The sequence below is a fragment of the Ananas comosus genome, linkage group 22 (genome assembly GCF_001540865.1).
Source record: "Ananas comosus cultivar F153 linkage group 22, ASM154086v1, whole genome shotgun sequence".
Classification (NCBI taxonomy): Eukaryota; Viridiplantae; Streptophyta; class Magnoliopsida; order Poales; family Bromeliaceae; genus Ananas; species Ananas comosus.
Genome location: NC_033642.1, coordinates 178,300 through 250,388, shown reverse-complemented (window position 1 = coordinate 250,388; position 72,089 = coordinate 178,300). Strand labels below are relative to the sequence as shown.

Sequence of the window (72,089 nt, the reverse complement as noted above, 5' to 3'; positions counted from 1 at the left end):
CGCACATAAATTTTTTATGGACAAAATTTTAAAAAATTAATTTTGCTGTGAGCCACAACAGAAGACATAAAAAATCAAAGATATAATTCATATATTTAAAAATTAACTGATTTATTAAATAAATAAAACATAAACCATCAATTTGAACAATAAATACGCAAATCTTTTCATTTCAAGCGAAATAATAATTAAAATTACATAATAGTGCCTAGTCTCGAACATAAGGACGCAAGGGCGAATATAAATCGAGTCAAAGATCATTAACACCCCACTAAAATAATTATAAGTGACAGTAACCATATTCAGATATTAAAACTAACAGCGAACAATATTAAACACGAACAGTTATATATACGTTACACTTTTTTTTTTTTTTTTTTAAAAAACTAGTAAAAAAAAACAGGAAAACAATAACATATAGTTTGATACCATAATGCCGTACTTTTTAAATTTCAAACACATAAAATAAAGGCATTTGTTTTTTAAACTACCATCAACATAAAATGTAATTTAAACAAAATACATAATAGCGAAATAGATTAAAAAAGTCCGAAAAATTTGTATTGAATCAAGTATACAAAAAATTAACTAACAAATATATACAATAAAATAATTTAATACGATAGCAACAACGTCAGATTTCAAACAACAAATCGGAATCACGCTCTTAAGTGAACACTACCGCCAGAATATGATGTGATTAAAATCAACTAAATTACTAGAAATAAAATAAATCACTACAGATACGCTAATCCAATAAATATTAATATGATCCGAAGCAGGCGAGGCACTGCCCAAGGCTATCCTGTCCTTATTCACGGCTGATAACCGGAAACAAACCCAAGGTCGACGTAATTCTCCCCCTGGCAGCACAATCGGAAGAAGGTTAGACGACTCTCAACACCCGATATAAAACAAATAAATTAAAATAAAAGAAGAAAATTCCCGCTCTCTGTGTGTCACCACTCACATGAAATCTAAGCATACTATATAGAGGAATAAAGTATGAACCGTAGAATCCAACCAACATTTAATCCTAATTAATTAACAAAGCAATTAGAAAATTTCCAAAACGCCCTAAACATGCGCAATAGTAATCAGCATGAACGTACTTCTGTAACGGCAGCGCCGGAAGCCGGACTCCGTATAAAGAACTAACAATAAAAAAATAGATTAAATAAAATTAGATTTGAATTTCTCCAACAGATAAACCAGGACATACACTGAATGTGGTTTAGTCATCAAAACATTTATCGGGGTAACATAACATATATATAAAAGGAAGTACTATCATTAATTACTAGTCTTAATAAACCAACCTCAAACAAAACTTCATTCGAAAGGCACTTAGTCTATGTTTGTTGGGAACAAGGTGGATAAGATTATCCCCGCATGTAACCCAATACACATTTTTACACAAATTAAAAATTTAAATTTTAAATTATTTAATTTAAAATTTAAAATTTTGATATTTAAATTTTTTTTATATTTAGAATTTGATATGTTATTTTTTAAATTAAAATTTCATCTTAAATTTAATGTTCAAACTTTAAAAAATTAATTTTTTAAAATTATAAATTTGAGATTTTAAAATTTAAAATTTTAATTTTAACTTTTAAATTAAAAGTTTATATTTTAAAATTTAAAATATAAATATAAAATATACAAGTTTAAATTCTAATATAAAGAAAAAGATAATATCATTATTTTTTATTTTTAACTACCAACTTTAATTCTTATCCCATCTTACCTAACCAAACGTTATTTTTCTTATTCCCAGCAATAACTCAATTTTCATCCAAACGCAAAATTGATCTAATCCTCGCTTATACCTCAATTTATATCTATACTCGGAATACCCACTTTTTGCTTATCCCCGAACCAAACGATACCTTAGAAAGTAATTTTCACTTGAATTTAGTTCAATTTGAAACCAAAATGTTTGGATTAAATAGCTTCCAAAAATAGTGGTAGTAGTAGCACATTCAACAGAATCTGGGCCAAACAGGATGTCTTAAGGGCCCGTTTGATTCGAGTTATGTAATATTACCAAGTATCTCGACATATCCAGGTATTTTGGATTTCGGCGTGAGATTACTACTGATGCTGCATTAGCGCGTTTGGTTTAATGCAGTAATGTAATACTAGATTACAGTGTTTATAGCATTAATACGTTTGGTTCAGTTTATAAATTTAGTAATCCTGACATAAAAGTATAATTTTTTTCAAAATTACCCTTGTTGTGGTCATTTGAATATTATTTTTTGCGAAAATAATGAATGGAGGGAAGGAGATCGTGATGATTACGTGGGAGGACGACGCAATAGAAGATGATAGGTGTTCGTGCGAGAGAGAGAAAGAGAGAGAGAGAGAGAGAGAGACGTCGAGAGAGAGAGAGAGAGCGAGAGAAAGCGGCGTGTGAGAGAGAGGGGGGAATGCGAGAGAGAGAGAGATGAAAATAATACTGTTAATTAGATTTGGGGTTGTTGGAGGGTAAATTGTTATTTTACATAATATGTAGTATTGATGGGTTTCAGTAATGCAAGATACACGACCACCCTCCCATTAATATTTTCGATGTATTCCTACTCGATTTGTAATGCTACATTAACGACTAGATTACATAGCGGATTAACCAAACATAGTTATCCTGGCAGGATTGCCTGTAATCCTGTCAGAATAACTCGAACCAAACACACTCTAAAAGACATCTAACATTCTAGTGAGTGGCCCAAAAGGAAATTTTTAAAATGGGCTCAAGGTACGTAGCTCTAGCCTCTAGGCATTTTTAAATGTGGAATTTAATAAAAATGTTTTGAAAAAGAATTCATATTTTTAAGAAAGATTACCGACCGTCCATTGTGCAAGTGACAAAGGGCTGGTTGGTACCCGAGCTCTCAAGTTCGAATCTTAGTTGATTCACATTTTCAGCTAAATTTATTTTTAAATAAAATAAATGAAGGGGGTAGCATGCTACCTATCTCTCTCAAAAAAAAAAAAGAAGAAGAAAGATTTTAAACCGTTCATGGATTGTTATCGATAGATCCGATGTATTTTAGTCCGATATTCACCTGCTCTTTGTTGTTAGAAAGAGAGAGATAGTATGCTACTTACTTCATTCATTATTAGAAGTGAACTCAGCCCGAAATATGAAGCAATTAAACTATGAATTTGAGACCAGTCAAGGGCTAAAAAATTGATAGCAAATACTATTCCTTTACTATCGATATTATTCTAGTTAAAATAATATTATCTATAAATTTAGATGTCTTGAATAATTTATAGATAAAAACATATGTAGACATCAAATTTATGCCATTTTGAAATAATCGACATGTCTCAACTTCTATTCATATATTTTAGTTATTTTAGTTCGATCCAATTACTTAAACCTTAAACAATAATAATTTTGCAGCTTAGCCTTTTAATTTTTGAAATTTAAACTATTTGATGAAAATCCACCAATTTCAAGCTTGATTATCAATTTTTGTTAGTTTTATATGACTATAATTTACTAAGTAAGTGATGATTCTAAATTTAATTTTGTACTAGAAAAAAAATCATCGCATGACGTAATTCAAACAAACTACGGGTTTAGCATCAAAGCCATGCAAAATTTTTAAAATTATATAGTCAAATCAAAACTGACCATACTCTAGATAAATTCTGCACAGTTTCACATTTTTGCCATTTAATTTCACAGTTTCACATTTTTTGAGAGAGATAGGTAGCACGCTATCCGCTTCGTTTATTTCATTTAGAAATAAATTTGGCTGAAAATGTGAATCAACTAGAATTCAAACTTGGGTCTCGGATACCAACCACTAAGTCCTTTCACTACAACAGAATTAGGTTATACGGACACATGTTTGGGACACTTTTGAGTAAGTGTCTCATTTATCCTAAAACTTAAAAAAATGTCTACTAATGCCTAAATATAAAGCCCGAACCAATCAAAAATAAAAGATTACTCTACTCAACCCATCACACCCAGTCCATTTGGCCCAATTACAAACAGAAAAGAAAAAAAAAAGAAAAATTAATTACCATCTTTTCTTCTCTGTTCACTCAATCCACTAAAATTCTAGACGAAGAGCCTTTCCTGTCGTCCTCCTCCGCCACTGCAGCCAATGAGATAGAGTTTCGGCGGTTGCTAAATACTTAAATAAGTATTGGTAAATTAGCAGCACTCTTTTAGGTTATAGCGACACTCTTTAACTGTCACTATATATCTAGCGACCCCACATATAGCAACATTTTTTAAAAGTGTCGGTAATTTTAGCTAGCAGCATTTTTTTGACATGAATGAATTTTCCATGCGTCTCATCTTTTGTTATAACCATTTTTGGACCAACACAAATGAAACGTTCCAATGCAGGTTCGGGAAGATGCCCTGTCCACGTCGGTGGTCCTGCGAGAAAGTGTTACCTGGACCCGGTCCACCATGTCAGCCATATTATCGATTATAATTTGTAACCTTTAAATCTAAGAATTATAAATTACACAGATGAAATCATTAAGTTTCGCTAAAATGATGAAATCATCATTAAGTAACTAAAGCTACGTTCAAATTGCCTGTAATTTCAACTGTAGCGATCGGAGATAATACTTTTAAACAAAAAGATATGATTACCTATGTAATTATCTTTTAAATACAAAGATATTTGTTTCTTCTCAATAAACTATAATTTTTTCTTACGTATAAAATAATAAAATTTATAAATATAACTATTATTTATTCAACTGTATGTATCTTTAACTATACTATATCTATACAACTATGTCCAGCCAAATAACCCCTAAACAGTAATTTAAATTTTAAATTTTAAATTTAAAGTTTTAATTTTTAAATTTTAATTTTAAATATAAATTTTAACATTTTAAAATTTAAAATATAAAGTTTTAATTATTAGAGATCCTGTAAAATTATATGATGTGTACCCAAATAATTTACTTGACTTGTTTATCATCGTAAAATTATTACCTATATATAGGCTTACAAAAAAATTTTCAATTTTTCTACGTATTAACTCACTCATAATTTTCATAAAAAAACTAAAATACATTTCTACGAATATTAAAAGACGCACGCTATTCTAAACTATCGTAATTCAGTTTAAGAAAACGAAAAGATAATTTATAACAAAGCTAAGAGGCACACTTATTTCAAAATTAATATTTATGAAGCGAGTAATGACTTCATTCATCAATTTCAAGAATGGTGTCAGCGTCCCTAACCAATCACACTTATTCTCTTGAATTCACTCGTTCCTTCATGATTAGTAAAAAAAATATTTTTATTATATTTTTCTCTCAAATAAAAAATATAATTGATACGTTATTGATAATGTAGTGCAAGTATTACAATACTGAGAAAAGAAATGCCAGCATGTTCAATAACATAAATATTTTGGTTCCATATCCTGAATGTCAATTTATGATGACACGGACTATGCTTGGAGATCTAGAAAAAAAAAAAAAAATTTAATGGTCTGTGGTATTTGGAATTGCATGCGGTTAGGTAATTGGTGAGCGGTGTTTGGATGGAATTGGTTCTTATTAATAACACAACTTTGCAAATATTGCCATGATGAAATCATAATTGAATATGTTTAATTATGTTTCAAGGAATTAAATGAAACCAGTTCTTAGAGAAAAGAAATGATTATTAGCCAATTTAATAAAAATCTACATTGCCGTGTCACACCAAGACAAAGGTCAGGAAGCTTTCATGATGTTAATGTTGGAGAAAAACTCAAAATTTTAAATTTAAATTTATTCTATTTGAATTTTAAATTTATTTATTTAATATTATTGTTATTTATTATTTTTATTATTTAATTTAAATTTTTTTTAGTGAGAAAGAAACTAATAGGATATTAGATTCGTTCCATTTTTTTCACCAAACAGAATCTCGTTCCATTGTGCGGATTCCGCTTCTTTCTCGTATCGAGAAAGAGCATGAAATTCTCTTTCTTTTTATACCATTTCTTTTTCTCCTTTGTTAAGACAGGGGTAGGTGAAAATATATTAGATAATTGGTTAATTTTTATCTACTCATTATTTTATCTTTTATTGTTCTAATATTCCCCTTATCTACTGGGTGTTGAAAAAATCCCCGTTAACCTCCTTCACGATCGTGCTCGTAGGAGGAGGAATTCTAGTCGTAACTTGGGGTGTTATTCCCGGCTAATCCCGCACATAAGAAGGGGAATATGTTTTAGGACAGTGCCTCGCACGCTTCTAGATAAGATCAAATTTTTATTTGGATATTTGCGTTTATCTGTAAGTTCAAGTTTATCTTTATTACAAAATTAGTTAGATTTTAAATCATGATCAGACTTTTCATTGTGGTTTTTCCTAACAATCTAAGGCCATGATGAAATCATAGTCGAATATGTTTGATTATGTTTCAAGGAATTAAATAAGACCAGTTCTTAGAGAAAAGTAACGCTTATCTGCCAATTTAATGAAATCTACATTGATGTGTCACATGAAGACAAAGGTCGGGAAGCTTTTATGATGTTCATTCGTAGGCTTATTGTTCATTAGGTAAATTTAGCCATCTTAATCTTATTATATGTTCAAAACTTATTAATTGATCAATAATTAATTTAAATATTATTCAATGTGCAGGCCCAAATATATAATCGTGGAGCGGATCAAAATGTGTTTATGCACTTTTTGATTTTGTTATGATATAATTTTTTATTTTTTATATTTTTTTCAATTAGAGAGTTTGATTTGTTATAATTACTGTAACATGTGAGTGAATATTATTATTATAACGTATGGATATTGGATTTTAGTTTTATCATTTTAATAAGAATTTAAGAAACTTTTTTTGATTGCTTTTTTCTAGTTTTATTGAATTAATGTAAATACGATTAGCTTAATTAAAGTTTAACACTAGATGTGTAAATAAAATATTATACTTTTAATGATAATGGGATACTTATAGAGTGTCACTATACAAAAAGGATATCATTATTTTTTTCAAATTAGGGGCACTTATGTGTGTCACTAAAAGCAACAAAAAGTATCATTAAATTGCACCACTTTTTGGGATATACCGACACTCGGTAATATAACGCTATATACCTAGGGACTGCACATATAGTGACACTATAATTAGTGTCGGTATTTTTGCCAGCAGTATTTTTTTAGATTTTTGGGATACTTAAAAGTATCGCTATAGTTTAGTTTTGTAGTGTTGCATGTGGCCCATTAGGCACATCTACTTATGAAATAAACAAGAATTAATTTATACTTTTTTGCAGATATTTTTAAAACACTTTTTCGGAAAATTATAATCAACTATGTAGAAATAACAGCAAAAATAATAAATAAGTTGAAATAGCCTTTTGGAAGTGCATCTTCCGCTGGTCAAATGAATCTTGCTTCACGCCAATGTAAACCACTAGTTTAACTAATTATGATTTATTAAGAAATATTTTTAAGATGCTTTTTTTCTTTTTTCCTTTTCTTTAATTTATTGTATTTGGAACTACCTTTCTAGCTATCACTATTATAGGAAGGGATTAGAATTTGTCATGTGGCCATGATTTGCTTGCTTATGTTTTGAAGAGGATCACCGAGAATGGAATCTTCGGCCAAACCAAACCGTTACGTTGATTAGTTGGCAACAGAATATTTTCTCTTTTGAGTGCCAAGAAAGAGGAAAAAAAAATTAGAATGCACCAGTTATATTATTAGTAATCTTCATGCTCAGTTATTGAAATCTTTTGCAAAGTTTTCTTCTTCGGCTACTACTGTTGCTAATTCGGACCATGGAAAGGGAGGCACGAGTTAGATCCCTTCCTAGTTACTGCTAAGTTAGAGTGTACTAGCTACAGATAGTGGTAGTTTTGAGTTCATATACATACTGTTGTTGTATTTCGCTGGAACGAGTATTTTGTTTACCTGGATGTATGTATGTATAGTGGACTTCTGTTTTTATATACTTCCGTTCTTTTAGCAGCTCTATACTACTGGGTGTAGTATTGTATATTTATAGGTACAGCTTTCGCTTCGTATATAGAAAATTTCTTTATATACGACAGATTTGTTGACGTGCCCGGAAAAACGAATAATCCGGGATATGATAGATTAAATTGGTATCAGCTGGAACTTAGAGGGGACACGAGATAGAACAAATATAACCTGATAAACACTCGGTCCGCCGTAGAATTTACCACGTCGAACTCGAGCATACTCATCATTACGCGAAATCCACCACGCAATGGTTGAGCAACACTCGTCTCTCACAAAAAATTCATTTAGGAGATAGAAATAAGATAAGAAAAAATCTTCTTTTTTTCAAATGAAAGTAGAAAATTCAACTCAACTTAACTTGACTTGTTTATCATCATAATATTATTGTATATATATATGCTTACAAAAACCTTTCAACTTTTTCTACGGCGGACCGTAGAGGACTACGGTCACTTATAATTTTTATAAAAAAACTAAAAGATATTTTTAGAAATATTAAAAGACACATACTATTATAAATTATCATAATTTATTTTAAGAAAGCCAAAAAATAATTTATAACAAAATTAAGGGACACACTTATTTCAAAATTAATATTTACAGAGTGAATAATAACTTCATTCACCAATTCGAAGAACGGTGTTAGCGTCCTAATCAATCACACTTATTCTCTTGAATTCACCTGTTCCATCATGATTAATAAAAAAATATTTTTATTAATGCTAACGTTGACGTTGACTTTGACAGATTCACCCAATCGAATTAAACCTACACTCAAAGGAGGGCCACAAGCTCAAAATAGGTCTTGCATAATTCCACACTAGTTAAGAAATTCGTGTTATGCAACAAAATTCTTTTTATAGATAAATTTATAAATAACAAACTATTTTTATTTATAAAATAAGTTTTTTAATAAAAGCAAAAAAAGCACGTGAAGAAACAAAGTAAATGCTTTAGTACAACATACTCGGCTTTATTAAATACATAACCCAGTTTAAACAGAAAAGCAAAAAAAAAAAAAAGAAAAAGAAAAAAAGAATGTAAATTATGCCGAGTAGGCAAGTTTTTAGTAACTAAAATAGAAGGAAACAGTTTTGTGTAATTTCATCATTTTTGTGTTCAACTCAATTATGAGGCCATTATTTATATTACAACAAAAACGGTGTAAAGCGACACTGTTAAATATCGGTATAGGTAAAAAAATGTACTGCTGACTAAATTACGGATATTTTTTAAAAGTATTGTTATATATGGGGTCGCTATATGTGGGGCCGTCTTAATGTTTGACACCCACTCCTCCAGCGACTTGTGGCGAAGGGATATGTGGTGATCGTAGTCCTTTACGATCCCTGCGAGATCCACACGGCCGAACTCTAACCGCCGGAACCTTATTTTTAGTCGGGCTGAGTGGGCTGAGTTGGGTTGGTTGAGTAGATGAATTTTTTATTTTTGATTGGATTGAGCTTTATATTTAGGCCTTAATAGATTTTTTAAAAAATATTTTGATATAAATGGGACACTTGCACAAAAGTGTTTCAAAAATTCTGTTGTAGTATTAATTATTTTATTATTTAAAAATATCGGAGTCATTTTTCTGGCAGAAATATGTCATAAAAAAATATAACAATTTTACTAAATAGCAGGTAAAAAGAAAAAAAATAAGATAACAATTTAAAAAGGAAAAACAAAAAAAAAAATTCAAAAGAGAAATCAATATCTTGGGATGAAAAAGTTGGAAATCAATAGTAAAATGTTTTGTAAGCTTTCGGGTAATTAATTAATATGTTTTTTTTTTAAGAAATATTGAGAATTATTTCAACTTAAACTTAGCCATTGTCATTTAATAAATAAAAAAATCATTCTCATGTAATAAATACTAAAATAAAATGAGCCCCACATTCCTTCATTGAGTACTGTTTTTTTAGGATGAGGATAAAGAAATCATTCTCATCTAATAAATTTAATAAATAAAATAAATAAGTGAGCCCCACATTTCTTGAGATGTGGAGAATTAGGGTGGAAAATGTTCTCAATTAATAAGTTTATAAATAAGTCAATTTCATCAGGTGCGGGGAAGAAAAACTCGCTATTTATTACCTGATGTTCAATGCTCCTTTAGCGACTTGAATATTCTATTATCTAATCTATAGCCTGGTTGATATAAGCAAATAAAATTAACTGTTCTTAGTAAAATAATTCTGCTTGGTTTATGTAATTGTTCTTAAATTGTTTGCGGAATTGGTTTCATGAATTACATGTTACGACAAAAGTGACAAAGATTTAGTTTGTCGGACGCGAAAATATTAAAAGAGAATCGAGAAAAAAAAAGAAAAAAAATACAAAACTATTTACTTAGTTCGGCCACTGACTTACATCCACGAGCAAAAATGCAGTGGAGATCTTCACTATAATTAAAGTGGTATACAAAATATGCCTCTCACAAAACCCTAATCACAAAAAATACACTAATACTCTTTTTCATCCGCCGCACCAAATTAATAGAATAAAAGATATATATTTAATTATAAAAATGACTAAATTCTAATACCACAGATCCACTATGATTAGAAATAAATTTAATAAGATTAGACATAATCTAAACTTAACTTAATGTGATAACCAAAACATAATAGGATTAGAAATCTTGGAGTTCCGGAATTCAAAATATATCTAACAATCTCCACCTTAGCTTGAATTCCATTAAGAAACTCCAAAAGCTCCTGAAGTACTGCAGCACACACAAATTAAGTTTACGGAAATACTTAAACTTGGTCACTGAGAGAGACTTAATAAGCAAATCCGCGGAGTTCTTTGAAGTGTCAATCTTCTCATCCCCAATAACGCAATTTTGCAACCTATGTTGTATCAGAATGATAACTTGCTGTAGAGCGAAATTGCTAAAGCGATCAAATTTCTCGATCTCAAATTTCGTCGATGTCTTAAACACCCAAACAAACATTAATCCGGCTCGAATACCAGTTTGTTAGAATTTCACGGCTTACACTGATAGCAGATTAGCTCTAATACCAGTTTATTATGACAAAAGCATAAGAGATCTAATTCGTCGGGCACGAAAATACTAAAAGAGAATTGAGAAAAAGAGAAGAAAAAATAAAACACACAACTGTTACTGGTTGTTAGCACTATTGAATTTTGCCATGCTGTTTATATTGTGGATTATGGTACATCATTTTTGAGTAAGCAACATTTGCCAAAAGCGAGCATTATATATATATATATATATATATATATATATATATATATATATTCTCTGTTAGATATTTAAGGTTCTTTTCCTTAGAAGATGACATTAATATCTCTAGGCAATCTCCTAGTTGGAATGAGCTTCGATTTTTTGCTACATATAATTTATGATGGATTTCCTGTTAGAATGAGTTTCTACAACTTATATGTTTGAATTTTTTTTTGTTTCAGATTGAAGCCACAAGCAGGATTTGCTGTTCTACATTTCAAGAACGCTCGAGCTTTTCAATCTCCATTTCTTAACTTTCCTACTTGATGTTCTGCATTTCAGGAACGTTCAACAGGAGCTTTTCACTCTCCATTTTCTTAGCTTTCTAACATTTCGAGTTCAGATAAATTTTCTTTTGTATTGATTTCTATTAAAACATAAAAAATTGTACCATCTTGTAGTTCAGATAAATTTTCTTTTGCATTGTTTTGTTGCATTTTGTTATTGCTATAGATCGTGATTGTACCATCTTGTAGTTTTGTTACAAACATTTTAACTGTTTTGTTATAGACTTCTCTATTGCAATTTAGTAATATGACTCATTTTTTTGGATATTACAAATTGTTAGTTTTACAGCAAATATCAAATGGAAAAGCTCTATTGTAATTTGTTGATATTAGCAATTTTTTTTTCATATTAGTTTTAGATTGCCAACGGTTTAAAACTGTCGGCACATGTGCTTTATGCCAGTGGTTTTCTTGTAGAAGTACCGACGGTTTAAAAATGTTGCTAGAGATTATCTTCTCCAATGGTTAATAAAAGTGTTGGAAAAGGGTAATACCAGCAAGGATATAGTAATAGTCACTTACACTTTTAGCAGCACTTTTAGAATCGCTGGAGCAAATATTACCAGCAGTTTTTGTAATCTTTTCCAGCAGTTTTGACTGCTGATGTACACCTATATTGTTGTAGTGTCTTCGGAGAGAATAAAAAGAAGAACGGAGAAAAAAATAGGAGAGAGAAAGAATAAGGGTATATTTTGGTCAGTTTTTTAAGAATTCGGACCTAATATGCAAACTCCAAAATTGTGGCCTATTTTTGCAAAATCTCAAAACTAATGAATTTTTTGTGCAAATTGACTATTAAACAAAAATAATTAATAACTAATAGATAATAGGGTTATCAAATTTAGTAAAATTTTTAACTTCATGTTAAAAGTTAAAAAATATTAATATAAAGAAGAAAGTCGATGAGCCTCGTTCAAAGTGGCTAATTAATAGTTGAAAAAATTTTAGGCTTAGTTTGAGATTGGGAAGAGATTACGTTATGTGTGTAAAAAAATATGATAGAAAAATATAGTCCGTTTCTGTAATATTTCGTTTCGCATATTGCAATAAGTCGCTTACGATATATTTTTTGTGATCATATCCAAAATTAAGGAAGCAAATTCTATATTAATTATTTCATACTAACTCTGTTTTGTCCACCAACTTCAGAAGAAATAATTAATACTCAACATATCCTTATTAGAATCTTATACACGAACATCAGTATATGTTTAACTATGATAAGTTCTATAATTTTGTGATCGCATAATAATATTGATCTTGTCCAACTGGTACCAATAATAAAAAAAAAAAGGGAATAATTGAAATTCACAAAATCCTCTCTTTTGGGAAGTGGATGTGGCAAATTAGGCTCCTCTACTTATGAAATAAACAAAAATTAATTTATACCTTTTGCAGATATTTTTAATACACTTTTTTGGAAAATTATAATCAAACTATGTAGAAATAAAAGGAAAAAAAGAATAAATAAGTTGAAATAGCCTTTTGGAAGTGCATCTTCCGCTGGTCAAATGAATCTTGCATCATGCAAAATGTCAACCACTAGTTTTATTTAACTAATTATGATTTATTAAGACATGTTTTTTAGATGCACTTTTTTTTTCTTTTCTTTCTTTTATTGTATATAGAATACCTTTCTAGCTGTACTTTTATAGGAAGGGATTAGAATTTGTCATGTGTGGCCATGATTTGCGTGCTTTTGTTTTGAAGAGGGGGATCACTGAGAATGGAATCTTCGACCAAACCAAATCGTTACGATCGAGGGTGCTGCCCAAAATATTCTGTGTTATGTAATTGATATCAGCACAAATATCGATTCTAATCGATTCCAACATAGACTTCTTCCAAAGAAAAAAAAATAAAAATAAACAAAAAAGAGGGGTGGTGGGTGGAGGAGATTCGAGAGCTGGTCCAATACAAGAATAGATAGCAGACGCATTCGTTCTGGCTTCTGGGCGAGAACGAGAAAGAGGCGATGCACCATCCTTGTTGCTACGTAAGTTGACGTTGTCGTTGACTTGGATAGATTCAACCAATTAATCCAATTAAACCTACAATCAAAGGAGGGCCACAAGCTCAGAATAGGTCTTGCAATTATGCTGCACTAGTTAAGAAATCGCGTGCTTATAAATAATAAATTATTTTTATTTATAAAATAAATTTATTAACAAATGCAAAAAAAAAAAAAACATCGGAAGAAACAAAATAAATACTTTAATACAACATACTTGGCTTAATTAAATATATAAACCAGTATGAACAGAAATATAAAAAAAAATAAAAAAAGAATGTAAACTATATAGAGTAGGCAAGTTTTTAGTAACTAAGATAGAAGGAAGCAGCTTTATTTAGTTTCACCATTTTTGTGTTCAACTTAATTATGAAGCCGTTATTTAATTTCCTTACTGTTTAGAAATTATCGAAGTCATTTTTCTGACAGAAATTACTGTCAAAATTATAACAATTTTATTAAATAGCAGGTAAAAAATAAAAAAAAAAAATAACAATTTAAGAAGAGAAAATAAAAAAAATTCTCAATAGAGAAATCAGCACCCTGGGATGAAAAAGTTGGCAATCAATAGTAAAACATTCGTAAGCTTTCTTTCACGTAATTTATATGCTTATTTTAGAAACATTGAGACTTACTTCAACTTAAAGTTAGCTATTGTCATTTAATAAATAAATAAATAAATAAATCATTCTCATTTAATAAATAATAGAATGGATCCCACATTCTTTTATTGAGTCTTGTTTCTTAAGATGGGGATAAAGAAACCATTCTCATCCAATAAATAAATTTAATAAATAAAATAAAATAGTGAGCCCCACGTTACGTGAGATGTGGAGAAGACTAGTAAAGTTTCTTAGCTACCGTTTGGTTCGGGGTTAAGGAAAACCTTGTTATTTTAGGAATAGGGTTAAGTTCAGGGTTAAGGTGGGGTTAGAGTATTTTTGTGTTTGGTTGGAGGTTGGAGTTAGTCCAAAATAGTGAAAAATAGTATTTGATTGGAGTAGGTGGGATAAGAAGAATAGTGAGTTTTTATGAATAGAAAATAGTATTTGTTTGGGATTTGGTGGGGTTAGCTAATTCGGAATAGCCTATTTGAGGTTGGATTAGCTAACCCCACCAATTTTTAAAGGTGTTTGAAAATAAATAATATGAGGGTTAAGGAGTTATTCCATCCTTTAACCCCCAACCAAACAAAGGCTATAATTACTAAGCTTGTAAATAGTCAATTCCATGCATGTGGGGGAAAAAAAACTCGCTATTTATTACCTGATGTTAAATGCTCCTTTCCGTGCAGTCGGGCGACTTGAATATTCTATTATCTAATCAATAGCCTAGTTGATATAAACAAATAAAATTAACTGTACTTAGTAAAATAATTTGGCTTGGTTTATGTAATTGTTCTTAAATTGTTTGTGGAATTGATTTCATGAATTACATGTTACGACAAAAGTGAAAAATATTTAGTTCGTCGGACGCGAAAATATTAAAATAGAATCGAGAAAAACGCAGTGAAAATCTTCACTATAATTAAAATGGTATATAAAATATGCCTCTCACAAAATCCTAAGTAGAAAAAATATACTCACACTCTTTCTTATCTGCCGCACCAAATTAATGAAATAAAAGATATAAATATTTAGTTATAAAAATGGCTAAATTATAATACCACAAATCCGCTATGATTAGGAATAATTTTAATAAGATTAAATATAATCTAAACTTAACTTAATGTGATAACCAAAACATAATAGGATTAGAAATCTTACGGTTTCAGAATTCGAAACATATCTAACAATCTCTACCTTGGATTGAATTTTTCGCCTTCTCCACTAAGAAACTCTAAAAGCTCCTGAAGTGTTGCAGCACACACAGATTAAGTTTACAGAATACTTAAACTTGGTCACCGAGAGAGACTTAATAAGCAAATCCGCGGAGTTTTTTGAAGTGCCAATCTTTTCATCCCCAATAACGTGTTTTTGCAACCTATATTGTATTAGAATGATAACTTGCTGCAGAGCGAAATTGCTAGAGTGATCAAATTTTTCGATCTCAAATTTCGTCAACGTCTTAAACACCCAAACAAACATTCCGGCTCTAATACCAATTTGTTAGAATTTTGCGGCTTACACTGATAGCAGATTTGCTCCAATACTTGTTTATTATGACAAAAGTAGACAAAATCTAATTTGTCGGGCATGAAAATGCTAAAAAAGAATCGAGAAAATGAAAAGAAAAAATAAAGCACACAACTATTTACGTGGTACGGCCACTGGCCTACATTAACGGGCGAAGATGCAGTGTAGATTTTTATTATAATCAAGACTAAATTACAGAAAACTCCTATATAAATATTCGCTTTTTTTTTTTTCCTTCCTAACTTTTAAAAATCCATATTTTACCCTCTCAACATTTCAAGTTGTTGCATTTAGCCTCCCTCCGTCAGGATTCCATCACTATTCCGTTCATTTCTTATAATTTATACTGAAAATACTCTTCAAAATAACAGAAATATATTAAAAAAATTTCTTATAGAAAAAGTAAAAATAATTTGGTCATTTTGCTCTCTCCATTAACACCTTACCTCCCTTAAAATATTTATGAAATTTTAAAAATGCAAAATATAAGTTTTTGAAAATCACGAAGTGAGAGTAAAAAAGTTGGTACTAATAGAAAGATTTTCTGCAATTTAGCTTATAATTAAAGTGGTGTACAAAATATACCTCTCTCACAAAATGCTAGTCTCAAAAAATATGTTAGGATTTTAGTGAGATTTGTAGTTGATTTCTAGTTGGATTACAATAAATATTTGAATCCATTAGTGGTGAATTAATTAATATTTAAATATTAATTACAGTATGATTTTTAATTATACTATATTTGGATGCACGTTGGGTGGAGCTTTATATATAGTTCCTACCCAAGGCCAAGTTTTATGCACCAAGTGCATGGGTGCGGAGAAGAATGGAGAAGTCTTCTGGGTTTATAGAAGATGAGAGAAGGGTGAGAAAGATTAAGAAAGATGGCTTGAATTGAAAGATTAAGAAAGAGGGCTTGAATTGAAACTACTCCATTGCAGAAGAGAAATCAGGTGTAATCTTCTTTTATTTAATGAATCTTATTTCATCCGCATTTTTTGTTTGCTTTTTTTTTTTCTTTTATGGTTGTTCCAGGAATAACATTTTGCTGAAGAGGCGAGTTTATAGTAAAAGTTTCCTTTGACGATTCCATTGCGGAATTCCAACAATTGGTTTCAGAGCAAGTACTAGGTCAATAGCAATCGACATTAGACTGGATTGCAGATTTTCAAAATCTGATATCAGGGCAAGTTACTAGATTCCTAACAAAATACATCCATAATGTTTCTCATCTGCCGCACTAAATTAATGGAATAAAAAAATATTTATAATAGTAGCTAAATCTTAATATAATTAGAAGTACAAATCCACAATGTCTAAAAAAATCTAAATAAAATTAATCATAATTTAAACTTAACTTAATACGATAACTAAAATATAATAGGGTTAGAAAACTTTTACCGTTTCGGCATTCGAGACAACATTACATATTCTCGTGAGAGGAAAAAAAAAAGTGAGACTCCTTCAACTTTGACCTGGTTACATTTAGAAATCTGAATGTTAAAATCTAACGTTGCCATTTTTCTTTCTTGAATAATTAGATGAGTTTAGCAATATTTCAGTTATTTAATCTTTATATAGCTTATATAATAATTAAAAGAAACAAATTTGTAAGCTTAGCATGCAATATATATATAGTTTGATCTATTTGACACGATGCAGCTTTGAGTTCGATGAAACGGCCATAACTAACTTTATGCACGCTATTGTGTTTTGTTTCGAATGTGCAGCTCTGATTCTGAAACAACTGCCTGCACCACGATATACAGATGGCGTATGTACAACAATATTCTGGCGACACTCCCATGCCCTCGCCCTCAGCCTCGCCCTCGCCCTCCGTCGGTCCCACCGCCACCGCCGACGCTCTGATGGTGGTGGCATCGGTGATCATGGGCCTCCTCGCAGGTCTCCTCCTGGTCCGCAGCCTCCTCAGCCGCCTCTCTGGAGCCGCCACCACTCATCCCACCGTCCGCTTCTTCCTCTGGGTCGTCTTCGCGCTCTTCCTCCCTCTCACGTCATACTTGTTCTCCGCGGTGAAGAACTCGCTAGAAGAAATCCGTCCGCTGCTTATCCTGCTGTGGATGCTCCTGGCCGAGCTCCTCCGCAAGAAGCTAGAAGGCGTCAGCAAGATAAACGCCTCCCCTTTGCAGGGTATCAACGAGCAGTCGACCTGGGATGCCGTCGAGCAGATCGTGCGCATCGCGTGGCTCGGCTTCCTGATCTACTGGTATAAAATAATCGAAGTGGAATTCGTCATCCTCTGGGCTTTCAGCGTCATCAAGGTTGCGCAGAGAGTCGCTGCCATCGAGGTCGCCAAACGCTCCTTTGCCTTGGGGGAAAACCCGCACCTCATCGCCGGTTACATGCGCCAATTGTCCGCAGAAGAAGCAGAAGAACAACAACAACAACAAGAAACAGCGGCAACAGGGGAAGAAGAAGAAGAAGTAGTAAATAACGCAACGTCGGCGATGATGGCATGCAAGTATGTGATCATGGGAGAAGACAAGGTGAAGAGAAAGGAGGGCCCTCACGGCTACAGTCTCCAGCTCTCGGATGCTAAGGAGAGGGATAAGATGGTGACCATCGGCGACGTGTGGCGACTGGCTGCGAGCGGCGGCGACGCCCTCTTTTCCTCGGAGCGGCTGAATCTCAAGGATCTCTGCCTCTCCTTCGCGCTCTATAAGCTACTACGGAGGAGGTTCGAGGAGTATCCGTCCGCTGAGTCCGGCCGCCGCGAGTCCCTTCACTTCTTGCTGTGCAGCTTGCTCGGCGATGATAAGTACATCAGTACCCGCGATAGGAGATTGGCAGAAGAGCACAAGGCCGAGAGGTATAAATATATGCATGAATCAGTAAAATTCAGAATCTGCTACCTGCTTGCGCCAATATTATATTATATTATATTATATTAAACAATTAATAATATGCAATAACTAACCTTTTTATTCCAAAAACTTATCCTATTCCGGGGGAACAATGATCGATATATATATATATATATATATATATATATAGTTGAGCTAGAATACTATCGGTAGTAAACGAGCTATTTTACTACCGATTTGTTTTCGATGATAGAACTTCCAAATTGACGATCGGCTCCGTTGAACATGATCTATACCACTTATTAATAATCAAAAAGTAAACCCAATGGCTTAAAACCTAATAGCACAATGATGGTGATACTTGTAAAAGTATTATAGCTCAACTCTATATAGAGAGAGAGAGAGAGAGAGAGAGAGAGAGAGAGAGAGAGTTGAGCTATAATACTTTTACAAGTATCACCATCATGGTGCTATCAGGTTTTAAGCCATTGAATCTACTTTTTGATTATTAATAGCCCTTGGATTAAACACTATTCCACCTACCACCACCTACCACCATCATCTCAACCTCACATCTCTCCATCCAAGGGCTAAAAACACACAAGTATCACCCCATAATACTTTTACAAGTATCACCATCATAGCCCTATCAGATATAAAGACATTAAATATACGAGTTGAGCTATTAATAGCCCTTACAAGAAACACCATCATCGACCTACCACCACCTACAACCATTGAATCTCAACCTCACATCTATCAATAGCCAAGGGATAAAAACACAAAACTACCTACCTCCATAATACTTTCACAAGTATTCTAAACCTACTACATATATACATACAGTAGGGCTAGAAAACTTACAAAAGTATTACAGCTCAACTCTATATATACATATACAAGTAGGGCTAGCAATACTTATAAAAGTATTATAGCTCAAATATATATATATATATATATATATATATGTTTTAATATATAATTTTACTACTCTCGATCAACAGGGTGTTTCGTGTGGTTGAGGACGAGCTCAGCTTCCTCAGCGACTACTACTACTCCACAATCCGCGTCACGCTGCCGAATCTCTGGTTCTTCCTCCTCAACTGCGTGGTCACGCTCGTCATCCTTTTCTTCTGCTGCATCATGTTTATCTCAGTCATCGTTTGGCGCAATATCCTTCTCTTCGATCAGCAAGACGACAGCACGGAAGTGCCCAACACGTACGAACTGATCATCACCATCCTCCTCATCGCCACACTCTTCTTGCTGGAGTTTGCGGAGGCCGTCACCTACGTGCTCTCCGACTGGGTCATGGTCTCCCTGCTCTGCACCTACGCGAAGAAGCCGTCGTGGCGGCGATCTGCGAGCGTCCGCTGGGCCTTCAGCACGCTGCGGAGGGTGAAGACCTGCTTGAAGCGTCCCGACCTCAAATTCAACCAGCATTCTGTCATAGAACCTCGCGGCCGCACCCTGCGGATCTTCTCGCAGCTTGTGCTGCGCCACCGCTTCCTATACGTGCAGTCGATGCTCTTGAAGCCCATGCTGTACCGGCCCTTCCTTGGCGTGCGGTCGACGCCCGTCCCGACGGAGGTGAAGGCAGCAATCGCAAAGTATCTAGTAGACAGCGAAGGCCGCGGCCCCGTGCCGCGCATCGGAGAGTCCGTGCTGCGGCGGAACGGGGCTGCGGCAGAGGAGCTGCTGCAGGCTTGCAAGAGCGACGGCGCGGCAGAGACGGTCATCGTCTGGCACATCGCCACCTGTCTCTACGAGATGAAGCACCCACAGTCGCCGTGGCTGTCGCCGTCGCCGTCGCCGCCGCAGCAGCCTCAGCAGTCTGACGAGCACGACACGCAGGCGAACCATAGGATCGCCAAGACGCTGTCCAGGTACTGCGCGTACCTGCTGGCGCTCTCGCCGGAGCTGCTGCCCGACGACGCGGCCACGACAGCAACCGCATACAAGGCTGCGGTGAAGGAAATTCAGGATGTTATACTAAAAGGGCATGATCGTAAGGCGGATGATTTTGAGCGCGTGATAAGGATGAGGAAGGCGAATGGGACGGCGGCGGAGAGGGGAGCAGAGCTCGGGCACCAGCTGGTGGAGGCGGTGGGGAACGAGCAGCTGGTGTGGAAGGTGCTGGCGGAGCTGTGGACGGAGATCGTGGTCTACGTCGCACCGTCGGACAACGTCAAGAGCCACGCGCAAGCTCTGGCACACGGCGGTGAGTTCATCACCCACGTCTGGGCATTGCTTACACACGGCGGGATTCTCCGGTGGCCCGATCCTCCTCCTGCTGATGAGTCTCCGGTGTAATGAGTTTCCAACTGATGATCAGCTAAAGGTCTCATACACTGCAACTTATAATTACGTACGTGCATGCACGTCTTGTTTGTTCTCCTTTAGTTTAAGGTGTTTGAGTAGTAGAGTTCGTTTAGGATCTTGTGTGGATTTCAATGACATCTTATTATTCTTCTGCAGGTTCTAGCCCTGCTTTGGAAGTATCTGCTGTGCGTGCATTATGGGAGATCTATATTGGCATGTGAATATAACTAAACCAAATACATACATCAATACTCAGAATTATAAACAAAAAAAAAAAATAAAAGACTTACAAAGCGCCGTAGAAAAAATAGTACGATCAGTATCTCTTTATGTAGAGTCCAGATCAATATTTTATTAAAGTCTAAGTAGATCTTTATTTAATTTAAATAAATAAGAAAGGGATAAGATATATTATATCAAATCGTTGTACATATGTTACGATCGATCTTTATTTGTAGTAAATCTAAATATGACTAATTAGGTCACATTTATGGATGATCAAGAACATTCTCCTTTAAATGTGTTTATGGTTATTATTCGAAACATTTATCCAAAAACAAACATATAGAAAGTGGAAGAACTTCCTTTAATTTACTAGTTCTTTTGATAAAACAACACAAACAAGAAACTTCAGCTGGAAAGCCACTTAATTAGAATAGTAATTCTCACTCGAATTTAGTTCAATTTGAAACCGAATTGATTGGATTGTATAGCTTCCTAATAGTAGTAGTAAGACATTCAACAGAATGTGGGCCAAACAGGCTGTGTCTTAAAAGACATCTAACATTCGAGTGAGTGGCCCAAAAAGACATTTTAAAAATGGGCTCAAGGTAGGCTCTAGGCATTTTTAAACCAATCATGGATTGTTATTAATAGATCTGATCTATTGAATTTAGTTCGATATTCACGTATTCTTTTCTTTTCATAGAGAGAAAGGTAGCACACTACTCACTTCGTTCGTTTTTAGAAACGAACTCAGCTTGAATTATGAAGTAACTAAACTTCAAATTTGAGACTAGTCATGGGTTAGAAAATTGATAGCAAATACTATTCATTTGCTATCGATAGTATTCTAGATGAAAAATATATTATGTATAAATTCAGATGACTTGAATGATTTACAAATAAAAACATACGGAGACCTCCCCAACTCTACGCCATTTTGAAATAATCAACATTTCTCAACTTCTATTCATATATTTCAGTTATTTTAGTTCGATCCAATTACTTAACCTTCAAAAAAAAAAAAATTGCAGCTTAACCTTCTAATTTTTAAAATTTAAACTATTTGATGAAAATCCACCAATTTCAAGCTTGATTATCATTTTTTTTTTTTGTTTTATATGACTATAATTCTACTAAGTAAGTGATGAATCTAAAATAAATTTTGTACTGCAAAAAATCACCGCATGACGTAATTCTAGCAAACTACGGGTTTAGCATGCATCAAAGCCATGCAAAATTTTTAAAATTATATAGTCGAATAAAAAATGACCATACTCTAGATCTAGATAAATTCTGCACATTTTTACATTTTTACGATTTAAATTTGAACCAATCAAAAAGGGGAAAAAAAAGGAAAAAAAAAAAAGGTGTGTGCATGGATGAATGAATTTTCCATGCATCTCATCTTTTGTTATAACCATTTTTGGACCAACGCAAATGAAAGGATCCAATGCAGGCTCGGGAAGATGCCCTGTCCACGTCGGTGGGCCTCGGAGAAAATGTTACCTGGACCCGGTCCACCACGTCAGCTGAATTATCAATTATAATTTGTAACCTTTAAATCTAAGAATTATAAATTACACAAATGAAATCATTAATTAAGTTTCGCTAAAATAATGTTGGACTAGTGTTATCAAAAGAATCCATTGTTATGCTGACATGTCATTACCATATTTTTAATAATCAGTAAAAAACTACAACTTTTGCTTTTCAAAACTCCGTGCTTTATTATTTTTCGAATGTTTTTTAAATTTACTGGAGTTGATTCTGCAAGCTGTGTAGAAACTGAGAAAGCTATACGAGGCTGGTTCGTTGTAGTTATAAATGCACTAACATTTTAAATAAATACAAAATTTAATATCAATCTTATGTATTTGAGTTCAACTAGTACTATACCCAAATTGGCAGCAGAGTTGAAACTATTCAAAGAGATTCCAAGAAATAACAAAGAACAATAATAGTTTTAACAACGCCCAATTGGCTATGATTTTAACTGCAGCGATTGTAGAGGATAAACTTAAACAAAATATAAACTTACAATAAATTATCTTTTATAAAGTGTAATTTTATTTCCTTATATATAAAATAAGATTAATTTAATACAGGTTCCTATAAATATAGTGAATGACAAATATATGTCTACAAAGTTCAACTTTCTTATGTTGTCCCTACGAAAGTCCTGATGTTTTCAAATATATTCATACCGTTAAAATCTCTTCGAAAAATTTAGTTAACCATAGGATAAATACTTAACCCTGGTTAGATTTGATATTTTTATTTCTTTTTTATTATACTGTTATTATTTTTGGAGGGAAATATTTGTGATGGCAAAATAAAAAATGTAAACGGTTCTTCAATGGTTTTCTAACGGTAACAAAATAGAGGAACATATTTGAAAATATCAGAACTTTTATACATATAGTATATAAAAGTTAAACTTTATAGGGATATATTTGTCATTCACTATCTCTATAAAAATCTATATAAAATGAACCCTATAAAATAATAATATTTATAAATATAACCACTATGTATTTAACTGTATGTATTTTTAACTGTACTGTATCTATAAAACTACGTACAGCCGAATGACCTCTAATAACATTTACGTTCCCTCAAAAATATTGGTCTACAGTGTACTGAGCGCACGCAATAAAATTTATGCGGTGGCCCCCACACACAAAGAGAGGCCAAAGCCGTTGAGATTGCGTTAAATACGATGCAGTGCGCGGTGCAACTTGTCCTCCTCGTGGCCTTCTCGTGGCCTTCTCCTTTTTCATTTAATTGCGTTGGCTTTTACAGACACATAATTAATTAATTAATTAATTAATTAATTAATTAATTAATTAATGGGCCCACAGCCCATAACCGAACCGAATCTCACAACGCCACGTGGAGCCCACGGAGTGGACCCCCACCCTCTTGGGCTACTAAGAATTTTTTTTATATAAATATTCAGCTTTTATTTTTGGATAAATTTTAAATATCACATCTTCTGTTTCTGTTTCACACTTTTTTATTTTTGTATCTTGTGATTTAAAATGTATCAATTTAGTATCCTATGATTTTATTTTTCTTTTTTGTCAGCTCATCCATTAACATTTTGTTAAATTATATACAAAAACTTCAGATACCCCATCTAGATTTATCGAATATTCACTTTAATATTTTTTAGTTTTAATTTTATCATTAGTTTAATGAAAAAAGTTTAGTGGATAGGACAATAGAAAGAGAAAAATAAAACTACAGGTTACTAAATCGATACACTTTAAACCAAAAGGTACTAAAAATAAAAAGTGCAAAACCACAGGAATAGTATTTGAAGTTTTTTCTTTACTTTTCTCAGATTTTTAAAAAATTATATTTTATTCTCTTAAAATTTTTAAAATATTTTTAAAGGATACAATGTTAATGGAGAGTTTAAAATAATCAAATTATTCTTATTTTTTCTATAAAAAATAATTTTTAATATATTTTTATTATTTTAAAATATATATTTTTGATATAAATTATAAGAAATGAACGGAATAGTAATACAACCCTAACAGAACGAGTTTAAATATGATAACTTGAAATATTAAGGGAGTAAAATATAAAATATTTAAAAGTTAGGGAGTAAGAGTGAAAAAAAAGATATATTTAAAGATTTTTTTTTAATTTAACCTTATTTTTATACTATAAAAATTTTTTAAAAAATAAAGCAATTATAATTTTGTCTCCTATAATATATTAAAATAAAAATTAACAATAATTACTGTGAAAGCATGTCGCTTCTCATGAAAGGCACGTGGCCACTAGTGATTGGATTCGTCCCTTCAATAAAAGCCAAAAGCCACTTTTCGCGGGGGGGCACGTGCTGTTCCCTGATTGGCCCACATTCCAAAAGTTATATTAAAAAAAAAAGCTACGCTTTTACTTTACGATGCATCCCTAATTATTATTAATTAGTTAACAACCACTTGTAAATGGCCCCACCACCACCACCGCACAATTTCCTACACAAAAGATAACAATAAATAAATAAATAAATAAATAAATAAATAAATATAGAGTTGAGAAGGAATAATATCGACAGCAAACGAGCTCCGTTTTTACTTATTTATTTTCGATGATCGAGCCTCCAAATCGACAATCGGTACTATTGAACATGAATTATATCACTCGAAACATTTAGAAATCAAATTTCATACTTTTTCGATATTGTTCTCTTGTCCATCAAGTGGCAGTAAAAAATGAACGGCTAAAAATGAACATCCTCAAAAAATAAACATCCTTTAAAAAGTGATTATAGGAGTTTTATAATCAATATCAAAAGTGTAAATCTTATTTTAAATTAGTTTAAAAAATTCCTTAACCAAAATTCAACTGGTTTGGATATCTTTACGCCGTTAAACGAAAAACGTCTTATACTAATAGTTAGAATTATAAATTTTGAAACTCTTTAATTATTAGGCCTGCAATGTTGAAAAAATTCAAAATTTTCTATATACTTCAAGTGGTATAGATTATGTTCAACAATATCGATCGTCGATTTAGAGCCTCGATCATCGAAAATAAATGAGTGCATGGCAACGAAACTCATTTATTACTTATAGCATTTCAGCTCAACTCTCTCTCTCTTTATATATATATATATATATATATATATATACAACAAAAATAAATAAATATATGGAGACTATTAAATTATGTGAAACAATTAATCACTTCAAAACTTAAATTATTAAAAAATAATAATTATTTTATATTTATTTAATATGATACAAAAGTGAGAGATTCTAAATTTTAATTTTACACGACTTCTAACTCTGTTTAATTTTGGACCTTTCTTTTGATTTTCTTTTTTTATTTTTGTATTCTATATGCAAGTTTTTTTCCATGTTTTTCATGCTACTTGATTCATACACGACAAATTCATTGGTTTTTTGAATCAGCCGTCCAATTTCTCGATAAAAAAAGAATTAATTTCATACAGATCATCGCATATTTATTTTTTTATCCAACGGTCGAAACTTATATAAGTATAAAAGGATTTAAATTTATAAGAATATAATAGTCCGCGCATATAGTGGTGCTTTTGAGCTTTTTGCCATTGGATGGAGAGATGTAGAGTTGAGATGATGGTGATAAATTGTCGTAGGTTGAATAATGTTTGATCCAAAAGCTATTAGTAATCAAAGAACATCCAAGGGCTAGAAACTTAGAAGCACAGAAGGGTTGGTGCTTCTAAAAATATTATAGCTCAATTATATATATATATATATATTATATATATATATATATATATATATATATATATATATATATATATTGCTGAATACTATCAATAGCACCAAGCTATTGTGCTATTGATTTTTTAATTTTTGGATTAAGAAATGTACGGTTAGAATGATGTAGGCCCCTAGGGTTGAGTAAGTTGGTTAGTTGAATAGTATAATCAAACGGATAAAAATAATCAAAAGGTAAAATCTAACGGTAGAAAACGTGATAGTACCTAATTCTTAGTGCTCTCGATAGTACTCCAGTCAAACTCAATATATATATATATATATATATATATATATATATACAATTGTAAAAATCTTTTCTCTCTCTACTTTATCTTTTTATGGTCTCAAGGCACACGGGAAAAAGTCCATTTAGCAGCTTTTAAGGGGTGAGGACAACACCCGACTCCACCCTAACTCCCCCCACCTGCCCATACCTTTTTTGTCCCACGTGAAATTCTCCTACTCGGTCCCTAGAAATTCTAACTTTGTTAAATAATTAATTATTTAGTTTTAATTAAATTCCTCAATTTAGTTATTTGTACACGTAACTCGTCATATATTAATCTGATATATTTAAATTCAATTGCTGCAGTTGAAAGTACGTAAGGAGGTCTAATTATATTAGTGAAAATTATGTTTTTGAACTATACGTAATTGAATAAATTATTTATATTTGCAATACTTAATACTGTATCCAACGAAACGAAATATTTGTAATTGTGACTGCTGCATTTCAACCAAAATGTTTCTTCAACTATATTGTATTTCTAATTATATCTAACTAAACTGCCTTACCGACCGTCCCTATAACAAGTGGCAAAGGACTTGGTGGTTGGTACCCGAGACCCAAGTTCGAATCAACTAAGTACAATACTTATAAGAGTTCAAATTAATTATACAAATGGTAAATAAAATGATAATACGAATTACACGATAAAAATAGAATCTTCAAGAAATAATAGTTCGCGTTTAATAAAATTTCTAACTAATTGAACTATATGGTGAATTGTTAGTATTAATCACAATTCTAAAAATTCAATATATGTAAAGCGTAAAAACATAATACCCACGTATTTCAGTTATGATTCGGTCCGAGCCAGTCTCCCAGTATTTTGAATATAAATTTGGTCCAACTCAACCTTAATTTGTCACGGCGAGAGATACTAATCTTTTTAAATCAAAACCATAATTCATTAGACCTGTTAGTGAAAAAAAATGAGATGTACGATAAAACTAAAGTCACTCTAAAATAATAGTTTATCAGTGGATAATCAATTTATTTAAAACATGCTAACACAATAAGGCAAGTTCGATAATGTTTCATTTAAGCCAAAATTAGTCTTTTAAATCGAATATCAAAAATAAAGGACGCGTAATAATTATTAGTACGGTGTTCACGGAAAGCGAAAATTTCGATAAGGATGTGTAATTTTTTTTTCATTTATAGAAAAACTAAGTGGGCATTAATGCAACAAAAAGCTATAAGACAAAAATCCTTGCCCCTCTCTCCACCCTCTCTCCTCGTTGAGTCATTTCCTCGAACATATTTGATTTGATACTCCCCTCTTCTTCTTCCTCCTCCTCCTCCTCTTCTTCTTCTTCCTCTCCAACAACACTGACTCCATTAATGGCGGCCTCCGCCACCTCCTCCGAATCGTCGTCTTCTTCCAAGCGCGCTAGGATCGGCTCCCACCTCGACCATGAAACCCCACCGAGGAGGAAACGAGCCAAGGAGGAGGAGGAGGAGGAGGAAGAAGAGGAGGAGTACCAGTCTCTGATCCCGGGGCTCCCGGACCACCTGGCGCAGCTGTGCCTGGCGCATCTCCCACCTCCGCTGATCTTCGCCGTGTGCCGCTCATGGCGACGCCTCCTCTACGCCCCCTCCTTCCCCCCCTTCCTCTCCCTCTACGCCCTCCTCTACGCCGACGACGAGCCCAACGCCGTCGCCTTCGCCTGCTTCGACCCCGTCGCCGCCGCCTGGGTCGATCTCCCCCCCCCGCCGACGCCGCTGCTGCAGCAGCTCCCGAACCCTAACCCTAATAGCCCTAATCTGGGCGTCCTCATTAGACACCCGTCGTTCCTCTCGCGGCGGCTCCCGCTCCAGAGCGTGGCGGCGGCGGGGCACCTGGCCGTGCTGGCGGGGTCGACGGCGGAGCTGCTGCCGGCGCTGCCGCGGCCGCTGGTGTTCCGGCCGCACCCGGGCCCGCCGCGGTGGCTCCTCGGGCCGGCGCCGCCGCTGGGGCCGCGGCGGTGGTGCGCCGCGGGGGCCGCCCCGGGCGGGGGCGGGGTCTTCCTGGCGAGCGGCGTCGGGCCCCGCCCACACGACCCCGCCCTCGCCCGCTCCGCCGCGCTCTGGCACCCGCGGGACGGCGCGTGGGCGCCGCTCCCGCCGCTCCGGGACGGGCGCTTCAGCCGCGACGCCGCCGAGGCCGTGGGCGCGCGGGGCAAGCTCTGCATGGTCAACCTGCGCGGCCGCGGCCCCAAGCAGGGGGCCGTCCTCGACCTCCGCCGCCGCGCCTGGGAGCCCATGCCCCCCGGCATGCTCGCCGGCTGGTCCGGCCCCGTCGCCGCCGCCGCCGGAGACGACGACGACGACGACGCCGAAGCTGCCATGTACGTGGTGGACGAGGGCGCGGGGGCGCTCCGGGCCTACGACTGGGGCGGGGACCGGTGGGAGACGCTGCTCGACGCGCCGGAGCTGCTCCGCGGCGCCGCCCAGGTGGCCGCCGGCGGGGGCAGGGTCTGCGTCGTCACCGGATGCGGCGGCGCCGTCCTCGTCGTCGACGTCTCCTCCTCCTCGCCGGAGCCGGGGACGCCGACGCCGCCGCCGCGCACGTGGGTGGTGGAGCCGCCGCCCGGGAAGCGCGTGCTCGCCGTACACGTGTTGCCGCGGATGGGCCGCCCCGAATCATAGCCGCTCGATATTGTCATAATAATAATAATTATAACTATTATAAAATCATCTTTTTTGTTTCGTATTATGTGATTGTTATGTTATATTTTTATGTTAATTAATAATAATTTGTTTATTTTATTTTTTTCCTCTGTGGTGGTGAGGGGACGGCAATCCACGTGCGAAGGAGCACGTGGCGCAGTCAAGGTATCAAACATGCGTTGCCTTTTTGGGGAATAAATAAATAAATAAATAATAAAAAGAGATGGTTTTTTTTGGTTTTTTTATATATTTTGCTTTTAATTGACTCTCCACATCTCAAGTAGCAGCTGTGGTTGCTTATTAAATACCTTTTCTTTTATCTTTTTTTTTCCCCTTGGCTTTTGTTTTATTAACAATTGGGGGTTATGTAATAATAAAGTTAATTTTATAATGTTTTGTAAGGATGGTTCCAACCCTTCGAGCGTCATTTTAGGGCTATTTGGTTGGATATAGTTGTAAATACAGAATAGTTAAAAATATATATAGTTAAAATTATAATAGTTATAATTACACGTATGCATTTCTTCTGTTTAGTAATGTGAAGCTAATAATTGTATTTGTGAATCTTGTCGCCTCTTTTGATAGATTGGTGAGATTACCTTCACTATGCATAAAATAATTGTATAATTTTATTAATCATTTAAACTTACTGTCTATAAATAAATAAGTGGATATATGTAATATTTTTATATTTTTCAATAATTAAATAACCGATACATTTAAAAATTTTGATTTATTTAATTTTAATATGTAAATCAAAATTTAAAAATTTAAATGATTCTCTCTTTTTTTTTTATCAAATTTAATAATTATAATTAATTAAAACTTATTAAGTTAACATTCACAATTCGTTTTATGAAATTTTAGAAAAAAAAAACTATATTTTTATTTTAAATAAAAAAATTAAAAAAATTTATTTTTGCCACAAGCTTGTATTACCTAAAAATTTTATCAATATGAGTTTATTTACAAGTATTTATATATTATATATTTATATATCGTATAATTTATATATATATATATATATATATATATATATATAAACTTTATTTAGCGATTTATTTATTTATTTATTATTGTTAATTTGTGGGTGATCCTATTCCTCACCAACTACTGCAGTTAGAACTGCAGTCAATTTAGATGTAGTTTCAACTACTTTGTTTTGACTTTCTTATACAATTGCAACTGCAGCAGTTGGACGCAACTGTATTAAACCAAACACAGAAATTGAGATTGTATGCATTTGCAACTGCAGTGTAGGTACAAATGCGTGCAACCAAATAGCCCCTTAATTTAAAAATGATTAAATCACACTTTTGGTCCTCATACTATAGAAAAAGCCTATTATAGAACAGTCACTCTATGTTATTTTTATTCTAACTAATCAAACCAATTTTTTTAAAACAAATCAAACCTATTTTTTGAAGAGAGAAGCATAATACAACAGTCACTCTATGTGACTGATAAAAAAAAAATGTAATAGAAAAGTATGTTGCCTGTTTACGTAAAAGTTATTTACGATACAGTTTTTATGATCATATCGAACATAAACAAGCATATTTTTTATTCTTTCACCCTAATCTTGTTTTGTCTATCAACTTCAAATAAAATATCAAAACTAAACATATCCTTGGACTCTTATATACCAACTTAATTTAGTATATATTTAACTACTATAAATTTTGTAATTTTGAGTTTGCATAATGATATTGATCTTGTCCAACTGGTACCAATTAAAAAAGGGAATAATTAAAATTCACAAAATCCTATCTCTTGGTATGTGGTGGATGTGGCAAATTAGGCTCCTCTACTTATGAAATAAAAAAAAAATTAATTACCACTTTTTGCAGATAATTTTAAAACACTTATGTAGAAAATTATAGTCAACTATGTACAAATGAAGATAAAAAAAAGGAATAAATAAGTTGAAATAACTTTTTTGGAAGAGCACCTTCCACTGGTCAAATGAAGCTTGCTTCATGCAAAATGTCACCCACTAGTTTAACTAATTATGATTTATTAGGAAAATGTTTTTTAGATGTACTTTTTTTTTGTTGCATTCATAATAACTAACATTTCTAACTATCACTTTTATGGGAAGGGATTTGTTAGGATTTAGTTAGATTTGTAATTGAATCCTATTTGAATTAGAATTAATATTTAAATCTGTTGGAGATAAATCAAGATTGAAATATTAATTAGAGGATAAATCTAACTAGATTAGAATTAATATTTAAATCTATTAGAGATTGATTAAGAATAGATTTAGATATTAATTAAAGTATGAATTCTAAATATATTAAGATTTGGTACATTTTTGATGGAGCATCATATATAATGCATTAGAGTCTCTTTTTGGGGAGATGGTACGGCCAGTTAATTAAGGCTGGTCTTCCGAGTAGTAGGCAGAGCCTTGTGGGGTGCCGTACCTGAAAGAGAAAAAAGAGTCTCTTGTGGGGTGTGTCGTACTCGAGAGAAAAAGTGAAAGAGAGAGAGAGAGTTAATGAGTTGAGTGCACCTAGTGCACGGGTGCGCGTGGAGGATTGTCTTCTTTATGGGATTATAGAAGACGAGAGAAGGGTAGGAGAGATTCAAAAAGAGGACTCGGGTTATAGCTACTCTGTGCAGAAGAGGAGTCAGGTGTAATCTTCTCTTATTTATTGAATCTTGTTTTGCCCGCATATTTTCTGTTTTGATTTTTTCTCTCTTTTATGATTGTATCAGTTTTTGCTGAGGAGACGGGTTTATAGTAAAAACCCGATTTGACGTTTCCGTTGCGGAATCCCAACAATCGGTACCGAATCCACAGCAGTCGGTATCGGAGCGGGTTGCGGATTCACAAGATCCGGTACCGGGGCGAGTACCGGATTCCCAACAAGTGGTATCAGAGCTGAAGGTTATCGATCCGAGGGAGAGATCGACAAAGATGGCCACGAAATTCGAAATCGAGAAGTTCGACGGCAAGAACAATTTCGGATTGTGGCAAATTAAAGTACGAGCGATCCTCGTACAGCAAGAGTTAGATGAAACGTTGAACGGAAAAGAGGCGAAGCCGGCGGAGGTCACGGATACGGCATGGACGAAGATGGAGCGGAAGGCGCTGAGTACGCTTCATCTATTATTAGCAGATGAGGTTCTTTACAACGTAGCCAGCGAGACGACACCGGCGAAGTTGTGGAAGAAACTGGAAGATCTGTATATGACCAAATCCTTAACGAACAGGTTGTATCTGAAGCAGCGACTGTTTACGCTGCGGATGCAAGAAGCGGCAAGCCTACATGAGCATCTGAACGAGTTTAACAAGGTGGTGGCCCAGTTGACTAGCATCGGAGTCAATCTGGATGACGAAGATAAGACGCTGATTTTACTATCTTCGCTACCGGCGACATATGAGCATCTGGTGACCACGTTACTTTATGGCAAGGAGACCATAAGCGTGGAGGCGGTCACGGCGGCGCTTCTCTCAAACGAGATGCGGAAGATGACTCAGGAGTCCGGCACACAGAACCGGGATACAGCTTTGGTGGTGAGAGTGAAGAAGGAGGCGACAACATCAGCGACCGGAGATCGACAGAAGAAGTCGCTATCTGAGGTGGAGTGCTTTTATTGTCACAGGAAATGGCATATAAAGCGCAACTGTCGAAAACTTCAGAATGATCTGAAGGAGTTAAAGCGACAAAAGGAGAAAACTGTCGTGAACCAGGACGAGACGGTATCAACGACGGCACAGACGGCAGAGTCGGAGATGTTTGATTTTGATGTGCTATATGCGGCGACCGGAGGTGCGAAAATTTCGGATGACGCGTGGGTGCTCGATTCGGCGTGTTTTTTTTACGTATGCCCGGAGAAGGAGTCTTTTGCAACCTATAAGGCGATCAAAGGTAGAAAAGCTCTAATGGGGAACGGGACGACGTGCAAAGTTTTGGGAGTCGGTACGGTGAAGATCCGAATGCACGATGGGGTCGTGAGGACGCTGACAGGTGTGCGGTACGTTCCTGGATTGAAGCGAAATTTGATCTCGTTAGGCGCATTGGACTCGAAGGGTTGCGATATTTCGGCTTCAGGTGGAGCTATGAGAGTCCGAAAATGAGATCGGGTCATGTGCGAGGCGAACAAGCACGGGAACTTATACGTTCTGAACGGGAGCATAGTCAGAACGGAAGCAAAAAGTTCGCGGATGAGCAGTCGCTCGAGGCGGAGCGGCGGATGCGACGACATCGAGCGGAGGAGACAAGCTTAAGGTGGAGCTTGCATGGTGAGCTCGACGTGACGGTTGAAGATTACAAATCCAACCAAGGTGGAGATTGTTAGGATTTGGTTAGATTTGTAATTGAATCCTATTTGGATTAGAATTAATATTTAAATCTGTTGAAGATAAATCAAGATTTAAATATTAATTAGAGGATAAACCTAACTAGATTAGAATTAATATTTAAATCTATTAGAGATTGATTAAGAATAGATTTAGATATTAATTAAAGTATGAATCCTAAATATATTAGGATTGGGTACATTCTTGATGGAGCATTATATATAATGCATTAGAGTCTCTTTTTGGGGAGATGGTACGGCCAGTTAATTAAGGCTGGTCTTCCGAGTAGTAGGCAGAGCCTTGTGGGGTGCCGTACCTGAAAGAGAAAAAAATAGTCTCTTGTGGGGTGTGTCGTACCCGAGAGAAAAAGTGAAAGAGAGAGAGAGTTAATGTCACGCCCCGGGGCCCAGCGGAGGCCCGCCCGGCACGTGCCCAGACCCGCCATACGTCTAACACATATAAGGCGTCTAAAACAATGATAAATAAAGCAATAATAAAAGACATTTAGGAGTATCAAAGCATGATTAAACTCTAAATTCTACATCAAAATAAGAAGAGTAAAGCTGAAATCCACTAATAAAAGCATACAGTAGAACAAAAAAAATTCCAAATACAAGTGCCAAAAATAGATACATAGGTGGTCTCTATACATGAATATAAAATCTCTCGCTCTCTCTCAACGACAAAAAGAAAGAGTAAACCACTTAGGCAAAGAACCGCTCCTCGCTAGCTAGCTATGCGATCCCCTTGCCGCGATCCCGTGCCTCCGCCGGTGCAGAAGGCTCTGAAAGAAAACCAGAAAACATGGGCGTGAGAACTATTAAAAATAGTTCCTAGTGGACAATTACTGACTTCAGTGAACTGCGCCACAAGGCCCAAAAGCTACGAAAAGAGGTTAGTGACTAACAATGTAGTAAAGCGAAAGGTAAGTAAAATGTAACTTACTATAACATAGAGTCTCTACTTAGCATGATTTGCTTAAGTAATAAAGTAACGATATCATGAATGTGCATGGATGTGTATGACATGCATAAGCATAGATATGCAACCAATCCGATATCCTCGATGCAAAAATAGTAAAAATGTCATTGTTTACTATTCTAGTTCAAGTCCACTTTAATAGTTTTAAAGTTCACATAGCATGTTCTGTCACTAAGTTCCAATCATATAAGACCCACCCGAAGGCTGTCTGGCATGCGCCGTGCCTAATGGCCCCGTGGTAGTCAACATCCCCACTCTAGGGATGAGCCTCCCCCACGGCAATCCACTTCGGCGCCCAATCCCGCACGGGCGAGCATATGTCGCGATGGCTATCTCCGGAGTGCCCGCTTGTAGGGAGCGACCCTCACAAGCATATGCGATGAGCACAATGGCAAGCAAGCAATGATCTGTCTCAAGCACCAAGTCCTCATGTCTAAAACATGGAATATATCAAGTATCTCAATAGCCTATCTCTATGTCATCATATCTCTAACATGGAATATAGCAGATAAACAATGGCCTATTATCATGTCTCTAAGTTGTTTTTTCATAATTTACTAATTCCAAGTGCTCCTTTATGACACTTTTGTTCAACGAGTTTCAAGCATGGCATTAATATGTTCATGATGCATAATTCACTGAATTCTAGCATGGAGACATGTTCTCAACTTGCAACACCAAGCACTATCCACATTGCATGCAATCTACACCTATAGCTCTACTATATGGAGTACAAATTTTACGATACATGAGGCATCATGTTAAGTGTTCTAAAATTCACATAAATCATGTTTAGCATGAATTTGCATTCGAAAATACTTTACGAAAAGTTTAGAAGAAATAGGGGCCATTTTGCCCCATTTTCATGAAGTCAAACCCACCAACGGTAGACGAAGCCCTCAAATCAAAAATCTTCATTTTTAACCCTAATATGCCAAATCTAGGATTTGATCTAGTAGAAGCTACCAAAACTTAATCCAAAGAAAAGATAAGGCTTACCAACCTCACAAGAAGCTCAAAACCAAGTCCCAAACCAAGTGAAGTTGAAGATCTCATCTCAAACAAGCTCCTCTACAAGCTCCAAGCCTTCAACAATGGAGGAAACCCAACAAAAAGCAAGGTGGAGAAGAGAGGAGAGGTCAAAACCAACCAAAATCCATCAAAAATTAAGAAGAAATCAAAGGGAACTCCTCTTACCTTGCTCTTCACTGTTCTAGGGCTCAAAACAGCCCCCAAGGGGCTGGAGTGTGCTTAAATAGATGTTGCAACAATTGCAAAAACACCCCTCCACGAAACAGCCAAAATCTGTACTGCGTACCGGTACACAGGTTTGTGTACCGGTACACAACCCACGAAACGCCAAACCCGAGCCTCGGGTTTGCTGGAAAATGGCCTGTGTTCCGGTACACAACCCCGTACCGGTACAGCCATCAACCCCGTACCGGTACAGCAAGCGAACCCGTACCGGTACACAGCCTGCAGAAGGCTACCCGAGAGCTAATCAAAAATTCAACTTTTTGGATTTTGATGCAAGATTTTAAACCACCATTCTCGGGACTCAAACCATAGGTCGAAACACTGTCAACGACCCCCCAAAAAGTCTGGAAAAGCTCAGAACATATTCAATCACTCGAACCCCACAATTTGCAAGGTCCAGTGCGTCACAGTTAATGAGTTGAGTGCACCTAGTGCATGGGTGCGCGTGGAGGATTGTCTTCTTTGTGGGATTATAGAAGATAAGAGAAGGGTAGGAGAGATTCAAAAAGAGGGCTCGGGTTGCAGCTACTCTGTGCAGAAAAGGAGTGACGTGTAATCTTCTCTTATTTAATGAATCTTGTTTTACCCGCATATTTTCTGTTTTGATTTTTTCTCTCTTTTATGATTGTATCAGTTTTTGCTGAGGAGATGGGTTTATGGTAAAAACTCGATTTGACGTTTTCGTTGCGGAATCCCAACAATCGGTACCGAATCCACAGCAGTCGGTATCGGAGCGGGTTGCGGATTCACAAGATCCGGTACCGGGGCGAATACCGGATTCCCAACAGGATTAGATTTGCCACATGTGACCAATCACCTTAATCTTTGTTCATGTAATTGTTCTTAAACTTAATTACACTAAGTGAATGTCACGCACATGTATATATACATTCCTGAATCCTAATAATAAATTGTAATTTAAAATATATTTCGCAACTTAAACCGAATAAAAATAATCAAATAATCAGAAGCAAAATAGAAAAAAATACAAAGTTTTACAAAATAACCTAAAAATATAAAAATAGAGGGCTAAACTGTTAAATTTGAGCCCCAAACTCGGCTAGAACTATTTTGCGGTCCGACGCGTAGATCTCGAAAAATATTTTTCAAATTGGATACACGCTGAAATCAGACACTGCACTCAAATAAAAATTTATGCCAATTTAAAAATTTTTTGGTCTCAACAAAATTTGAAACATCCAACTCAACTGAATTTTATAACCAGCTTTTAAGTCATGCTTCTCTAGAAAGTATCTTTTGTCCCTTTACCATCAATATCATTCAATCACTGGTATGAAATATTTTAAACCAATGGCATTGCACAAGTTCACACACAAACACACACAGAGCTTCTAGTTTTCTCAATTTTGCAAAAATTTTTTCTCACAATTGCAATTAATGCACCCTATACATGGTTGCATCATGTGCACAAATAAAATAAAATAAAATAAAGGGTCCCAGTCACATTGGAAAGGGGCATTCAACTTTACACATTGAAGGAAAATTAAATGAAGGGTCTTTTCCATACTGATTGATGGGTGCTGTGTCTACATTCATAGCTCTCAATCCTTGTAGATTTGAGGAGACTTTTAATTGTTATTACTATTATTATTTATTATTATTCATTATTAGTTTGGATATTGAAATTGGGATGTGAGCAACATGCCCATGATACCAGTTTTCTGTATGTAGCTGGGGGTGGCAGTGGATTCAGAAGCACCTCTGATTTGATCATCCCTGATGTCATTTTTTCTGTCACTTTGGGGTTATTTGATATGCAATGGCTGTTGCGTCTTTCTGTATATTTCTGGATAGTCGAAGCGCCACAAGCTTGGGATATATCATTTACAGTCTCGTGCGCAGAATTTTTTTGTAATTTTGCTATTCATTTAAGATAGGAGTTATTGGAGCCATATAACATTAACGTTAATCTAATAATTGATCGAATCAACATAAAATCGACACACGTTCTACTGATCAGTAGAAAGAGTTTAGTATTTAATAAAATTTTTTCCCCCAATATTATCTAACAAATGATCAAATCGACTTATAATTGATGCAAATTTTACTGACCTATTCAGTAATTGATTGTCTTTAGTGTCGGTGACAAAGGACTTAATAATTGATATTCGAAATCAAATGAAAATAAATAAAAATTTAAGAAGAAGGATATTACAAGCCTTACAGTTTGAAAACCAAAAGTAATGACTTCTAAGCCTTAGTTGGAAATATAAATCCAGCTACTATCCTTTTAAGAGGACGGAGGTTTTTGTTCTTCTAAATCGTTTTAGATGATGGAGATTTCGAAATTGATGATCGAAACTATTAAAATTGATCTAGAGTATTTAAAGTGTCTAAAAAATAAATTAAAAATTATTTATTTAGTGATTCAAGGATCAAAAAATTGATAGTTTTTTATGGTCTATACGAGCCGTTTGCTTGTTTAATGGCGTAGAACAATCCAAACAGCTTAAATTTTTGATAGAAAATTTTTTGTATCATTTAGATAATATTTGATAATTCTAATCATAAATTGTAAAAGTCTAATATTTATTTTCACGAGATTATTCGTTTTTGACCGTTCATTTTTCGACTATTCAATAAACTTAGCAACGAATTTTAAAATTTATGAAATTTAGTTTCTAATCTAAACATTATAAATAGTCTAGATCAACTTTGGCGATTCCGATTGTCGATTCAAAATTTCTATCATCTAAAACGACTTTGCAGGACGATAACCTATGTCTTCCTAAAAAAACAATAGCTAGATTATATATATAGAGAGATAGAGTTCGGTTACTATGCTATTAATAACACGAAGCAATTTGTGCTACCAAGTTTTCCGCCGTTAGATCTACCCTTTTAATTATTTTCACCCGTTAGATCATATTATTCAACCAACCACCCACTCAACCTTAGAGGGCACACATCATCATAACCGTACATCTCTTAATCCTAGGGCCAAAAACTTGGTAGCACCAATGATTTGGTGCTATTAATAAGTTTTAGCCTTATTCTATTATATTATATAATAATATAATATATATATATATATATTATTATATATATAAGCTTTAAAATTAAGGGGTTTTTTTTAGAGAGAGAAAGATAGCGAGCCTAACAATTCGTTTTTTTTTTTGCTAAAATAAGAACTGAGGTCTGTCCTTTGTGAGGAGTCTCTTTTGCTTTCTTAACTTTTACTTAAAGTTTACTTTTTTTTTATTCTTTCGGGACCTATCTGAAGTTCACGAAGTTTTCAATCTTTTTAAGATGGTGACAGAAACATTTCCCATTGCATCTTTCCTGCGAAAAGACCACCAAAATTTAGATAACTCTTCACTGTCTCTCTTTACTTGAGATCATTATATAGTATTCCACTTGTTCCCTACCACAAATTTAACTCCCAAAATATTAATGGGAGGGGTCAAGGTGTTTTTTGAGCTAACCGATTCATTTATTTTTTGAGAAATAAAAGCAGTATCAAATTTAGCTCTGAAAATATTATTTTTTTGGTGATATATGTAAGTATAAAAAAGGAGGCTTCAAAACAAGTTTTGGGTTTTTTTTTTTTTTTTTCAGAGAGAAAAATAACAAGCGAACCGATTTGTTCACAATTAAATTTCAACACCAGAAAAAAACACAGATTAAGATTTTTTTCTTTTCTGTTTTAATGCGGAAATGGAAAAAGTTTACCAAGTTCAAAATTTGTTATTGCAAAATATACGAGCCGCAATAAAATTCAAAAGTAAACTAGAGAGTTTGGTGATACATGAGGTGGTGCACAAATAAAAAAAAAAAAAAAAAAAAAAAAAAAAAAAAAAAAAAAAAAAAAAAAAAAAAAAAAAAAAAAAAAAAAAAAAAAAAAAAAAAAAAAAAAAAAAAAAAAAAAAAAAAAAAAAAAAAAAAAAAAAAAAAAAAAAAAAAAAAAAAAAAAAAAAAAAAAAAAAAAAAAAAAAAAAAAAAAAAAAAAAAAAAAAAAAAAAAAAAAAAAAAAAAAAAAAAAAAAAAAAAAAAAAAAAAAAAAAAAAAAAAAAAAAAAAAAAAAAAAAAAAAAAAAAAAAAAAAAAAAAAAAAAAAAAAAAAAAAAAAAAAAAAAAAAAAAAAAAAAAAAAAAAAAAAAAAAAAAAAAAAAAAAAAAAAAAAAAAAAAAAAAAAAAAAAAAAAAAAAAAAAAAAAAAAAAAAAAAAAAAAAAAAAAAAAAAAAAAAAAAAAAAAAAAAAAAAAAAAAAAAAAAAAAAAAAAAAAAAAAAAAAAAAAAAAAAAAAAAAAAAAAAAAAAAAAAAAAAAAAAAAAAAAAAAAAAAAAAAAAAAAACCCTCTTGATGCTTTGAAATTTACTGCATTCAAATTTAGTGTTACCAGAAAACTCTGTTATGTACAAACATAAAAAAACCCAATGTGAAACTTGACAAAAGTATGCCTTTTATTTTGGTCCAGAAATAAAAGAAATAAATTTTAGGAACAAATCCATGAATAATTATTTATTTATCAGTTCATCATTTACGAGAACAACAAATACATAGCAAGCATAAGAATAAATGTCTTGATCAGCAGCATTCTCAGCTAAAACACAGGCAAACAGAAGAAGGCACAATATTTCTACAGAGTAGAAACCCTAAAGGTGTCCGGTAAGGCACAGAAATACCGACAAGCAAGCCATTTGAGAACAAACATAACGATCATCGAGAGTTCTTTCACAGACAACATTACTATGATAGAAGCACCAAGGGTGGGCGGTTTCGGTACTCACTTAGCTCTCGGAACTGCAAGAAGTTTCGCCAGACGGGCCATCGTCATGCAGGCACTTTATCTCGTAGGCCCAATCGAGGCCCGGGCAGTAGTGGAGAGGCGGGTTGAAGCGTTGGTCGTCGATGTTAGGGGGCAAGAACGCGCCGTTCTCCAACAGGAATTTTATGGCTTTCTTGTTCCTCTCTTTGGCAGCAGTGTGAAGCGGAGTCCCTAAATTGCCAGAAAGGCATCGAAATCAGCCATGTTCCATCGTCAGGGGTAACAGTATATTGCAGAAGAAATGATAGCAAAAATTTCTGTGATTACTGGTGAGAAAAAATCAAATATTCTCATATCTTCAACAGGTATGAAGGATATAAAGAAAACTCACAGCAAGTGTTGTGTGTGAGTCGTACACCTTTAAATTTTTTAGTTAAGATCAAAGATCAGCGATCTATATTTATTTACAATGAAAATCGAAAAAGTTAAACAAGATTTATAACATCCGATTATCGAAACTGAAGAATTATACTGTTGGAAGCCGTCATAGCTTAAGAGACTTAATAAACCCCATAAGTAGGTAGCTTGATTCATGTTCTTTGTTAACTATAATATCAAGATAACAACAAAGTATAACATACTACATTTTTACATGCTTGATCCGTACTTTCTATACATGCTAAAGCCAAGTTACTAAAAGTAGTGCTATAGACTAGGGCTGGCAAACGAGCGAGCCGGCTCGCGTTCGACTCGTGTTCGGCTCGATATTCGGCTCACTCGAGCTCGACTCGAAATTAAATGAGCCGAGCTTGAGTATTACTCAGCTCGTTCGAATTAGGCTCGAAAAGCTCAAAAAGCTCGAATATATATATATATATATAATGTATTTTAATTATATATAGGCTTTAATTTAATTTGGGCCATTATTGTTGACGCATAAAATAAACCCAACAAGTACAACCATGCAATTGAGCCCAACTCTAAATTTACCTAACACACTCTCTTTCAGGCTTTCACTGTTGCACATAACCCTAAAACATGATAACATTCAAATTTCCAAATCCCTATTTTTTTTCCCCTCTCTCTCTCTCTCTCATTCTCCCTCAGACCCTCACCCAGTCAGGCAGTCACCCTAGCTCACATTTCTTGCAATTATTTTGCATTTTGAACTATTAGACATGTTGCATCAAATTGTAGGTAATGTTCTATAAAAATTAAACTATTGATTATATAATGTCAAGAATTTCAATCGGCTCGTTTAGAGCTCGAGCTCGGCTCGACTCGAAATTAGGCTCGCTCGAGCTCGGCTCGAATTAATTTCAAGCCGAGCTTGAGCCTAGATTTAGGCTCGAAATTAATTTCAAGCCGAATTTGAGCTGACATAAGCTCGCTCGAGCTCGGCTCGTTTCCACCCCTAACCCCACTGCACCGCATTTTTATTGCGTGCCTCTCTTTGCCTCTCTTTGCGTGTGGGGGCCACCGCAAAAATTTTTATTGCGTGCGCTCGGTACACCGTAGACCAATATTTTTGAGGCGACCTAAATTTTATTAGAGGTTATTTGGCTGTACATAGTTTTATAGATATAGTACAGTTAAAAATACATATTTATAAATATTATTATTTTAGAGGGTTAATTTTATATTAGTATCTAGAATAATAAAAATATTCCTATAAAGTTCAACTTTCATATATTGTTTCTATAAAACTCCTTATATTTTCAAAGATATTCCTCTAATTTGTTACTATTAGAGAAACTTTAAAGAATGGTTTATATTTGTAATTTCGCCATCACAAATATGTTTCTTCAAAAATCATAACAGTATAATAAAAAAGAGATAAAAATATCAAAATCTAACCATGGTTAAGTATTTAACCTATAGTTAACTAAATTTTATGAACGGATTCTAACGGAATGGATATATTAGAAAACATCAGGACTTTTGTAGAGACAATATCTAAAATTTGACTTTATAGAGATATATATTTGTCATTCACTATGTTTGCAGAAATCTGTATTAAATTAATCCAATTTTATATATAAGAAAATAAAATTACACTTTATAAAAGATAATTTTATGTAAGTTTATCTTTCGTTTAAGTTTATTCTCTACAATTGCTGTAGTTGAAATTACCGCCAATTTGAGCGTTGTTTAAACTATTATTGTTCTTTTTTATTTCTTAGAATCTCTTTGTATAGTTTCAACTATGCTACTAATTTGGATGTAGTTGAATTCAAATACATCAAATCCATATTAAATTTATATTTATTTCAAAATGTTAATGCATTTATAACTACAACGAACGGGCCTCATATAGCTTTCTCAGTTTCTACACAGCTTGCAGAATCAACTCCAATAAATTTTAAAAAACATTCGCAAATGATAAAACACAGAATTTTAAAAAGCAAAAGCTGTAATTTTCTGCTACGATTCTGTCTTATTAAAAATATGGTCAGCATAGCTATTGATTCTTCTGATAACACTAGCCCAACATCATTTAAGCCAAGCTTAATGATTTCATCTGTGTAATTTATAATTCTTAGATTTAAAGGTTACAAATTATAATTGATAATTCGGCTGACGTGGTGGACTGGGTCCAGGTAACACTTTCTCTGAGGACCACTGACGTGGACAGCGCATCTTCCCCAACCTGCATTGGATCCTTTCATTTGCGTTGGTCCAAAAATGGTTAGAACAAAAGATGAGATGCATGGAAAATTCATTCATCCATGCACACACCTTTTTTTTTAACTTTTTTTTTTCCTTTCATTTTTTCCCCCTCTTTAGTTATCCTCTTTGGTTGGTTTAAGTTAAATGGCAAAAATGTGAAAATGAGCAGAATTTATCTAAAATATGGTCAGTTTTGATTCAACTTATATAATTTTAAAAATTTTGGTTTTGATGCTAAACCCGTAGTTTGTTTGAAATACGTCGTGCGGTGATTTTTTGCAGTACAAAATCTAATTTAGATTCATCATTTACTTAGTAGAATTATAGTCATATAAAACAAAAAAAAAAATGATAATCAAGCTTGAAATTGGTGGATTTTCATCAAATAGTTTAAGTTTTTAAAATTAAAAGGTTAAGCTGCAAAATTATTATTATTTTTAGGTTTAAGTAATTGGATCGAACTAAAATAACTGAAATATATGAATTGAAGTTGAGAAATGTTGATTATTTCAAATTGGCGTATAGTTGGGGAGGTCTTGGTATGTTTTAATCCTAAAATACTATCCAAGTAAATAAATCGTGTTTGCTATCAACTTTCTAATCCTTGACTAGTCTCAAATTCGAAGTTTAGTTGCTTCGTATTTTAAACTGACTTCACTTCTAAAAATGAACGAAACGAATAGCATACTGCGCGCATTTCTCTCTCCAAGAAAAAAAAGAATCCGATGAATATCGGGACTAAATTCAATATATCAGATTTGTCAATAACAATCCATGATTGGATTAAAATCGTTCTTAAAAATATGGATTTTCTTCAAAAATAAATTTATTAAATTCCACATTTAAAAATGCCTAGAATGTTAGATGTCTTTTAAGACACAGCCTGTTTGGCCCAGTTTCTGTTGAATGTCTTACTACTACTACTATTTGGAAGCTATTTAATCCAAAAATTTTGGTTTCAAATTGTATTAAATTCAAGTGAAAATTACTATTCTAAGTGCCATTCGAACTGAAGTTTCTTGTTTGTGTTGTTTTATTTAAAGAACTAGTAAATTAAAAACTGAAGTTCTTCCATTTTCTATGTATTTTTTTTATGATAAATAGTCGAATAGTAACCATAAACACATTCCAATGAGAATGTCCTTGGTCATCCACAAATGTGACATAATTAATCATATTCAAATTTAAATTTATTATAAATAACAATTAATCCTAATATATATAAAACTGCTTCATATAGTATATCTAATTTATTTCTCATCTAATTAAATTAAATAGAATTCTAATATGACTTTGACGAGAAGTTGATCCGAACGCTACATAAAGAGATACCGATCCTACTATTTTCTCAGGTTCATGCGGGTGAAGAATAACCATCAGTTTCACAAAATATAAGAGAGTGCCTGAGACAGAAAAAAAAAAAAAATCAGATCACCCAATTAGGTCCGGTTAGCAACATTCATATTGCAGCGGGACTTCTTACTTCTACTGATTAATCAATTTCCTTTTGTTAATTGCGTACAGATCCCTACAAATATAGTAAATTGCAAAATAATTCTTACAAAATTCAACTTTCATATGTTGTTCTTACAAAAGTTCTAATATTTTTAAATACATCTCTGCCGTTAGAAAAATTTAGTTAACCACAAATTAAATACTTAACCCAAGTTAGTTAATAAGGTGAATTGACATTTTTACCACTTTTTTAATTAACAGTTAGAACTTTTGAAGGGATATATTTGTGATGGTAAAAAAATTATTTTACTTATAAAATAAATAGCGCTTTAACGATAACAAATCAGAGAGATATATTTGAAAACATTAAAACTTTTATAGAGAAATATATGAATAATGTTGAATTTCGTAGAAATATATTTATAATTTTCTATGTTTGTAGGGACCTATATGAAATTAACTCTTTTTTTTCTATAGTGATTTGTAAACTTTTTTTTTTTTTTCTGTTTATAATTCTGAGTATTGATATTTTGTTTTTTTTGTTTAATTATATTTACATGGCAATATAGATCTCTCATAATGCATGCACACTTGATGAATCTTTCAAATTACAACCGCGCAAACTTCAAAACCAGACCTAGAACCTGTAGAATAATAATAAGATGTCATTGGAATCCACACACGCCTGTTCCAAAACGAACTCGATCTACTCAAACATCTTAAAAGGAGAACAAACACTGCATGCATGAAAGCTTAACTGATCATCAGTTGGAAACTCATTACACCGGAGACTCATCAGCAGCGGGCCACCGGAGAATGCCGCCGTGAGTAAGCAATGCCCAGATGTGGGTGATGAACTCGCCACCGTGGGCCAGCGCTTGCGCGTGGCTCTTGACGTCGTCCGACGGAGCGATGTAGACCACGATCTCCGTCCACAGCTCCGCCAGCACCATCCACACCAGCGACTCTTCCAGCACCGCCTCCACCAGCTGGTGCCCGAGCTCTGCTCCCCTCTCCGCCACTGTCCCGTCCACCTTCTTCATGCTCGTCACGCGCTCGAAATTGTCCGCTTTATGATCACGCCGTTTCAATATAGCATCATGAATTTCCTTCACCGCAGACTTGTACGCGGTTGTCGTCCAGGCCGCGTCGTCGGGCAGCAGCTCCGGCGCGAGCGCCACCAGGTACATGCAGTACTTGGACAGCGTCTCGGCGATCCTACAGTTCGCTTGCATGTTGTGGACGTCGGACTCCTGCTGAGGCTTCTCCTGCGACGGTGGGGACGACGGGTGCTTCATCTCGTAGAGGCAGGTGGCGATGTGCCAGACGATGATCGTCTCCGCAGCGCCGTCGCTCTTGCAAGCCTGCAGGAGCTCCTCTCCTGCTGCCCCGTTCCGCCGCAGCACGGAGTCTCCGATGTGCAGAGCGGGGCAGCGGCCTCGATTGTCTACGAGATACTTCACGATCGCCGCCTTCACCTCCTTCGGGACGGGCGTCGACCGCACGCCGAGGTACCGGCGGTGCAGCACAATCTTCAGGAGCATCGACTGCACGAGGAGGAAGCGCCGGCGCAGCACGAGCTGCGAGAAGATTTGCAGGGTGCGACCGCGCGGTTCTAGCATAGAATGCTGGTTGAATTCGAACTCGGCACGATTCAAGTAGGTCTTCACCCTCCGCAGCGTGGTCAGGGCCCGGCGGACGATCGCGTATTGCCGCCACGACGGCTTCTTCGCGTAGGTGCAGAGGAGGGAGACCATGACCCAGTCGGAGAGCACGTAGACGACGACCTCCGCATACTCCAGTAAGAAGAACGTGGCGATGAGGAGGAGGGTGACGATCGGATCATACAGCATGGGCACTGTCACCTTTTCTTTGATGAGCTGATGGAAGAGGCACCAGATAAGGCCATCGTGCACAACGACGATGCGGACAAAGATCACGATCGAGCAGAAGAGCGGGATGACGAACACGAGCATGCAGTCGAGGAGGAAGAACCAGAGATTTGACATCATGAGGGGGATCGTGGAGTAGTAGTAGTCGCTGAGGAAGCTGAGCTCGTCCTCAATCACACGGAAGACCCTGTTGAAAGTACGCAGTAAAACTATATATTACAACTCATATGTATCGTTGTTCGATCCCCTGCAATAGAATTAGTTTTAGTTTTTGAAGAAGATCGATCGGTTATTACATATTATTTTTTAACACAAGTATTATTGGCGCAGGCAAGAGATTCTAAATTTTCGTCATGCATATATATATATATATATATATATATATATATATATATATATCNCCTTGTCGTCGCCGAGCAAGCCGCACAGCAAGAAGTCAAGGGACTCGCGGCGGCCGGCCTCAGCAGACGGATACTCCTCGAACCTCCTCCGCAGTAGCTTATAGAGCGCGAAGGAGAGGCAGAGGTCCTTGAGCTTCAGCTGCCGGGAGGCAAAAAGGACGTCGCCGCTTGCAGCCAGTTCCCACACGTCGCCGACGGTCACCATCTTCTTCACCACTTTCTCCCTCTCTTCGTCAACCGGGAGCTGGAGACTGTAGCCGTGAGGGCCCGCCTCTCTCTCCACCTTTTCTTCTCCCATGATCACGTACTTGCATGCCTTCATCGCCCTCAATGTTGCTGCTGGTCCTTGTTGTCGTTGTTGTTGTTCTCCGGACATCAATTGGCGCATGTAGCCCACGATGAGGTGCGGGTTTTCCCCCAAGGCGAAGGAGCGTTTGGCGACCTCGACGGCAGCGACTCTCTGCGCGACCTTGATGATGCTGAAAGCCCAGAGGATGATGAATAATCCCCATTTGACTGCGTGCGTGTAGATCAGGTAGCCGAGCCACGTGATGCGCACGATCTGGTCGACGGCGTCCCACGTCGACTGCTTGTTGACGCCCTGCAGAGGGGAGGCGTTTATCGTGCTGACGCCTTCGAGCTTCTTGCGGAGGATCTCGGCGAGGAGCATCCACAGCAGGATGAGCTGCGGCCGGAGGGATCCGTCCGAGTGCTTCTTCTCCTCGGAGAACATGTACGAGGTAAGAGGGAGGAAGAGGGCGAAGACGACCCAGAGGAAGTAGCGGACGGTGGGATGCGTGGTGGCGGCTCCGGACAGGCTGCCGAGGAGGCCGCGGACCAGGAGGAGACCTGCGAGGAGGCCCATGATCGCCGACACCACCACCATCAGAGCGTCGAGGGCGGTGCCGCCCGCCCTGTACGGCAAAAGCATGGTGCAGTCGCCGGATTGCGCCATCTAATAGAATTGTCAAGTCACTCGAGGGGGCGGGGAGGAGAATTGAAATTGACTATTTGTAAATAGCTGATCAGGTTTTCTTCCCGCAACCTGGTATTGACTATTTAATTATTAGATGAAAACAGTTTCTTTATTATTATTTTTTATTTTTAAGAAAAGGTACCACGTTACCCGCTTTATTTATTTAGAAGATGAACTTAGCTACATGGGTGAGGCAACACGGCCTCTAAGAAGATAAAAAGTAGCACAAAGACGTAAAAATAAAATAAAATAAAATTAGTGTATCTCCACAAGGCAAAATTTTTTTCACATAGACGTCAGCTATTTACCATTATAACAACCATCGGTTTGAGTCAACGTCAGCGCCAACTTACGTGGCAACAAGGACCTTGGACCTCCCCCACCTACTTGGTACCTAAAGTTGACGGATGAAGTCTTTAATTACTTAATAAATATTCGTTGATGTATTAGTTGATGGATGAGGCCACTAATTACTTAATAAATATTCGTTTGGCAGCAAGGATCGTCCATTCAACTCGACACATTGAAGGAAAATTAAATGAACCGTCTTTTGCAAACTGATGATTGATCGTGTGTTCACATTCAAAGCTCTCAATCTTTTGTAGATTTGAGGAGACTTTATTATTATTATTATTATTATTATTATTATTATTAGTTTGGATATTAAAATTGGGATACGAGCAACATGCCCTCATAATCTGGAGGGTGATGTTTTTGAGTTTTTAACCATCGGATGAAGAGATGTAGGATTGAGATGATGATGATGATGATAGGTTGTGATAGGTGGAATAGTATTTGATCTAAGGAGTATTAGTAATTAAGAAATAAATCCAAGAGCTAGAAATTTAGAAGGACCAAAATATATATATATATATATATATATATATATATAATAATAATAATAATAAAAAAAGGTTTTAAAATAAGGGTTTTTTTTAGAGAGAAAGAGATAGCCAACCAACTGATTTATTATTATTATTTTTTAAATAAGAACTGAAGTCTGTCCTTTGTGATGAGTCTCTTTTGCTTTCTTAACTTCTACAGTTCTACTTAAAGTTTAGTTTTTTTATTCTTTCGGGACCTACCTGAAGTACACGAAGTTTTCAATCACGGCGACGCCGCGACAGAAACATTTCCCGTTGCATCTTTCCTGCGAAAAGACCAACCAAAATTTAGGTAACTCTTTATTACAGTCTCTCTTTACTTAGATCATTATAGTATTTTACTTGTTCCCCTACCTTAAATTTAACGAACTATTTACCTAACTAGCCTTTTTACAAAAAAAAATATTCTCTATCTAGTCTTTTTTTTTTAAAAAAAATTCCATCTAGGCTCATTTTTAAAGATTAGAGAAAAAAAAATTAATTTCTTTTAATACATATTAAAAGATTAAGTGAGAAAATTTTTTTTTTCTCTCTCCTCTCTCATTTTCTGAGATCCCTTCTCACTCTCTTTCTCTCTCCTCCCCAACCCCACACCTCTTTCTCTCTCTCAGACCCTTCCTAGCAGCACCCTCTCTCCTCTCTCCCCACCAACACACACATGCACGCGCACACACACACTCTCTCTCTCTCTCTCTTCAATATTTATTTAATAATAATTAGTTTTTATTATAATGTTAATAAAAAATTTAATTTATTAATAATAATAAATAATATTATTTACTAAATTATGTTTTTTTTATCTCGATCAGTTGCTGGTGGTAAAGGCTCTGAAATAAAATATTAAATAAAAGAGTATAAGAACTAAAATCAATAGTCCTCAATAGGTACGATCAATAATGTGTATAACTCAGTTTCACAATTTTTTTATGCTTTGTGCAAAAATTTGAACTGGACACTCAATATAGCTCATCTTCTGAGTCATCACTAGTTAAATATAATTTATTACATGTGATGGATCAAAAATATTTAATAATAATATTATTTATTATTATAAATTAATTTATTACATATTATAGAAAAATTAATTTTATTAATATACATATTGAAGAAGAGACGAGGAGTAGAACGAAGAGAGTGTGTGTGAGCGTACGGCCATGTGTTGTTGGTAGGGAGAGAGGAAGACGAGGTGCTTGCTAGGTAGGGCGAGTGGAAAACGAGCCGAGCTCGCGAGCGTAGCTTACCCCGGCTCAAATTCGGCATTGAAATTATTCGGAGCCTAAAATTTAAGCTCAAGCCCTGGATTGAAATTAATTTGAGCCGAGCTCGAAGCGCAGCCTGAAATTCTCGAGTCCAGCGAGCTCGAACCCTAAACGAGCCGGCTTGAAATTCTCACATTGCATACGATTCAATAGTTTAATTGTATAGACATTATCTACTAATTTGATACACAAAATATGTACTAAAGTCTCAAAGTACAACAAATTACATATATAAAATATAGTAAATATCATATATGAAAAAAAATATTTATGAATGGAATAATACTAATCTTTGAGAAATGATTTCCGTACTTTGTTAAAAAAATAAAAAAGATCTTAACCGTTGATTAATAGAGGTAAAAATTTACACTTTAATACTTAGCAGGGTAAAAGGAATTATTTTACTTCAAGGTAGTTTGGTAAATTAAAATAAATACCAATATCTAAAGAAACTGTTTAATTGAGTAGTCTAAATTATGCATTAATTGCACATAATTTAGAAATTAATATTAACCAAATTTATGCAATTATTGGCATTAATTAGGATCTACTCTTAAATGTTTTAGCTGCTTCTCAAATTATGTCATTAATTTGAATTTTAGAAATTTTAAGAAATATATTTATTCTCAATACGTGTACTTTAAAATTTTAAAAATTAAATACTTAAAATTAAAAGTGAAATTTCTAAATATTAGAGGGAATTTCATATTACGTATTTAAAAACTAAATTTCTCAAGTTTAATATACAGTTTTATTCGCACCAGTTAAAAGCGTAATGCAGTAAAAAACTCTAGAGAGTAGATTTTCTACAACTAGTTCTCTCTAGCAGGAATTTCATATTACTATTTTAGAATTTTAAATTCATGATTTAAAAAACTAGATTGAAACCCGATTGATTTGACTGATCAGACTTTGACCTATTCTATCAAGATCTGATTTTAACTATTGAAGCCGAAAGCCGGTAAAGCATAAATAAACTATTTTAAACAGAATGATAACTCAACGTTACCGAGCTTAATAATATTTTAAATTATAATTCCTTACAACATATTAACATTAAACAAAGATTCAGAAATTATTGGTGAGAAAACAAATAGTTAGGAATTTGAATTCGAATCTGACTAATCAACTCACAAACTTAAATTTCCGAACTCCGACGGATTCAAAAATCCATGATCCAAATTCAAAACTGACAAATTTTTCGAAACCCAAAACCAAACCTAAACCAGAAGACTAAAATTCAAACAATTATTTCTGTTTACCATATTTCAAAGTATTTATATGAAACTTAAATTTTTAAAATATAAATTTGAATATAATATTAAATTTTAAATTTAAAAGTGAAATTTAAATTAGAGGAATTTTATATTACTATTTAAAGTTTAAATTCAATGATTATATTGTCAAATCATTTGAAATTTTTCTTATATGAAATGCCAAATTATGAAAGGAAAGATAGAGAGAGAAAAAGGAAACAAAGAAAAAATAAAAATTTTGAAAATATAGTAGATGTAAAATGACTAAATTGCCCATATATTAAAAGACAAAACTATTCTTTTTTGAGGTACCTGGTAACCGGTACCTCTCCAAGAGTGACCTGCTATTGCAGGTCACAATTTAAAAAAAAACTAAATCTGAGCCGTTGAATACACGTGAATGAACGGTAACAAAAAAAAAAAAGTATAGAAGCATTACTCCTAATCTTTTCAGTCTCACATGTCTTTTCTTCCGCCTTTAATCTCCATATTATTCATTTTCATTTATGCAATCAAAAATAAATAAATTATATAGATAAATATTGGATTAAACTATCCAATCATATATAATTAAAATTAAAATTTTATATGAATAATAATTTTTTACTTTAAAAATATTCTGTATATTTTTTCTCAAGTATACAATTAATAGCAAGGTAGGCAACGACGAGCATATGCTGTTAGTTGGTAATTTGAAGGGCTTCCGGTGCCACTTAGGGTGAGAGACAGAAAAAGAGAAAAAGAGAAACATATTAAAAATTTAAGCTCTGTAAAAGAAAGAAAGAAAGGAAAAATGTATAAATTAAGTGAAATTTCGCTCTTTTATTTGTCTATTAGATTTGTTTTTATGGGCCAACAACATTAGCCTAATTTTAACTAAACTCAGATAATTAAAATATATTATATTTATATATTTTTTAATATATATACTGTAGAACTACTATGCTATTGAAAATATAAAGGATTTGATATTTTCGAATTTTTGGCCCTTTGATTAAGAATTGTATGGTTGGAATGATTGCGATCCCCCCAGGATTAAATAATACCCCTAGGATTGAGTGGTTCTTACAAGGTAATAATAGTATTAATCTAAGAATCAAAAAATCGAAAACATCAGATCCTCTATACTTTCGATAACATAGTATATATATATATATATATATATATATATATATATATTCGAGCTTTTCGAGCTTTTCGAGCCTAATTCGAACGAGCTGAGTAATACTCAAGCTCGGCTTGAAATAAATTTCGAGCTCTTTTTTTGTTCAAGCTCGACTCATTTAATTTCGAGTCGAGCTCGAGCAAGCCAAATATCGAGTCGAATGCGAGTCGAACACGAGCCGGCTCGTTCATTTGCCAGCCCTACTGCTAGGAAGGGTCTGAGAGAGAGAAAGAGGCTCGTTCATTTGCCAGCCCTACTGCTAGGAAGGGTCTGAGAGAGAGAAAGAGAGAGAGATAGAGGTGTGGATACGGGTGTAAAACGGGCCGGGCGGCACGTGGGCCGCCCGGTCCGGCATGGCCTCGGGCCGGGCCACAGCCCGGCACGGGCACTGTAGCACCCGTGGCAGGCCGGACCGGCCCGAGGCTCTGGGCCCGTGCTGGGCCGCTGTTTTGGAGCCCGACGGCCCGGCACGGCACGGCCCGAAACGGGCCTGGGCCGTGCCGGGCCAATTGGAAGCAGGCGGCCCGGCACGGCACGGCCCGCTTGGGCCGGGCCAGCCGGGCTCGGACCCCATGGCCCAAGGCAATTTGCCTTGGGCCATGTGGTCTGCTCCTCCCAAGGTCTTGGGAGGTGTAGTTTGGTCCAATGGACCAATTATTTTGGTCCATTGGACCAAAATCTTTTTTTNCGCGAAAGATCAGGAGCGCCTCCCAACGTGGGGCCGATCGCGCCGCCGCCCTCCTGTAGGCCTCGCCGCGGAGGCTGCCAGCGACAAAGGCGGCCTTGCCGACCATGACAACGGTGACAATGACAAAGTACCCACCGGCGGGCTTCGGGGCCTCCAACTGCCCCAGAAGTTGCCGGCGATGAGGGCGCCTCCCCGCTCCGGGGCCCTCCTCTCCTTCGCCGCCAACTGCCCCCGCCTCTCCCTCCTCCACCTTCGCTTCCACGGCATTTACAACGCCGCCTGGCTCCACCTCGAGGGCGTCGCCATCTGCGGGGGAGGAGGCCACAACGGTGGTCACGCTGAGCTCGAGGGGCCCGTAGCAGGCGGCGAGGCGCGCGAAGGCGCGGTGTGGGCTATTGCCGAGCTCGAGGAGGCTCCTGACAACGGGAAAGGAGCTCGGGCCGGGCGGGCGGGAGGCAGCAGTGGAAGAAGAAAAAGAGGAGAAAGAAAAAAAGAAGAGGAAAAGAAATGGTGCAAAATTCTCCAAAATAGTGCAACGTTGGCTTAAAGAGTGTAAAGTCCATTCCAAAAGAGTGTAATTTCTATATCAAATAGTGCAATTTTCATTAAAACAGTGCAAATTTGTTTTAAGACAGTGTAATCTTATTTTAACAGTGCAATTTCACCGTTTTCTTCTTTCTTATATATTTTTTTGTCTTTATTTTTTTCTTCTTCCTTTTTCTACATTTTTTTTGTCACATCTCTCCGCCAACGGTCACGGCGCCGGCGATGACGCCGCTAAAGACCCCCCGCTCCGAGGCTGCGGCGCCACAGCGACCTCCGCGGCACCGATGTGGGCGGAGAGGCGTCGTCGTCGGAGGCGGCGGAGGAGGCGAAGGAGGAGGGAGAAGGAAAGGGCGAGAAGGATGAGAGAGGGTGAGATAGGCATCATCGTCAGAGGCGGTGGAGGAGGGTCGGAGAGGGGGAAAAAAAAGGAGTCGCGATGCAGTCTTGACGAGGTCGGAGGCGAGGAAGGCGCAGGGTGCGTGGGTGAGGGCGAGAGTATGAGGATGAGAAGCGAGGCCGCCTCCGCCATCACTGCATTCTTTAGAGAGAAAAAAACGAGAAAAAAAAAGAGAGAAAATAATAAGAATATTTTGATCAATTTGCTGAAAATCTAGCTTAATCTGCAAAAACGAAAAAGGTGGCCCAATTTTGCAAAAGCCCAAAATAAATGAATTTTTTATACAAATTGGCCAAATTTGAAATTTAAAATTTAAAATTTTAACTTTTAATTTTAAAATTTAGAGAAATCCCGTAAAATTACACAATATGCATCCAAACAGTTTAAAAATTGAATCCGTGAAATTTTTTTTAGAGTTAACAGAATTCTCTATTTTATTTGGACCAAAACCACCGTTTAAAAATTCCATGGAGATTTTTTTACTGTGTATCCAAACATTAGTGTTAACAGAAAACTCTGTTATGTACAAACATAAAAAAATCCAATGTGAAACTTGACAAAAGTATGCTCTTTTTTTTTCCCAGAATAAAAGATGTAAATTATAGGATCAAATCCATGAATAATTATTTATCAGCTCATCGTTTACGAGAACAACAAACACACAGCAAGCATAAGAATAAATGTCTTGATCAGCAGCATTCTCAGCTAAAAAACACAGACAAACAGAAGAAGGCACAATATTTCTACAGAGTAGAAACCCTAATAAGGTGTTCGGTAAGGCACAGAAATACCGACAAGCAAGCCATTTTGAGAACAAACATAACGATCGTCGAGAGTTCTTTTCACAGACAACATTGCTAGGATAGAAGCACCAAGGGTGGGCGGTTTCGGTACTCACTTAGCTCTCGGAACTGCAAGAAGTTTCACCAGACGGGCCATCGTCATGCAGGCGCTTCATCTCGTAGGCCCATTCGAGGCCCGGGCAGTAGTGGAGGGGCGGGTTGAAGCGTTGGTCGTCGATGTCAGGGGGCAAGAATGCACCGTTCTCTACCAGGAATTTTATGGCTCTCTTGTTCCTCTCCTTGGCAGCAGTGTGAAGCGGAGTCCCTAAATTGCCAGAAAGGCATCAAAATCAGCCATGTTTCATCGTCAGGGGAAACAGCGTATTGCAGAAGAAATGACAACAAAATTTCCGTTATTAGTGAGAAGGAATCATATATTCTCAAATCGTCAACACGTATAAAGGATATAAAGAAAACTCACAGCAAGTGTTGTGTGAGTCGTACACCTTAATATTTTTAGTTAAGATCAAAGATCATTGATCTATATTTATTATTTATTATGAAAATCGAAAAAGTTAAAACGAGATTTATAACATCCGACTATCATAAAAGTTAAACAAGGTTGACAGAGTCTCTCCAATCTGCTATTTCACCATTGTATTGAGATTGAGAGCAACAACAAGGATGAACAATCAGATGGCCCAACGTCATATCACCTCAATGTGCTCTTATGCCATACTCACAGCGCAACTAGCCCACTAGTCTCAACACTTGGTCTTAGATGCTTGAGACCAAGAAAAACTCAACAGTACTAGTGTCCTAGTCCTTATATACTATATCATGTTCACGTCATCTTCCAACTTTTAATGCAGAACTATTCAGTTGTGAGATAAACACAAAATAAACCTAAGGAAATCACCTTACATAAGCAAACTGAAAAGCTACATTAGATTACAAAGAACATAAAAATCAAACTATCAACTGAAGGATGTGACCTGCATCATTCATAAGGCAATCAATGATCCCTTTATACATTCTATGCATGTAAACGCGGCAACAAATTCCTACCAATTAAAATAAGGTTCAACAAAGTTGGATTAAGAAAGATTGATAACTATTATGCTTTTTCTATATTCAAATGGTCCTTGAAGTGTAGAGGAAGTTGTTTTTCTGAGAGAACAAGGAAAATTAAAAGAAACACTATTAAAAATTCATTTCCAAAAATTAAAGAGAAAGAAATTAAACAACGACAGACCTGACTCATGCCACCTAATAGAAACAAATTCTTGCAACAAGAATAAGGAACTGAAGAAAGATCAACTTACAGCCGCATGCTCCTTTCGTTCGAGCATCGATATTTGCACCACGGTCGAGTAATTCATCCATAACTCTGAGGTGTCCGCCTTGAGCAGCAAGATGAAGTGGGGTAACACCAGGTGTTTTTGGGCCCCAAGTAAGCACATTGACATCCATGCCTTCATTCAAAAGGCGCCTCACCTGAAGAGAACATAACAAATTATGTAAATCAAACACATATGAGATGGTATGGGCATAGGAAAGGGAACTGGTGGCGAGTCTCTAAACTCTAGCTTCTCTTATGAGGTGCATATGAGCACATGAAAGAAATTTAAATAGAAAAAAGTAAGTCATGTGCCGCCTATGATTAAAAGCCATTAGACAAGCTAATATACAATCAGATAAGAACGGGAGGCTCCGTGGTCAAGAACTCCACATTCATTTTTTTTTTTCTTAAAACAGACCCTATGCCAATGTATCGCTCCGCACCTTAACCTATCCGAATAATCTACCGAACTAGGCAAAGCATTGGTGGCCAGACTGTTCATGCAAGTGAAAAAGAAATGAGTTTTGAATGAGGAAAGACAAGAGTCTGACCCATCAATCCTACTGAGAGACTGCTAAAAATGGGACTCCAACCAAACAAATGGCTATCTATTTATTCTAGGGCTAGCTACCCTTCAGCAATCTATAGTTCATTTATCGAGAATCATTGCACAAATGGCGTATGCCACATACTTATTGTTTCGTTCTCCACAAAAATTTGCTTTCACAAGATATTCAGAGCATATACCAAAGTGAAGATTTGAATCTAACCAGAGTAAAGGTCATTAGCTAATCCATAACTGATCTTTCACCAACTAGTCAACATTATTAATCACGGAACTATCTAAAACGAAATTATCAACTTGTATGCTAAATAAGAACACTAACCTCCTTGAGATCACCCTTCCGAGCACCGACGTGGAGTAGCGTCCACCCTCGATCGTCTCTGTCGCTGCAACGCCGGTTGGACGATCCCCGACTCAGCTGCCGACGCGGCACCTGCCTATTGTGCTCTTGCACCATATCTCCCAAAACGAAACCGAGAAATAATCCCCCAAATTCCCCAAACCAGCTCGATACCCTCCAAATCAATAGCATACACAAAACCAACACTCCTTTACCACCTCCAATCGAGAGAAGAAGATCGATACGTCTTCAAAAGTGTATCGTGCGACGAAGCGACCGGATCCGCGAGAAAGGCCGGGGCTTTTTACATATTATCGGAAGAATCCCAGTAAACCCTGAGAAGAGGATTAGCGGGAGGCGGAGTAGTTACCCATGCCGAAGGGAGCGAAGGGATTCAAACCGGGGCCGAGGACGCGGAGGTTGTCGATGGCGGAGAAGGAAGCGACGATGAGACCGAGCGCGCGAGGAGGAGATGGAATCATAATGGGAAAAAAAAAAAAAGATGGAAAATTTTGGGGAAAAAACGTGGGATCGAATCGGAAGAGGAGGGATTCGATCAGAGGAAGATGTCGGGGGAAGGGATTGGAGATCGAGGTGCGATCATGGAGGCGAATCGAGAGGAGGAGGAGGAGGAGGAGGAGGAGGAAACCCTAGCTTCGTCGCCGCGGCGGAGGAGAAAGAGTTCGAATTTCGATCTTGCGTCGCACGCACGCTTTTATTGCGATGGGATTTGGTAGAGAAGTGAGTGAACGAGTGATAGATATTTTTATGGGCTACGGGCCATTCTAAATGGGCCGAGCCCCACGGCCCATTAGTAGCTAACTTATTTAGGGAATATTTTTATCGTTATATATGACATAAATTGCACTTTTGGTCCTCAAACTATGAGACCCGTGACAATGCAATCCCCAAACTTTAATACACGGCAATTTCTAGCTGGAAGTGTAAGATTTGTGATATTTTAGTCCTTAAACTTCTTGAATTGTTGCAATCAAAGTCTCGTAATCCATTTTTTTTGAATAGATATTGATGAATTAGTAAAATCGAAATAATCTAATATTTTGATCATTATTGCATCATTAAGTAATATATTGTTACAATTAAGAAGGTTTGAAGACTAAAATATCACATAGTTTATAGTTCTAGTGAGAAATTAGAATAAATTAAAATTTAAGGATAAAAGTGTCGCGTCATAGTTGAATTAAAATTTAAGGATAAAAGTTTCGCGTCATAGGTTGATATTTTATTTGGTTGTACATTAAAATATTCGATACAATTTTGAATTTATGTAAAATTTTGTTCGTACAGATATTGTGTATTCTGATTTCAAATTTTAAATGCCTTGGCCTATGGACTTTTCCCTTTTTTTTAAAAAAAAAACTGTGTTCGAATCTTCAGCATCATTTAGTTCAGAATTATGTTGTTCTTGGTTATTCCAGGAACACGTAGCGAAAAATCAAGCTCCCAATTCTCAAAAAAAATAAAAAATAAAAAATATCCCCCCTAAATCTACAAACTGTGTGCTTTACATAATTTTCTTTAGATATAATGGACGGTTAAATTCTGAAGTGAAGCAAATGCAGAAACTAGAAATGAGTAGAAAATTTAGTTTAGAAGTACCCCTTTCATGCATTGTTCCCTCATTAAAGCTATAAAATACATGAACAGAGAATGCAAAATCAAGGGGTGTACAGAGCGAGCCACTAATATTACACAATTCATCGAAGAAGTACTTAGTCGGGTAGGGCGGTTCCCCTTTCCAAATTGTTCTTGATCTCGAGGGTGTACTTCCCGAAGGCCCTCTCGATCTTCTTGTTGAAGTGCTCGTTGCGGTCGTTGATGGAATCGATGTCCTTCTCTTCATGGAACCTGCGCCTCCTGCTGAAGGACTTGCGCTTCGCCTCCTTCTCCTGAAGCTCCTTCACCATTAGATCGATGTTTTCCTCGGAAACTTTCGAAACCTGCCGACAGGAAACAGATGGAAATGTAAACCCATACACAAAGTCCTGATTCATCAGAAAATTCTGCATATGTAGGTTTTGCTTATCAATATTCACGGGAGTAAAGTGCACATATTCACGGGAGTAATCTATGTTTAGCCTTGTTTCTTAAATGAGTCCAAAAGAAGCTGGTTCAGATAGTGTCATGGGGCGAAAAGTACCTTCCCATATTGAAGACTGGAAGCATCACGATAGAACTCGGGATCAGCTTCCTTTGCTTTATTGTATGCCTCCATGTCGACCTGTATGTTCTTGGTCCGCTTCTTGTGGGCATTGTAAAGTGTTTTCTGATTGAAAACTGCATATGAAAAACTACTTATCAGATAACTGCTATTCTTTCAGGGCAGAAATGCCACATTGAATCACTCGAGTCTAAATTGCCATAAATTATCCGGAAAGTAGAGTACAAAAGATAGATGAAAACAGCCACTCCAGGAGAAAAGAGAATAGTAAGATAAAAATAAGCTTCCAAATCAGACTTCAATTAGATAGATTTCCAACAAAAGGATTTCATCAAGGTGGATTTCCGAGAGATTATAGATCTTAAAAACCATCGCACCCTTGATTGTTCTATAATTCAATTCCTCCACTAACATATAAGTGACAACATTAGCAAGTTGATAGCTAATTATTCATTACAAGATTACAGTTTGCAACAGGTGAAAATGAGATGGGCTCAGGTAAATCCCTCAATCAGAAAGCATCCTCAAAATTTCCAACAAACGCCAAATAAGAATCAACCAGAAATAGGCTTTAAGACCCTCTAATAAGTAATGAATAACAACTACTGCCCAGGAAAAAGTTTTCAGTTCTCTAATTAAAATGAGCATCATAAGAATCACAAAATGTTGGTAAATGACTCGTAATAACTAAAGATATCTCTAATCACATTCTTCCGCCCTACATGAACTGCAGCCAACAGAGAAACAAATATGAAAAATGTTTTTGATGCATACCGTCCCAGCCATATGGAGCGGGATCTTTCTCCCACTTTTTGTACTTTACTTCAGCCGTCTCTTCTGTATCAAGCATGTAAGCCTTTGACATATCCAACCCATTCGAATCAAGAAGCTTCCCGATTTTCTTTTTCCTTTCTTCTAGCCATTTCTGTTTAGAGATGCCCCTTGGTTCAGTGGGAGCTTCCATCTTCTTCTTTTCTGCTACTATAGCCATTTGATTGGCTTTTCTTGCTTCATTCTGTCAGAATACAACAGTAAACAAGCAATATTACCAAATAATCATAAGGGGCATTTACATTTATCCTTGCAAAATAATCTATTTAGAAATTTACTCTGTTGTATCTGAATTTTTGTATGTACTCCTCAAAAGTGCAGTTTCCTCCAGAAAAAAAAAAAAAAAACCTTAAGTCGGCAAATTTACCAGATGCTTTAATTCATGAGAAGAAGTTGGTTTTACATTAGAAAAGCTTTCCAAAAAGGGCCTTTTGTATGTTTAAGGCAATAGATATAACAAAATGAGTTTTTGAAGGGCATACACAAAAAGTACAGATTTTGAAAGGTTATACATGCTAATAGATAATTTCATACAGAACATATTACCATTTTAAGCCTCAGCTCGAACAACTTCTTCTGCTTTTCGTTCATATGTGGATAGTCATCGGCGCCACCCCTTTCTTCTCCTTGATCCTCTTGTTGTTTGGGATGGTCCTTAGTGTCATTGGAGACATTTAGGGAAGAAGGATCACCATCCGCCTCTCCCATTCCTGGAGAGGTTTTAAACATAATTAAAGTTACCAGCATGGATACAAAATCATCTGCTTAGGAAACTTTTTACTCGAGTTTCAAAGTGCAATTGAGGGGGATCTAACACAACATTCCATAGTGCATAAGAATACTAAATTTGGAAAACCGGCAAATCACAGCTCAGCAAATGAGATCAAACAGTTTGTGAACTTCTTAGAGGGCATCAGAGACAACTCTGATGAATATTTGCAGGTCACTATATTTGCAACAAGGAGACGCAAGCAGATGACCAACAAACTTATTCAAAATTCATTAAACACTATTTCTGCAAATGACAATAACAAGATTTCTTCCCACACACAATTTTCCGCAATTGGTTACAAGTATTGGAATCTTTTACTTCACTATTCTCATAGCTAGGTTAGGAATTAATTTTCAAGTCATTCGCAGAGTTCACAAGTAAAATTGTTCTAACTAGTTTAAAAACTACTCAAAACATAAATATTACCAATTATTAAAAAAACCGACAGAGAAAAAGGGAGGGGGGGAAGAAAAAACCTGGTTCCTCCTTTCGCATCTGATCCTTCGCATCTGCAATCCGTTTGAAGCAGAACTCACTACACTCGTGATATGGATTCGATGCATTGATGCAATCCGGATGCACGGTCCTCTCCCCTGGCTCCTCCTGATTCTTCAATTTCTCACTCTCCTCTATCAATTAGAACAATAATCACCAAATCTCAACAAGCCAATAGAGGAAAAAAAAATGCAGTAATATTAGGAAGTAGGGACCATAAGAAAAGCTAATTTTAGTGACTTCTCATCTCCTCTATCAATTACAACAACTAAAAATTCACCAAATCTTATCAATCAAATCACAAAAAATATAGTAATAGTAAGAATTAGGGAGGGGCCATAAAAAGCTAATTTTAAGGACTCATTATTCTCCTATATCAATTACAAACAATAAATATCACCAAATCTCAACAATTCAATCCAGAATACAGAATAATAGTAGGAAATTATGCGTAAAAAAAAAACTAATTTCAAGGACTCCTCACCCTCCTCTTTCAATAACAAAAATAGAAAAAAATCACCAAATTCCATCAATACAATCAGGAAAAGAGAGTAATAGCAGGAAATTAGGGTTGGAAAAAAAAAAAAAAAAAAGAGCTAATTTTAGGGACTCCTCACACTCCTTTACCAATTACAACAACAAAAATCACCAAACTCGAGCAATCCGATCGAGAAAAACAGAATAACAGTACAAAATAACGGGCGAACAAAAAAACCGAAAAAGAGCGCTGATTCGAACCTGATCGAGCTTTTGCTTCGGCGATCTTGCGGAAGCAGTAGTCGACGCACTCGTGGTAGGGATTGGAGGCGTTGATGCAATCGGGGTGGACCTTCCCCTCCATCGCCGATCCTCCTTTGCCACCCCCTCTCCTCGGAGTCGATTGGTTTTGGGAGTCGAGAGAGAGAGAGAATCAAAACCCTAGAGCTCGAACGATCGAGAGAGGAGGCTACGGCGACTATTTACGGGTTTCGGGTTTCGGGTGGATTTTGAGATTCTTATCCGAGTCGGAAAGCTATATCTCTTTGTCAAAATGTATGGGACCTCCTCAACTATAGGATATTCTGAAAAAGCCCCCTCAACTATATTTTTTTCTTAAGGATAAACTTCAATTTCCTCCGTAATTTAAAATTTTATAGTACCATCAATTAGGATAGCAAAGTACTATTTTTTATAATATAAGAATTTGTGGTCCTACCCTATAATATGTATTTTACCTACTTGTCGTTATAAAAAAGTAGGATTTTACTATCTTATTTAATGATAAATTTTGAGATAAAATAATTATAAAATAATTAAGTATAATTTTGTAAATTGTAAGAGTGCAAAGTGAAAAATGCCCAAAAGCATATGGGAGCGAAGTAAAGTTTGCCTTTTTTTAAAACATAGAGATCCTCTAACTTCTAGTTTTTTAGCTGAATTTTTAAACATTACTAAGTTCAAAAAATTTATTAACGAGGTTTGTTAATTTTTTGTTGAATTTTTAACTTAAGTTAAATGTTATTAAATTTAATGACAGACTATTAATTGACCAAATTTTATTTGCTAATGAATGATTACAGTTCTTAATAAATAAATAAAATCTCCAATTACAATATGGTTTTTCCATTCCACCACACACATAGCATTTTAATCAGAAAATTTAGAATTATCAATTCTTGAAATAAACCAAAAAAATTGGTGCATGAGCTTGCTCGATTCAAATTCTAATGCACATAAACTCATACACCATTTATTACAATAGTTACAAGGTGATACACTTAAAAACATTAATAAGCAACAACAATAACAAAAAGAAAAAAAAAAAGCAAAAACCAAAAAAAGAAGATAAAAAGAGGAGCTGCAGATCTGCTAGTTACATCACTTTTCGACGAATAAACGTAGAACAATAACGCAGTAGTTACTCCAATTATACTTATACGAAACGAAATATACAATAAGAAACATTCTAGAATATTCCCGTCGACCTATTGACATTCGCGGGATCGGGCGGATCTGAGCCGTCGATAATGTATCTACTAAACAGCAATTGCTAGATGCCTGCAGGCCTGCAGCAATACTCCCCTGCAGAAACGCATTTGATCGAACCAAGAATAAGCACAATAATAAAGAAAAACGAAGCAAATTATTCAAAATTTCTTCCGGAAATTTGAAAACTTCGAATTGCGCATTATTTGGCTGTTTCTGCAACAATAGCTGTGTTATTCATAAAAGTATGACTAGTGTTATTAGCAATAGTTCATACGCCATAACTAACTAATCAGTAAACGAGTGTAAGTACCGATATGTAGCCAATTAATGATACATAGGAAAGCAATATATTGTATTTTTGGAGGACTCCGTATTAACAGATATTCTGTAAGAGGCATATCTAGGGCCAACACAATTTAGCGACTATACGTATACAGGAATCAGTAATAAAGCCCAACTACAGGTAAGGAAGAACACAGGCCGAAGAAATGCAAGGACCGAAGAAATAGGGAGAACGTGGCGCAAAATTTGCATGTCACACTTACTTTACAAATGAATTCTAACTTGTGAATTATAGAATATATGAGAACACGCTGCTGCGATAAGAGCTACGTGAATTTTTTTCCTCCAAATTATGTCTTGCACAAAGTCCTTTATCAACTTGAGGCCATCGATTCGTCTTTTCATTACACGTTCGAGCCCTATATAGTTTTGATTTAATTAATTTACTCTTTAAATGGTTCTATACATGTCATTCAATTTGCACGAGTTAAATCAGTAAATCAACCAAAAGTAGAAAAGTTTGGCCGACTGAAATTAAAAAGCCTCCAACATTGATAGAAGAGAAAATCGGAAAAAGATTACCATGACTAGCTAAGTTGCCTCATTCAACTTCTTAAAGCAGTAATCAGCACACTTGTGGAAGGGATTAGATGCATTCACACAATTGGGGTGCACATCTCTTCTTTCGACCATAGTAAGAACCCCTTGTGCTTCCCTTGCAACTAAAGTTAAAACAGGAAATAGGATTCAAAACACAAGGCGCTAGATAAAGTAATACTCCCCACAGATGAAAATAATAAAAAAATAAAAAAATTGTCCAAAAGAGGACACATACCTGATTTCTCACCCTCTTTATGATTCATCTCACTTGATCTATTAAAGCAGTAATCGGCACATACATGGTACGGGTTGGATGCATTTGCGCATCTGGGGTCCACCCTCCTGTTCTCTCCAATCTGTACACCATTTTCCCCTACGCGACAACAAACAAAAAGTAGCAGAACACTATTAAGATATCTAGCAATTAAGTGATAGAACGAAACTGACTAGAACCCTTCCGACCGTTCAACACAAAATTCTTATGGGTCGACACCGAACATACCTCCCTCTGCCCGATCCTTCTCATTTGACCTAGTCTTTCCCATCTTCACACCATTTGCCACTACAATCATAACCCAAGAACAGCAGTTGTGAGACGAACTAAGTTCTTATGACAACAAATTCGATTAAATAGGCTAAAGTATCAAATCATTTCCACAAGATCGTAAGAGTTAAAAAGAAGTCAAGTAACACCAGGAAGCGCAAGATAACACACCTGGAGTGCCCGGTTCTGCCCGACTGATCTCATGCGAGTTATTCTCATGCGACTTATTAAAACAGTAGTCGGCACAAACATGAAATGGGTTAGATGCATTTGCACATCTGGGATCAACCCTCCTGTTCCCTCCCAAGTTCACATCATCTTCCGCTGCAATCACAACCCACCAATTACAATAGAGAATTGATGCCAAAAAATATATATATATATATAGAAAAAAACCTAGCTTTCCTTTGCAACCGATAACTAGTAGTAAGATTAGAACCGAGCGGCATCAGCGAACGAACCACTTGACGATGAAGAGTGCCGCGACAAGAAGGACGGCGACTTGCTTCCCTCTCTCCTATTAATCTCATTTAACTTAGTAAAGCAGTACTCGGCGCATACGTGGAACGGGTTAGACGCATTCGGACACCTCGAATCGACCATCCTACTCTCCCCCGCTGCTCCATTTTGTACTGAAACGAAAGGCCACAGCCCAAAATAGCAAATTGCGCACAATTCTCATGATCAATTCGAAGAAAATGAACGAAACATATCAAAGTTGTTTCTTTTTTTCCTCCTCTAATACAAAATTAGTGATGCTAGACATAAACAGGAAAAATCCCGACTTTTTCCATTAGATTACAAAGAGAGGACGGGAACGTACGGAAAACATATAAAGGCAAACCCCCGGAGCCTCCTCGCCTACCTCGTCGCTTCTCATCGCGCGTTCGAGTTCTATCACCATTTGGATCTATCCAAATCACAATTGACAAACGAATCAACACCAAATCCATCGCAGAGGGGGGCCAAATTGGAGGAGAAATTAAAGGGGAAATTAGGTACAAAACCTGATTTGGGCGATTCGATCCGGGGCTTCGCTGCTGCTGCTGCTGCTGCGGCGGCGGCGGCGGCAGGAGATCTCGGGGCGCAGTACTCGGCGCAGCGGTGGAAGGGATTGGAGGCGTTGGGGCACTCGGGGTTCACCCTCCGATCCCGCTCCATCGCCCCACCCCGTTCACTTCCCCCGCGGAGAGGGTTTCTCGGCCGCGCGGATCTGCGTCGACTAGTACCTCAAAAAACAGCCACTTTTGGGGGGGTGGGGAGATCGATCCACGAATTGGGATTGGGATCGGGATTGGGATTGAAATTGGGATTTAGGGTTAGGGTTAGGGTTCCATTTTCAATCGGAGAGAGGGAGAAGCTTCGAGAAGGGAAGGGTTGGGTGAGGGCGAAAACGAAGGAAGGTAGAAAAAGTCGCGGGCGGTGGGCCGCGGCTGTGAAAAGCGCTTTTCTATTTAACCCCCTGAACGTCACCTCTTTAACAAATCACTTCCTAGATTTTTTTTATCTTTGGCACTTATATTTTTTTTAAAACTTTTATCAAATAATTCAATAAATTTCTCTTCTTTAAGTAAATTTACTAACTAAAAAGCCATTTTAATCGTACATCATCATCTGTAAGACTTAAATTTAGTAATAAACTTGACAAGTGAAAAATAAGCTAAATCAAATTTCAATCAAATCACTTTTATATAAATATTATTTATATTTTAAAATTTGACTAAAGAGTTGTGTGATTGATGAGCGGCCTACCAAATTAGAGAATATAATTGTCAAAATTAAGAGTTCAGGTGCTTGTTTGCCAGATAGGTAGAGATTAGGGGGTCTCTGTACAATTTACCCTTCAATTTTTTTTTTTTTTTTTTTTTTTTTTTTGGCGATTCGGAAACGGCGTTTTGGGGCGTGGGATGTGGGCGCCGCGAATTTCAACGCGGGAACCACAACGTGTCGCGACGTCCACGTGGCACGATCTCGGCTCTTCCCTCGCGCGCCAAAGCACGGAGTTTGGCGCACGGCCCCACGGAGAACTGTTTTGTGTTCCCACAAAGGATTTTTTTTTTCTCTTTTCCCCTTAGGAAAATGCTTAATTACACTTCCTTACACTCTACTTTATTATTATTATTATTATTATTATTATTATTATTTACTATATTATATTTTTTATTCGAAAATATCGTTATATATTGTTATGTTTTTATAAAATTTTTATATACTGTATTTTAATTTTAATTTTATTTTTTTAAAAAAAATCTTCAAATATCATCCTATAGTTTCGAATTTTCTCACTTTGATATTCTGTGATTTAATACCTATGGTTTCGTTTTTTTTCTTTCTGTTATCTTCTCCGTTAATTTTTTTGTTACACCAGTGATAAAATTAAGAACACAGGATCTAAAGAAAGAATTCGGCAAACCACAAAGTATTAAAGTAAATATTCAATAAATCATAGGTTGAGTATCTGAAATTTTTTGTACATGATTTAACGTAGAGTTAACGGAGATACTGACGAAAAGAGAAAAATAAAACCATAGGATCTAATGTAATACGATTTAAACTATAGAATGCTAAAGTGAAAAAGTGCAAAATCACAAGGATAGTATTTAAAGCTTATCCTAATTTTTATTTATATATCACTTTTTTTTTTCGTCAATCTCTACGTTACTGTAGACAAATATATTATTTTAGACAAAGTCTAACAACTTTATTAAGAGACACTAATTAAATGGAAAAAATTATGTAAAATAATCTTCGTGATAGATTCATCGAAAACTTCTATTAAATCATTTTCAATTTTTTTATTATTTTATATTATTTTTTTATTTTTGTATCAAAATAATTTGCCTGAAGAATAATTAATTGTATATAAAAAAAATTTATTGCATGGAATTTTTTTTTTTTCACTTTGGGCCGCCAAATCAGGAAAGCCTCGGACACGTACGACGAAAATCAAAAGAATAAATAGTTATTTCTCCACCTCACATTTTGAATTCAAATTTGTTATTTTGCAGGGCCCTTTTTTTATTTTTTTTTACTTATTTTTGAACTCAGAAACATAATTCAAATCTGTTGTGCCGTACTTATTATGAACCGTTGAAACTTTATAAGGATATGACTTATGAAAAGTTTCTGTTATGCATTCTCACTCGTAAAGTAAAAAAACTATGAAATCATGTGATTCCGTATGTTAAGATCAATAAAACGACCATGAAAAATAAGAGAGTACATGGGAACTCGAGAATGTGATGCGAGAACACTACCCTCCTCTCTTCAATCAATCGAGCTGAGATATGGATTTAAGTTTCGCATATGAAATTATTTTTATGCGGGTAGGGGGAGAGAATTTAGTGTACTAAATTTTAATATATTTTTTTGAATTTTGACTAAATTGGGCAAAGTGTAGATAAAATGGTGTTTGAGATTATTTGAGAGAGTTTAGATTAGACCTGGCAATCTCGACCCATACCCGCGGGTCCCCGCGGGTTACCCGTAAATTTGCGGGTATGGGTACCAACTTTTTCAACCCAAAAAAATACGGGTAAAACGGGTGGGTACCCATTAAGCTGTAGGTATTTTGGGTAACCCGCGGGTACCCACGGGTACCCGCACATATTTTTTTTAATTACAAAATATATTTTCTTAATTAAAATATATATTTTTTTTATTTATTCATTCTACAAATTCTAACTATAATTTCTTATCGCGTTTTTTATATTACGAAATTTTTAAGCTCTAAGACTTTAAATAATTTTACTGTATGTTATGATATTTTAAATAATGAGTTATGTCATATTTTTAAAATTTACATATATGTATTTTGTATTTAAAAAATATAAGAGAAAAAAAGAAAAAAAATTACGGGTAACCCGGATACCCACCCGCCCACCCGCGGGTGGGTATGGATAATGATGTTGGCTATCCAAAAATTTGCGGGTAAATTTTATCCATGCCCAAGTAACCCACGGGTACAATGACCCGCCCGTGGGTTACCCAATCCATCCGTTTGTCAGGTCTAGTTTAGATGGACTCCGTCTGGCATAAATGATGGTATTTAATTGTTGAAGAAGTATAAATCATGTAAAGATAAAAATGACTTGTAATTTTAGAGTAAAAATCTAACCATTCGGTTTGTATAGATTGTAAAATATTATGAAATTTGTTTGCAAGCAAAGTATTTTTTTTTTTAAGAGAAAACCAAGTCATATTATGATTCAAAAAGTTATATTTAATTATTTTACAGTTTATTTTTATTTTATTATTAGAAATTGCCGTTAATTAACTACGATAAAGTGATTTTTTGTTTTTTTACAAATTGTAGAGCGGTGTAATATAACACTTTATCATTTTATACTCTATGTATTTATTATACTATGGTTTGCAAAATGTAACATTATTCTTTTCTACCGTACAATACACACAAATAAAAATATAACACTATACTTAGGAACAATTTCTATGGTAATCGCTGAATGTAAATCCAAGTCGAAAAATAGTTGAATATCTAAGTCTAAAAATACTTCTCAACTATTCAATATTATGTAGCTTTCTTTTAGAAAGAGAGAAAAAAATAATATGTTAGTCGATTCATCTATTTTTTTTAAAAATAAATTTAGTTAATAAACTATAAAGTAACTAACTATGTCGAACTTAAAATATTAGAAATTAACTATTAAATTCTTAATCAATTGTGTCGTGTTCAATTAGTAATTATAATTTTTTTATATAAAATTAGTGCTAGATATTAACTATCAAATCCTTAATTAATTTTTTTTTTATAAAATTTTATAAAATTATTATAAAATTTTATGTGCGGAAAAAGTAGGTGAAGGAGAGTAGGTGGGCGCATAACAGGTTTTTGCGGCCTAAGCATTTATTTCGGGAGGTGGTCCATGATTTCACACATGCATCATCTTATGTATATAATATATACTTTTCCTACTCATAAGTCATTTTCGATCATAAATTTTTTAAATCGACGGTTCTTATTGTTAATCGTAATATAGAGCATTTAAAAATTTAAAAAACCAAAATTTATAATTTTTAAAAAAGAAATAATGCGGTACTTTATTATTAAAAAAATAAAATGGATTTTAACCGTTGATTAATAAAGGATAAAGATGTAATTTTAACATTTAACAGGTAAAATGATTATTTCATTCGAGATTATTTTGGTAATTAAACTATGCAACATTTAAAGAAACTTTTAATTGATATCCTAAATTTATACATTAATTTGAACTAATTTGAAAAATTGATTGATTACCCTAAGTTAGGCATTAATTTACGCATTTACTTTAGAAATTTTAGTGTTTCTGAAATTTAGGCATTAATTTAAATTATAGGAATTTTAGAAATAGTTCTATTTCTAAATACATTGAATTTAAATATTAAATACTAAATATTTAAAATTAAAAAATTGAAATTTAAGTTAAGAGGAATTTTGTATTACTATTTAAAAAATTTGTAATCAATATGTTAAAAAAATTGGAATTGTTCTACTTTAGATATTAATTTTGTATCACTATTTAAAAAAAATTTATGTTGATAAATATTTAAATTTAACATATTTAATATGTTTAACAAAATTATAAATCCATCTTAGACATTAATTTTGTATCACTAATTTTAAAAAATTAAATATGGGCAAATATTTAAATTCAACACATTTAATATGTTTAAAAAAGTTTAAGAATTTTTCCAATTTATATATTAATTCTTTATCACTATTTAAATAATTTAATGTGGATAATTGATTAGAAATATAGGGTATAATTCAAATTTATTCTTAGAATAGATTTGTATGGACAAAATTAATTCAAATTTTAATAGTAAAAATTGATCTTTTAAAATAATAAGATCATGTATTGTAATTTAAAATATAATCTGAAAACAAATAAAATTTAAAGTTTAGAACCTAAAAAGTAAATAAAAACCTCCAATAAATTTAAATAGTGTAGTGCAATTTAAAATTACCAATAAATAAATTTAGACTGTATAATTTAAATTTTAAGCTTATAATAAATCTCCACCATAGAATTTTACTAGAGTAAACAAAATTAGAAATATCGATAAATTAAATAAATTTATCTTGAACAAATCTAGGCTATTTGTATATTTTATCAATTTGATCAGTCCAATTAATTTAATTTATTAAATTGATTTTAAATTTTAGTCTATTACCTTTTGGTTTACAATTAGCTTCATAACATTTATTATTCATTTTAATTAAATTAGTATAAATGATTTAAAAATCAGATTGAATCGATTGATTCGACCAATCAGACTTTAAACTACTCTATCAAAAATCTGATTTCAACCTATTAAACTGAATAAGAAGAACAATCTATAACCGTTAAAGATAATAAACATTTTAAACCGAATGACATTTTAACTGTTAGAACTAATAAATATTTTAAACATAATTTTAAACATAAAAATTAAAAAGATTTGGATTACTGTTCAGAAAAAAAAAATGGTTAGAAATTTGAATTTGAGCCCAACTAACAATCGCAAAAAACTACAAATTTTCCGGAACCCAAGAGCAAACCCAAATCCGAAAACCAGAACCCAAAACAATTATTTCTCTTTACCATATTTCAAAATATTTTATATTAAATTTAAAATTTTAAAATATAAATTTGAATATAATATTAAACTTTATATATGATTCGGGTCGAATTCAAGATGAGTATAGACAAAATCCATAGTTGGTCTGCAAAACAATCTCATGTTCTTGTTGTCAAATAATTTGAAACTTTTCTTATATGAAATGCCAAAATATGAGAGGAAAGATAGAGAGAGAAAAAAGAAACAAAGAGAGAATAAAAGTTTTGACAATATAGTAGAGATAAAATTACTAAATTACTCAGGTGTTAAAAGACAAAAATATTCTTTTTTTAGGTACCTCGTAAGTCGTAATTGGTACCACTCCCAAAGTAACCTGCTATTGCAGGTCACAATTTTTAAAAAATTAAATATGAATCGTTCAATGAGAGTGAATGAACGGTAACGAAAAAAAAAAATATAGAAGCATTACTCTTTTTAAAATTATAATAAAATCTATCAGGTGGGTATAAAATACACGGTCGAAATCAAACGACCTCCTAAAATTAAAAAATCGGATTCTTTTATTTAAGATTGGATTTATTCTTCTTTATCTAGATAGTGAATAAAATTTTCTATCAAAAATTCAATCGATTTTGATTCTTTTATATCGTTAAACTAGCAACTATTCTATGCTGGCTATTAAAAATTGTCAACTTTTA

General features: G+C 35.1%; 5 protein-coding genes across 5 annotated transcripts; 2 read left to right on the top strand and 3 right to left on the bottom strand.

Annotated features, from left to right (window-relative positions):
- Positions 17,403-20,819, top strand: LOC109727494. Its single transcript, XM_020257630.1, has 2 exons — positions 17,403-18,511; positions 19,511-20,819. Exons 1-2 carry the CDS (start codon positions 17,451-17,453, stop codon positions 20,817-20,819), a joined length of 2,370 nt encoding a protein of 789 aa, XP_020113219.1. The 5' UTR covers positions 17,403-17,450.
- On the top strand, positions 27,753-29,473 carry LOC109727461 (F-box/kelch-repeat protein SKIP25). Its single transcript, XM_020257595.1, has one exon. The coding sequence runs from the start codon at positions 27,951-27,953 to the stop codon at positions 29,235-29,237; it is 1,287 nt and encodes a 428-aa protein (XP_020113184.1). The 5' UTR covers positions 27,753-27,950; the 3' UTR covers positions 29,238-29,473.
- LOC109727493 lies at positions 45,254-47,908 on the bottom strand. The gene is made up of 2 exons (XM_020257629.1): positions 46,950-47,908; positions 45,254-46,739 (listed from the first exon to the last, which is right to left on the bottom strand). The coding sequence occupies exons 1-2, from the start codon at positions 47,906-47,908 to the stop codon at positions 45,440-45,442; spliced, it is 2,259 nt and encodes a 752-aa protein (XP_020113218.1). The 3' UTR covers positions 45,254-45,439.
- Positions 54,720-57,865, bottom strand: LOC109727599 (26S proteasome non-ATPase regulatory subunit 10-like). The gene is made up of 3 exons (XM_020257757.1): positions 57,136-57,865; positions 56,232-56,403; positions 54,720-55,231 (listed from the first exon to the last, which is right to left on the bottom strand). The coding sequence occupies exons 1-3, from the start codon at positions 57,343-57,345 to the stop codon at positions 55,023-55,025; spliced, it is 591 nt and encodes a 196-aa protein (XP_020113346.1). The 5' UTR covers positions 57,346-57,865; the 3' UTR covers positions 54,720-55,022.
- Positions 58,642-66,222, bottom strand: LOC109727491. The gene is made up of 13 exons (XM_020257628.1): positions 65,835-66,222; positions 65,651-65,737; positions 65,289-65,459; positions 64,999-65,151; positions 64,786-64,845; positions 64,519-64,656; positions 64,276-64,405; positions 62,172-62,341; positions 61,415-61,567; positions 60,713-60,876; positions 60,110-60,350; positions 59,315-59,451; positions 58,642-59,114 (listed from the first exon to the last, which is right to left on the bottom strand). Exons 1-13 carry the CDS (start codon positions 65,986-65,988, stop codon positions 58,887-58,889), a joined length of 1,986 nt encoding a protein of 661 aa, XP_020113217.1. The 5' UTR covers positions 65,989-66,222; the 3' UTR covers positions 58,642-58,886.

Coding starts and splice junctions, on each gene's coding strand:
- LOC109727494 (XM_020257630.1), top strand. CDS start 17,451: ATGGCGTATGTACAACAATATTCTGGCGACACTCCCATGCCCTCGCCC. Junction 18,512..19,510: donor GAAGAGCACAAGGCCGAGAG/GTATAAATATAT, acceptor CTCGATCAACAG/GGTGTTTCGTGTGGTTGAGG.
- LOC109727461 (XM_020257595.1), top strand. CDS start 27,951: ATGGCGGCCTCCGCCACCTCCTCCGAATCGTCGTCTTCTTCCAAGCGC.
- LOC109727599 (XM_020257757.1), bottom strand. CDS start 57,345: ATGCTATTGATTTGGAGGGTATCGAGCTGGTTTGGGGAATTTGGGGGA. Junction 56,404..57,135: donor GGAAGGGTGATCTCAAGGAG/GTTAGTGTTCTT, acceptor TGTTCTCTTCAG/GTGAGGCGCCTTTTGAATGA. Junction 55,232..56,231: donor AACGAAAGGAGCATGCGGCT/GTAAGTTGATCT, acceptor CTGGCAATTTAG/GGACTCCGCTTCACACTGCT.
- LOC109727491 (XM_020257628.1), bottom strand. CDS start 65,988: ATGGAGCGGGATCGGAGGGTGAACCCCGAGTGCCCCAACGCCTCCAAT. Junction 61,568..62,171: donor CGAAGCAAAAGCTCGATCAG/GTTCGAATCAGC, acceptor TCTAATTGATAG/AGGAGAGTGAGAAATTGAAG. Junction 60,351..60,712: donor TCGAGCTGAGGCTTAAAATG/GTAATATGTTCT, acceptor GTATTCTGACAG/AATGAAGCAAGAAAAGCCAA.